Source organism: Aedes aegypti, chromosome 2 (genome assembly GCF_002204515.2).
Source record: "Aedes aegypti strain LVP_AGWG chromosome 2, AaegL5.0 Primary Assembly, whole genome shotgun sequence".
Lineage (NCBI taxonomy): Eukaryota > Metazoa > Arthropoda > Insecta > Diptera > Culicidae > Aedes > Aedes aegypti.
Window position 1 is genome coordinate 328038634 of NC_035108.1, and position 72089 is coordinate 328110722.

Below are 72089 nucleotides of genomic sequence, written 5' to 3' on the forward strand. Positions count from 1 at the left end.
TGCACGACTCGAAATCTCTCGGAGTCCAGAGGAAATTATGCGTTTCCGCTCTTTTTTCATCTCACCTTTGCGTTGGGGATTGTCCAGCAGTACCGATGTGAGGAATGCGTCCGCTCTGCCTCACTTAGACTTCTGATGAAAAAGGGTTTGTTTTCAACTATCCTCAGGGAAACGTTCGGATCACGCATCTCAACGATTCATCGAAATAAAGATATTTTATTCGCTAATTTCTTAAGGTAATTTTCAATTTACATAACTTAAAACTAAAGAATCACCAAGTGAAATTGTTTAAATCTGTCTGCTTGCCAATCTAAATAACTGCTGATCACGCTTGAAAATACGGTTCTTTTTTAATAAGGTAGTCAAAAATAATTCAACAAATCTTCCAACAATTCAATGAATTACATTTGTTCAACTTGTTGCTACGTTGAATGGCGATATATTTTTTCTGCTTTGAGCGTACAGAACGGTTTATTCAAGGAAACATATAGGTCACAGTTCACATCTAGATATTTGATAAGTTTGGATGTTTTGAGTTACCTCGAGAGTAAAGCGATACTCACAGCTGACACTAAATTGGTCAAACTCCATGATATTTAGATAACGATAAATACATTAAAACATTTATGTTCGTAGTAAAAATCGAAGGAAATTGCTCAGTCGCTTCTTGAAGAGCTGGTGGAAACACAGTTAAGAAAAAGTTCCAACATACCTGGTGATTGAGCTTCGGGTTGCACTTTCTTCCCGCCGCCAATGCATTCACTGTCCGTTCGCTAGGAGCTAGAGGTGTATCTATTTGTAGGAGCGCAGGATGCTTTCTTTTAGTAATCTAGGGCCCATTCGTTCTCTGCCAGGAAGGCATCGACCACCTCCTTCATGGAGTAGTTGGCTATCAGTTGGTCCTGCGTCAGCTTAACCCGAGTCACGGGATCGAAATGGCCAACTCGTTGCAGGTGCTCCTCGATGTCCTTGCGTTCGTACGTCATACCAGATGGGGTGATAACGGGATCTACCAGCAGTTCGAAGCTTATCTTGCCACACAAGTAGTCAGGTACTTCTCGTTTCTGAAACGGGTTTGAACATATTAGTAAAATTAGAGCTTTGGAGACTGGAATTGCTTACCCTCCGTCTATCATCGACTTTTGCGAAAATATTGTTCAGTTCTGTGGTGTGATTTTCGCATTCACGTTCAATCTCCATCGACTTGTCCCTCACGGCATCCTCATTCAGTGTGTCATCCAGCTTAAGCTTAGCTAGTCTGTTTTCCATGTCCTCGTTAATGAGTCTGCAACAGATATGAACACATATGAAGTAATGTTGTCTTCATAGTTTCACCGAGCTTACCGATTGAGATAGGATTGCAGTTCGATCTCCTGGCAGATCCGTTTCTCCTCCTGGATGTTCCAGCGTTTCTTGCGAGCCAGGCGCAGCTGCGACGCGATGTCGTCTCCGAAGTTGAGTTTCTGTTCCCGCGCCAAGTCGTGTGCCCGCATCAGGTGCTTGATGGCCTCATCGTACGAGTCCAACTCCATCAGGCTGAGACCGAGGAAGAAGTGTCCCTTGACCAGGTTCGGATCCATGTCCAGTGCCCGTCGGCAGTCCGTACAGGACGATTCCCATCGCTTCATCTTGATGTGACACAGAGCCCGGTTTGTGAAGTATGTGGCATTGGTTGGGTTTTTGATCTGTAGCAGGAAATGAAGATAAGAACATTGTTTGAGCCTTGATGATAATAAATCTTCGAGCTGTTTAGTAGAATACCTATAAATAGATGAAAAATCCGAATTTAGTACTATGCCATTTAATTCCACTAGAGTTGTTTGAGCTTTAAAGATTTATCTTTGCTTAAGGTGCGCGTGATTTCCTAATAGTAGGGTAACGATGATAAAGATAGGTTACCTAAGGAAAAGATCCTCGTACCTTTCCAAATACATGTTTGACCTTTTTTTCATTCTCCTTCACACGCTAATGAGCTATAATAAAAGAAAAGGCATAAAGTTTGATACCAGCCTTTTGACAAGCAGTGTGCAGAACGCATTCTTGAACTATATTTTTGAAATTCAGGGCAAAATAGATCATCCTTTTTTAAATACATTTTTTTCTGCAATAGTTTAAAATACGAAGACTTATTTATAATGATGCTCACATATATTTTTGAAAAAAAAAAACTATGTTCAATTAAAAATCAAACCCTACGACATTCATAATATTTTTTAGCTACCGAATTGTTTGTTACAGAATAGCCTTTAAGCTAAAAACGTCCCATTTCAAAAATATTACTCTAAAGCCTTCAAAAACAAGCTGACCTAACTTGTCCCTTTTCCAGTTATATGTCAGTTGTATGTAATGTGTCATCTTGGGAACTAGCGTTTTGACATTGTTTTTTAACAGGTATGACACGTGAAAAATAATATAACTAATAGTTAGTCCTCAAGTAACTACTTGTCTGTCGTCTGATAAAATTATTCATGACATCAAAAACATAAAATGCTAAATAACACTGGCCTATCTTGCCCCATCTTACCCTATCTAATAAAAATGTAATTGTGATAAGTATATGTGAAAGTTGTGTTGATATGATATTTACTGATGTCCCGCACGACAACCGTGGATCAGTTCATATCTCATCGTTAATCGCGAATAGCATTAGCAACTCTTTCCACTATGGAAATGACTGGCTGTGAATCACGTGCTTGTATTTAAACAGTGTTTTTACAATAGTGGTTCAAAACTTTTTGCTGCGGTTGAATATAGAAAACAACAACTTGATTGTACTAAGGTTTCTTTTTTAGTTTTATGTGAATGTAACATATGGTCAACGTTGAATGTAGCATTCTTTCACATTCAATGCTGGGAAGTGATTCAAGCCTAATACCCCGAAAACCTCTACCCGTTTTTCAGTTCCTCGAACGACTCATAATCCCGAGTCATTCCCTGGAATTTCATTATCATGGGGCTACCGTTGAGATAATTATACATTATGGATTATGAATTTCGGGGTACTGAAACATTCAGAGCAATGGAGTGAAATCCGCGCTCGAACTATGATTTTGCAGATTGCAAAAAAAAAAGCTGTGGGCAAAACAGGGTCAAACAAAATCTGGACAAACTACATTTTTTACAACAATTTTTTTCCAGAATTTCTTCAGCAAGTCTTTTAAACATTTCATGCAGTGGATCATCTGAACTCGGAAAAATCTATGATCTGGTGCCTGAAAAATGTGTCTTTAAGAGATAACATGTCTGAAAAAAGACACAAAAGAGATAAATAATATATAAAATAAAAAATAAAAATACATAAAATGAAAAAGAGACCAACCAGGACCCAAGGAATACTCTAAAAGTTTTTAAAAACGTTATAAAGATTCCACAGAGAATCTGAGCAGACTTTTTACAGACGACACTTCCACAAATTTCTTTGAGGATTTCTCGTGACATTGCTCCGGGTATTAATCTAGAATTTCTTGAATGATCTCTTGCGTAACTTCTCAAAAAGACCTGTCTAAAATTGACAGGCTCTTTTTTTACTTTCTCTTTAATCAATAACTTAGTCAAATTAACCTCTTCTGTTGAAGTTTTGTATGGAAAGCTTTCCAAGGACATTGTATTTCGATTTATGGTGAACATCTTCTCAAAAGCTTTAGTATTGCACTGATATAATCGAAACCGAACGAGAGAGGAGAGAATCTCCCTTTGTTACATAGGTCTTTTAGTACAGTTCAGCGAGATTTCTTCAGGAAATTCATCAGAAATTAAATCAGCAATTCGTACGAAATTTCCTTCAGGCATTACCCTTAAGATTTGTTAGGAATTCATCCATTCATGATGGGTTACCCTAGGAAATTTTCCATGATTTTCATTCAGAGTAGACTCACAGTCATTTTCTTAAATTACTTCAGAGATACCTCCAAATAAATTACTAGAATTTTTCAAGAAAGACTTAAGTTCTGCAGAAATGTATTTAATATTTCTCTCATAGGATTCATGATATGATTATCAATTTTATAGGATTTTTTTTAAGATTTCCTCCAAAATTGTCGTTGATTCCGTAACTAGGGTTGTCATGTCTATTACGGCTTAAATCAGCCGATGGTGTTAAAAAAACACCTGAGGTTCGTAGACACAAAAGTCAATTTGAACAAGTTTAGATGTAGAATTGTGAAAAATAGTTGAATCTTTTTGGTGAGCTTCGATCCCACGAATCCCAATACGCTAGACTGGGCGCGTTAACCAACTACACAACAGAACGGGTAACGATTCTGCAGCGCCGTCGGCCAACCAAAGTCCGTCACAACCCCTCGTTCTCCTACACAACTCGGCATCTCCTTCGGCTCTCTTAGATGCCCAATTCGGCTCTCCTAAGCGTGCTCACGAACAACTGTGAGGATTTTATTTCTAGCGTCGCACTGTTTCGCTGTATCCACCATACTAGTCATGAGCTAACGTTGGCTCAATGAGATGGTTAGCATGGGTCAGGCTTTCGACCAAGTCGTATCCCTTCGAAACGACCCCTTCCATGTCGTTTAACATTTCTTGGAGATTTAATCCAGAATTTTGCTTAATGATACCCCAGGAGACATTTCTCATGGTATTCCTCTATATATCGTTTCAGTGATTTTTCGAACAATAGCCAAGAAATTTTTCCAGGACTTCCTTCAGGACATTGTCTTGAAATAATCCAGAAGGTACTTCTAAAGAGTACCACCGCTAGCGCATGGCGGCTCACCGTAACCATAGTAGCATGTCCGAAAGAACTTGAAACTGTTCAGAACCAGAGCTACAGGTTCATAGCCCAGATAAAGGTGGATGGTTGTGATGGCTATGACCGTGATCATCATGTGAAGAACAAACGGACAATGCTGTATCGTGTCAGCACCGTGGAGGCAGCCCCTCTAGCACGATGTAGGTAGCGCAACCCTGGTTAGGTGGCCTATCGAAGACTCTTCACCAACCAAGAAAGGCAAAAGCAGAGCAAACGGATTAATTTTACGGCAACAGACTTGGCAACGAATAAAGGATAAGGATTGGAAAGTTGGATCTCTGAACGTGAGAACTTTGAATGTGTGGTAGCCGCGTGCACTACGCTTGAGCGTTCCTAACAGACTAACTCTTGCGCTGCTAAGCTGCAGTGTGTATGATAGCTCTCGCGTCACCACGTGGGTGCGTGTATGGATGGGAGTGTACTGCATGAAGATGATTCAATGTATTCGCATGGACGACTATGACTCTAGTCACTACATCCCCCTTTCTTTATTCTAATTTTGTCTTTGAATACAAATAGTTAATCATTTATTTGAACAAGTATTTGACGCAATATTTCCATGCAGTTTTCTAATAATATACCAATTCCAATAGTCATAATTACTTTGTGTTAAGGGTATAACATTATACGCCTCCCCTTATCTGTGGTGCTTTTCCTTATTAAGCCTATATATCTAGAACGTAGAATTTCTTGCATCTGTCTATTCTTTACTTCAAGAATACGTGTGTTTCATTGTTTGTCCTCCTCTTCTCAATTATTCAAGCTCTTGTCATCTGTAGGGACATCGGTCAATCGCAGGCTACTTAGTCAGTTACAAACCATTCTTATTCTTCCTCGTAACGGCTAGCAACGAAAGATTCAAGAGTTTTCATTTCTGATGTTCATTTGGACAGCTGTTCCTTGATAAACAATATTTCGTTTATAAATGCGATAAAAGTGATACAGTAAATAGCATTGCAGCTTCCAGGATATATGCAGTATTCAAATGACTTTGTTATTTCGCAAGAACACCCATATCAACTCTATGTTTTTTCTTATTATCATTTATTTTTGTTAATAAAAGAAACAGAAACTTTTCACCACAATCGACAAATATCCTGAAAGTTTATCACTGGGTTCAACTCCGATTCAATAATTAAAGTTTTTTTTGCAGCTTCAAGTGAAAATTCTGTCAGTGATGAATGTTTCGTGAAGGATAGCCAATCACTAGAACAATGAAAGTATAATTATCAATAGAGTCAATAATAAGTGTGACATTAAGGGGATATCCCCTTAGCATATGCTATTAAATCTTTCGCCGATTTACTTCTTCAGATTCTAACAGAATCGCTCTCTAGTCAACAATTTCAGTGAATTTAACCATAACTCTGTGAAGTTTATTACAAAGCTCTTTATACGATCTCACTGAATCGTATTACACTACTTTCAGTGAATTTAATCATAACTACTCTGAGCATTATCCTTCTTCGTTAGTTCTCTCGGTTCATGGCCGCTTTTTTCCAGGTCCTCGTGTACCTGACCTATCTACCAAGCTCGTTGCGCCTCACATCTTCTTGTTCTGACCGAATTTTAAACGAACTCCGTTCTTATACGGTTGTTTTTAAATATTTGTCAACACATGCCGTTCCTAGTGTATTATTTCGACTTTAGTCACTTTCTGGGTACTGGTTTGTCGTAAAATTGAATGAGCCCGCGGTTCAGCCTTTGCCACCACACACTGTTTTGCTACACATCGCAAAAAGTGGTTCTAAGCACTCGCTACTCGAAGACTCCATATGCTTGAAAGTTCTCCTCGAACACGGTGCAGGTACCATCACCATAGAGGTTCTTCGGTCTTATTTGAGTTTTGTACATAGTACATTTGGTGAATCTTTCTCAATTGCAGTGTTTTCAAACTACTAAAAATCCTGAAAAAAAACTTTTGCAGAGTTTTACTTAAGGTTTAATGTTTATTTATTTATTTCGGTGCATAAAAAATATATGTAGACACAAAAATGGAGTAATTCTATTGCTCTTATCACTGACGAATAGATTTTCTTGCAAATTTTCAATATGAGGAAATTGATGCTCACATGTCACTGAATACGGCAGTTTAACAAATGCAAGGACCTTGCGTTCAATGTACAAATGAAGAGAGCGTTCAATATTGTTGATTTTTTTTTTTTTTTGCTACGACACCACTCAAGCAATGGCAAACATGGTGTGACAAATTTTTTCAGCCGGGAGTCTGATAGTGCAAAATGCGCAATATCACAATATTTTTTTTTAATTGAGAGATTTCAATGGATAACTTCAATGTTTCTCATTATCACTTCCATGCCCCCAATTTTTTTTTTTTAATTTGACTGTGTCAATATATTGCATTTAAATTAATTTCCGTCAATGCCTTGCGTAACTGTTCAAATATTTCCATGGAGGAATTTTGTAAACTGTTGTCATCTAACGCAATAATTTGGCTGTTTCAGCCCTCGTCCAAACTATACATTTTTTTCATTTGTCAGTGAATTTAATCACATTTTTTTTATGCTGTTTGCGTTGTGTGTGCTTTCACTTTCCTTTACACTTTGTTTAAGTGAATCTAAAGGAAGAGTAGTCCATAGCTCAAGTCAATCTTATCATAATTATTTTCGTTTTCTCTCAGTGAATTTAATCACAAATCTTCTTACTGTTTTCAAGTCAATTCAATGACAGTGGATTTCGTATTATCTCAGTAAATTTAATCACAACTGTTCTTATGCTTTTGCAGTCAATTCAATCAGAATTACTTTTGTGTTCTCTCAGTGAATTTAATCACAACTCTTGTTACAGTTTTCATGTCAATTTAATGACAATTGATTTCGTATTCTTTCAGTGAATTTAATCACGAATCGTTATGTTTATACATTGGTGAATTTAATAACAGTTCTTCCCATAATTTCCTGAGGATCCAATCACAGTACTTTAGAACCATTTTAACAAAACAGTTTCCTCACCCAGTGAATTTAATCACAGCACAAACATAACAAGTATTTTATATTAACTGAGACCGTTAACCTAAAAGTGCTTGCATGCTTGTAGCACATATTTCTAAGTGGTAAGGGCGGTGTCTGAGAGTGCACCTGGTTTTGAGTTAATTATGCGAATGATAGAGCATCACTGAATTGTAAATTCCACAAATTCGAAAGGTATGAAATACTTAGAACCTGGTTTCAACCAACTGTTCATCAAAATAAAGCATCAATCGCATAAAACCATACGCATTACAGATGAGACCTTGGACCTCAGAAAATTGATACATTTTAGCAAATATCGATGGTGTGCAACTCAGCTTTAAAATTTCAAGCGGCATATCCCAAACTAAAAATAATAGGGCTTGAATTGGAATCAGAGGCAGACAAAATACTTTATAGATGGTGGATATATTTCTGATCCAGTGAAGCTAACTAACTGATGTTTATAATCACTTTTCAAGCGTCAATATCAAGAAACTCCAGAAACTATCAGAAACATTTGTATGTTGCAACTATTTTCTTATACAAAAATACCTCAAGGGATAGATATGCCGAAACTAATAAAAGTGATCGATCATTTTACCTAAGATCTATTTGTAATCTACGAGAAAGGTAGAAAGATTTGACAAATAACCTAAGAATGACAAAGCCACAAAAATGTTTCTTGTTTTATTTATTTGATTATTTAAATATTGATTTGTTTTAGCAATAGCAATGCAGTGATATATGCTTTTGTATATATCAAGCTTCGAATGGCAGTATAGAACTGTATTTTTTCATCATATGGACAATCATTTTTTTTTTCAATTATTTGAAAGTTAAATGCACAAGTTCCATATTGAAATTTTATATTCATTAGAACTTAAGTATCGGTTCTGGACGAAGCCGTTTTTCAGTTCTAGGTAGTATGTCCATATCTCAAAAACAATATATTCATGACCAACTTCGTGTAAACCTTTCTCTAGGCAATAACATTTGCAGGCGTCTTTAAAAAAAAAATATACTACAACATAATTGGTATTGAGAATAGTTTCAATCACTTGTTCAACTTGTTTTTAGTGATCCAAATCACCCCCGTTTTTCGATCCACATTCATCTAGATCCCAGTCCATACCTCAGTGAATCAAATCACACATCTCTTCATGATCCTCAGTAAATTTAATCACAATGTTTATGGTGCACCACAGCTCTATTTGCTTTCAGTATATTAATCACGGGGTTTCCTATCGTTAGTGAATTGAATCAACCATTTGATTTTACTAGAATCAACAATTATCATAAGCATCCGAGAACGCAATTATAAAGATACTTTTCTTTTTTTTTACCTCTTTCCCATAAGTGATTTTTTTCGTGGATTCAAATACGCTGTAACCGAATCGCTTTTCTTAATCAATCATTTCATCAATCATAAAGTTGATAATATTTGTTTGCGCAGTAGTCATCAATCCACGAATATAATGTTGGAATTTTCCAGTAACATTACTAGAATTCATATACAAACCTTCATTTGAAATACATACTAAACGGTGCTGAACAAAAACTTATAATCATCCAATGTATTTTTTTGTGTATTATGCACATTAAATATCACAAGTTTGTCCGGGCTTACTGTTGCTTGCTTTTAGAAACATTTTCATCAATGTCGTTTTCACCTCATTTAAATGTCGCAAATGCTCGTCGATTTTTCATTATCATGTTCAGCACAGTATCCACAGTGAGTATGTGCAATACGAAAAGAGAAATTCAAACGATTCAAAAAACTACAATCGGTTTTGCCACGCATTCGACCAAATCGTATCGAACACAACAGTTAAAAAAAACCTTGCAAAACATCAACATGTACCCACTAAAACAGAACGAAATGGACTGACACGGATCCGTTCATACATCAATACAATTGGTTGGTCACGTTAAGTAAAACAAAATCATTGGCTGCAATGAAAGCACTCGTAAGGTGGACGTCCGTTAATCAGCAGTAAAGTACAGACAACACACTCATAGCTATCGAATGCAGCTGTCTGCTAGGTATTCTCAATTTTTTTTCCATGCGCTCAATAAGCAAGCAAACAGAATGCTGCCTGTTGAAAACAATTCGAAACAAATCACCAATTTGGTCGAAGAATAGCATACCAATAACTAGAAAGAAACCATCATCCATGCTGTAAGATTATTTCCCTCACCAACAAGACAGTACTTTATATTGACTGAACTATGACGCGCTACATGGTGGATTATTTTCTAGTTGCAAAAACTTCAACCATCACATACCTTTAGTTCGAAGATTCCACGTTGTAAATTGTCATCCAATAATAACATTACCTTAACAAACACCAACTGCAACGCCTACACATTCACGCCACTCTCCCTTGGTTATATATATTTCTTCAATTTTACTACACTTATCCACACGCGCTAGTCATAATCAGGATACCTACAGCATTATTTTTCACTGCTTCACTTTCACGCGCAAAACACAAAAAAACAAATTTTGCTGCGTCAAGCTCGTGTCGCATCAAGGTCATTTGCTCGAACAATTGATTCTTCCGCACATTGATCAGCTCTAAACCCTTTTTTTATTCATCATAAGCACATCAAATTGGTTTAATTTATCCGGTTGTGTTCTTTTAATAATTCCACTTCAAATATACTTTGCACTATTTCACCACCTTTGCAAAATGCGAAAACCGAATGCTAAACGTTCTGCGCTTCTTGATTTTTTTTTTCTCCTCGTCGCCATTTGTGGTAGCCGCGTGCACTACGCTTGAGCGTTCCTAACAGACTAACTCTTGCGCTGCTAAGCTGCAGTGTGTATGATAGCTCTCGCGTCACCACGTGGGTGCGTGTATGGATGGGAGTGTACTGCATGAAGATGATTCAATGTATTCGCATGGACGACTATGACTTTAGTCACCACAGAATGAACCCGCGCGTGTTGGGCTCCTGGCTCGTGAACTGCGGAATGTTGGCGTGAACGTGGCAGCTATCCAGGAAATACGCTGGCCGATAACCGGACAACGTGAATTCCGAGCGATGGATCCCATCGCCAACACTTTTTTCAAGTACCACATCTACTACAGCGGTGGCGACATCGCAGAACGTGGAGTTGGCTTCGTAGTGATTGGGAAGCAGATGAAGCGAATTATTCGGTGGAAACCGTTAAGCGACCGAATCTGTGTGTTGAGAATGCAGGTGTTGGCGAAACCACTGGGCTGTTTTCTAACCCGTTGAAGTGAGTTCCTGAGTACGCCACTCGTTTTAATTGTCCGTCTTGCGTTGACAGCTTTGGGGAAATGTCACTGGGAAGATATGTTCATGATCGTTCAAAAGCAAACATTCGGATCATTATCTCGTTGTAGCCTAAAATTCGGGCGCGGTTATTCAGCGTCACGAGTTTCAGAACAGACAGAACGCTGCGCTTCAATATACAACGCTTGTCGACTGCTGGGGTAGCTGTACAGTACCGCCAGCAGCTAGACGAGCAGTTGGAAAGAATCAACGTTGCTGGAGACGTCGACAGCCTGTGGGACCCTATCCACGAAGCTGTGACAAAAACGGCGCGGGAAGTGATTGGCACTGGTCAACGACGAAGACGAAACGACTGGTTCGCTGAAGAGTGCCAGAGAGTGACACACATGAAGAATGTCGCCAGAAGTCGTATGCTTGTGACCGGTACTCGCTGAAGCACAAGAAAGCTTGAACCGGAGTGATATGCGGAGATTCTATGCAACGGTCAATGGTGAGCTGCACAATACCGAACCAGTGTCCGCCATGTGCAATGATCGCGAAGGGAATTTGCTGACCGATAAAACGGCGGTGGCTTCAGCGAGCTGAAGAACTGTAAGGCTGCTGGGAAGGACGATATCCCGGACCAGCTTCTCAAGCACGGAAGTGAGCACAGGGTGTCCATCGAAAACCAATTTTCCAATTCCCGGATTTTTCCCGGTTGCCCAAAATATTAACAAACTTATGACAATATGATCTTTGGACCTAATATTTTAGTTTTTTTCTCATACACATTTAGGAGGTCTTTAACTAACTTATTTATGAACTATTTTTATTTATATTTATAAAATGCTATAAGCTTCAAACGGTTCACATTTCGAAAACGTTTTGGACAGAAAGATATAAATTATTTGTTGAAATATCTAAAGACCGTCCGAGAACTCATAGAAAGTTCAAAGAGAATTTGGAATTATATGAACAAATTTCTGCTCTGTGTATCTGAATTTGGACTGTATTTCCAAAAAGGGCGAAGCTCAATAGTCAATCTATTACCTTCTGAGAATGCCTTCGAAACTATGCGTAAGATATGGCCCTTATGTCGCAAAAAAAAACTTTAAACTAATCTGTGCACATATTCCTGAAAGAATGGAAATCTTTGGTAGATTCCCTGGAATAAGCAGAAGAATGTTAGGAGCAAATCACGACTATTGTTGGATTGCTGAAAGAGGAGAAAATCCTTTAAGCTGCACTGGAGGAATTTGTGGAGGGATCTTTGGAAAAGTCTCTGAATGTATTCCTAAACTGCCCATAACTGCATATTTGTAACATTCGACAAAAGTAGGCATTGAGTAAATGGGATACCAAGTTTGCATTTTACTGCAGTATGGGAGCAAACTAAAATTTCAAAAAAATCATTAAGACTTCAAAAGAGCTTATTTGAGGCTGAAATTTTGTACAACTCATATCGCTTATTGGGTGAATAGTCAGAAAATAATTCTGGTAGAAATTTCGTTGCTACTACCTTATCAGGCTCATGTATAATCTCAATGTGACTGTCATGCGGTTACAATTGCCAATGTGACAAAACAACTTGGCATTTTTTTCGAATTTTCTAGAACAATCTCACAGATTTTAGTAAGTTGATCGAAAGTATATATCATTTGATGACTCTCCATGGTATTAACTCCAATTTGTCAAAAATGTCGAATGTGACTGTTATGCAGTTATGGGCAGTAAAGGGACATCGTAATGCTTTACGATTTTATGATCATCATAGGAGATGTTCACCCTATGGTTGGCCAGAAGAAGTAGCTTAAACCGAAGATGGAACAATTAATGGATGAAGTACATACTTCATCTACGCGGTATCCTTGTAGGAGTTATCCGACTCATATCATATATCCAAGAACAAAAAATAAGATTGAGCTCGTAGGAAAGCAACACCTGAACGATAAAGGAGAACCTGAGGAGCTTGACGCCTTACCTAGTAAACGTCTCGAAATTACGCAACGGACGAAATCTGGACACGAATCATGCAGGGCTTCCTCCTACGCTGCTACAGAACTCTCAGCTTCTGATGCCGATGGGTTCAGCGGCAATGACGTTGGAATTTTTGCTTTGCGGAATGTTATTTTTATGTCGGTTTGCCTGCTTGTTGTTCGTACCGACCTTTGATAGAAAATTGCCATAATTGAATTATAACGAAGAAAGTGCTAAACAATTATGCGGTTCAGAAGAAACGCATCGTCTTCAGGTCTCTGTGGTGTAGTATTGTTAGCGGTAAGCTGAGATTGATGATTCAACACAAGATTTCAGATTTTCTGCGTCGATTAGGAAAAGTTCCGATAATTTCTCCGGAATGTTCACCAACAATCCTTAAGCAAAGGATTTTTTAATGTATTTCTTCATGCATGTCTTTAGGATTAAAACCTGAAGTTGGTCCGAGAATTGGTGAGTGAATTTTTAAGATATTACTTCTCCAGATGGGTACGTCAATTCGACTAGGAAAATCGAATTATGAATTTCTGCGTGGATTCTTCTGGAACTGAATTGAGGAATACTCTTGCAATTATCGCAGATATTTTTTCAGTGATTCAACCGCGATTGCAATAGCATTTTTCTTATGTTTTGCTCCAGACTTTATTCTAATAAGTGGTTAATAGATGAATTACATAAGACATTTTCTTCTAGATATTACTTACTAATCTATGCTCTTTTCCAGATTATTTTTTTTTATAGGCCTGAGTTAAAAAAAACCAAAACTCTCAGCGCTCAGCGAACACTTACGGATATCAAATATTTTTTGTCAGTATACTCGTACACATATCTAGTTTCTAAAAGTGGTCAAAGGAATGCACATGTGGCCTGAGTTATTGGTGTGAGTCACTGGTTCAGGTCGGATGACAAGGGTTCGATGCTTATTTTTTTCATAAAAGACATCCCTCAGACGAAATCGAAACAAAATTTAATATCTACGATTCGATTACTTCTCACTCTATACTCTGGTCTAACTATGCTTTATTATTCTGATTACGTCTGAAAAATTAGCGAGACGGAGCAAAATTTACGAAATGAACTTTCGGTAGTTCCCTGAGAGAATTCCTAGTTCACGGTGTATTTTTGCTTGCTTTTGCTTTTTATGTTTATATCAGATCTAAAAAAGGAAGCTTCTCTTGAGAAAGTCCAACAGCCAAAAATTAACAAAATATTCCAGAAGAATGACGGTATAACATTACTTCTAAAATACAATATCTGAGATAAAATAATAACCCGCACAATTCATCCATATGTCGTATGTTTCCGGGCCTTTCATAGCCGTGTAGTTAGAGTCCGCGGATACAGAGCAAAGCCATGCTGAAGGTGTCTGGGTTCGATTCCCGGTCGGTCCAGGATCTTTTCGTAATGGAAATTTCCATGACTTCACTGGGCATACAGTCTAATCGTACCTGTCACACGATATACAAATGCGAAAATGGCAACTTTGACAAAGAAAGCTCTGACTGTGGACCCGGTAAACACAAACTCGTATACAATAGCGCATAAGAGTACACAAGTGGAGGTGATTTGGCTGCATGCAAAATGTACGGATATTACCTCTACATTTGTACTGTTATATCCTACTTTATATGACCGTGTGTTCACTGGGGAAGTACTCATTGAATACTAAACCGAATTGTAGTCAACAGAAAAGACGATAGTAGCATTTTTACGAGCAAACCCATAGAAAGGTGGAAGCAGCAATTCGATGCACACCAAAATTTGAAAGAAGAGGGTTTTGGAACTTTTTTGTTCTTTGAATGCGGGCTTTTTCCCTAGGTCCACGTGGCTTGGTTATCCTTCCGGTTTGTGTGATTTATTTAACTGTTTGGTTGAACACTATTTGACCGGCACGTGTCGCTACTGTCGATGCCAACATTGTAGTCAGTCATAAAACCGAACCATGGAAAGTGGAGTGACGTTTGTTCATCAACAAAGAATGGAAATATGAATGAATGCTATATTTGGGTGGACGACAGTCCCGTACGTTCCAATATCACTACGAGCAATGTGCATTTCACGGCAAGGTGGAATGTGCGTTGTCTATATCCAGCTGGACTTTAGAAATACCATACTCAGGGGAAACAGGAATGAAAGAGAATGCTTATTGTCCATTGTGCATAGCGAAGCATTTGCTGAATGTGTACCGACCGATACTGGGATCTAAAAATACCATATTGGTATACAAACTTGAAGCCGGCACGTTTTGCAATTAGCTCTCGATATTTTAGTTAGTCGCAATCGTAGCCATAGTTATGTGGTGTTGAGCCGCGTCAAATTACCAAGCATAATATCGTAGCACGAGTAGCTGAACTTTGATTTTAATTTGAAACCGTTTTACAGGAATAGCCAGCGCAATCGCATATACCTATGGCGATAGGCGCCTTTCTCGATCAAAATCTTGACTTCGTAAGCACGGAATTGACGCCAAATCCCAACAGTCTATCAACGACTTAATATACATGTAAGCTCCTTTAGGAAAGCCGTATTTGTTTGTAATCTTCGATAAGCAGTGTACGTTTGCCAGCAAAGGGATGGAAACTAGCAATATGTTTTCTTCTTCGCGGTTTACGCTGCAATTAGACGTTGCTAATCATATTTGTTTAACATTTTCCTTTTTTTTCAAGTTTTTTTTAAATTTATCTCATTAGTATCATTTTGGACAACACTATCATCCTAAGGTGGTAAAACTAAATTAAGCTTTTATTAACATTTTGTTAAGAACATAGTTTCGTGTTATTTACGTCACCTTCGAAACGAGTGAATTTGGCACCGCTCAAACGTCAAATTTGTGAAATGTCACAAAATAAGCAACATATTAAATATTACCGGTATTTGCTCGCCTTACCTAGTATTTTTTAGTATATTCTTTTTCTTTCGCAAAGTGAAGTGAAGTGTTAAACTTCAATTAGTTTTTTGTGTATATACAGGGTGATTACTAATTCCTGTCAGTAAAGTAAATGTTCGTAGATAAAAGATGTATGTATAAATTTTAATTTCCGGTGTACATCCTGTTTTGCACATCTAAAAAGTTTTTTTTGACAAAGTAAAGATTAATTTTTTTTTTCATTTACCTTAGTTTTTAGTCATATGTGTTGTTTTAAAGGCATTGCACATGGCACGCACGTTTTCCACAGATATGTATATTTGACTAAACTTCGCTGAAAAAATTGCCTGATTGAAACAGCATGTTACCACAATCTTTTAGACTTACTAGGGAATAGAATGGGACTGATTATGGAAAATTTTACCAAAAAAAAATATGTATTTTTTTGGTTAAAATATATGCTTTTGTATAACGTGCGTGTTAACTGTAATGCTTCTGAAACAATGCTTGTGACTGGAAATTGAGATGAGAAAATTAATTTGTTATCTATGTATAGCAAAGACAAATGTTATAGATGTCCTAAACTGGATATTAGGGTGCGGTTTATTTTTCAAATGTTCTCAAAACCAAAAATTCGTGTGCTCTACTGAATTCAAATCACATTGGAAGAGAAACCTCAAAATCTGAGCCGAAAATATTAACATTTAGAGGTGGCGCAAGCGTGTTGAAGGTGAATTTTCAAGTTATAAAAAATGGCCTGCAGTTTAGTAAACATAACTTTGTTATTTTTCAACCGATTTCAAAACTTTTAGCACCATTTTCTTTCAAATTAAATTTATAAAATTTTTGTAGAACATCGAATCTAAAATTAAAACTTGTCTTAGTTGAAAATACTTTTATCCAAATTTTTCCTCATTTTGCTAAAAAATGCATTTCTGTTTGACCATAACTTCATTAAAACTCAATCGATTCCAAATCTTTTTACATACTTTTGAAGCAAATTTAGTTGTTTTCAAACTGTACATACATTTTTTTCTAAAAAATATTTTTGACTTAGGTATTCAACAAAAACTACCCAAAAACATGATTTTTCAATGAAAAAATCAAATTTCTTTGGATTATTTAAGTTTTTTTTTGCCGAAAATAGCATATTTTCTATAAAACTTAAATATGTAAAGCATCTTGCGTTAATTACGAGTTGAATAGTGCATGTATTTTTTAACATATGCACACATAATTTTGTTTCAAAATTATTTAAAAATTGTTGCAAAGTCCTTCCCAAAGGTTTAACAAATGAGAAAAATCAGTTTCAGCTTAAGAAACAATATTTAACTGCCAAAGATTTGACAAAACTGGCATTTTTCGTTAAAAAATAATGTTTTTGTGCAGTTTTTGCTGAATAACTTGGTCAAGATATTTTTTTAGTGAAATGTGATGTATGAAAGGTTTGAAAACAATTAAATTAGCTTCAAAAGCATGTAAAAAGATTTGAAATCGGTTGAGTCATCATGAAGTTATGGTCAAACAAAGTTGAAATTTTTAGTAAAATGAGGAAAAATTTGGAATGAATTACTTTCAACTAAAACTTATTTTAGACAAATTTGGTGTTCAACAAAGTTGTTACAAATTTAATTTTGAAGGTATTGATGCTAAAAGTTTTAAAATCGGTTGAAAAATAACAAAGTTATGTGTACTTCACTGAAGGTCATTTTTTTAACCTGAAAATTCAACTTCAAGACGCTTGCGCCACCTCTAAATGTTAATATTTTTGGCTCAGATTTTGAGGTTTCTCTTTTAATGTGATTTGAATTCAGTAGAGTACACGAATTTTTGGTTTTGAGAACATTTGAAAAATAAGCCGCACCCTACTGGATATGCACCGGTAATTAAAATTCATTTAACCATTTTTTTCTATGATTACTTATTTTACTGACAGGATATAGTAATCACCCTGTACATACTTTAATAGTTACTCCAAAGTAAAAGAGTCACGAACTCTTAAGGAAACCAAATGAACAAATTTGGGGGATGTACACAGATTTGTTTGGTCACCCTACTGTAGATAGATATTTTTTTTATTAAAAACGAAATGTTAATAACTAAATAATGATACTGTTAAAACACATGAGTTCTAGACAGATCTTTGCCTTAATTTCTTTATAGCGTGACAAACGATATTTGGTTGTAAATAGCTTAGTATTAAAACAGTCATGTATACCTTTAGGAATTAGTTACAACCATAGAACGATATTCCTCTAACACAGAGTTTGAGCTCTTATCGATTAATTAGAAAGGCAAACAAAATATCGTCAGCCAACGTTGCAAACCAAACGAAATGATGTTTCCATTCTTCATTGAAAGTGAAACGAACGCGTCTCTCTCTGCTGTTACTGTAGGTGCAAACAGGAAATGACGCAAAGGAACAATAAAACCGAACTTTGGTCAACAGAACAAGATGGCATTAACAAGTTTATTCGCCTTGCGTTTCATACAGCGACCCTGTTAGATATTATCATCTTTCAACCTGGTTCGTTTCCCCTGCATGAAAAATGGTGAATCGAAACGAAACCGAACCAATTTTTTTATCGATAAAACAGCGACCTTGAACCCTGGCTGGAAAACTTGCGTTGTCCCGGTCCCGGGTGGTCCTGCCCTGCCTACCTCAATCCGACCTGGATTGGATTGGTTCGGTATCGTTGCTCGCTTGCATGTGCGATGGCATTTTAGTTTTAATTTTCAGTGATTTCTAACATGTAGGATGGCATTTCTGGGGTTTTCCTTAGCCGAGTGGTTAGATTCCGCGGTTGCAAAGTAAAGCCGAAAACCCGAGTTTAGTATTATACCTTTTAGCTCCGCTAAAGCTTGTATCCTTTGACAGATACGCGTACTTCGACCTCAAGGCCGTCTTCAGTGTCGTGTACTAGACTCCTTCAAGTCGAAATGCTAGAAGACGCTGAAGACGGCCTTGAGGTCGAAATACGTGTATCTGTCAAAGGATACAAGCTCTAGCATAATTAAATGATATAGTATTAAATTCGGGTTTTCGTATATTTATTGATATTCCACTAAACATTACCTTCCAGTTGGTCTAAGTTTTCCTAAAAAATAGTTCATGCTTTGTATGGGATTGTTATGCGTAGGTAGATCAGATAATTTCCTTCGTGTTCATTAAGTGAAGCGATACTGAATCATTTGATGCAATAAAAAAAAAATGATTCCAAAACAGTAAAAATGATGCAGATCATGATGCAATATTTTACATCAAACGATCATAGAAGCAACGAAATGCGAGGACTCAAATTCATCATTAAAAAATAAAAACTTCCAAAGCATGCTTTTTAAATCTCTATTGTGCAATGATGATTTCGGAAGACTATGGTTTTGGATGCATTCTGTCTCGCTTTCTAATTTTAGGAATAAAGATCAGGGAAGACAATCGTCAGATTCGTCACCGTGCGATGACGAAATAAAACAAAAGACATCGTCATCCAGTATTATAACTCTGACAGGTCGTCGTCTCGTCATCGGCGAAAGAATGCACGACTAACTTCAATCCAAAATCGTCAACGAGCAAATTTTTCTTCATTCCGCTTGCTACTCTTACACACAAGAAGAAGGCGTTTACTCTATATTCGCTTGCTTCGCACCAACCAACGAATGCCATCACATGATTGCTTGTATTGGCAAAAGAACCCGCTCTTCTCATGATTCTACAATAGCTCTGTTGGTAAGCGCGTGGAGTTGACGATTCAGAGATCTTTTATTCGATTCCAGACGTGTTTTGGTTTTGTTTTATTTTTTTCAAAAATATGCTCAATATGTCGAAGACACGATTCTTATTTTTAGTCGGATCAGCGCTCCCGAACGAAGATTCGTCAGTAACGAAGGAATCGTATTTGTTCGTCATGCCGCCGAGCCTATGTGATCGGATCTCTGTGGCAAATCGTCATCCGACGCTGGTTGAGTGACAATAGAGCTTAGTGACATTTGAACACACGTAGACTAGCATACGCTCGTCATACACAGTTTGTTTTTGTTTTCCTCAAAGAAACTTGCACACGCTTTCCAGACTCATCAAAATGCATATGGAAATATTACCCAATTTGAAAAATTTACACCCGGATTCTGGGTGTTTTTCGAGACAGAGTGCATATTGTTTTCCTGTAAGGTTCAAAACTACATCTACACTAGGGCACCCATACCATTGGGCGTGATAACCACTATTACGATGCTTCTTCTAGTTTCGTCACCGACTTTTTCCATTTGACGGTGACGATTGTCTAGCCTGATAAAGAAAACTTTCACTGCTCTCCAAACAGACGAACTTAAGCTCGCCTTAAACATATCTATAAGAGACGGAATTAACACTGCTTCTCCATTTTGAATTAGTGCTGGGAATATTTCACCAACTTCAGCAGATTTGTAAGGCTGAAAAGACCTTATAGCGTGTTGCACTCTTGCATTTGTAAAGATTACGTCTGCAAAATTTGGTTCGGAGATTACTTCGTTCTGCCAGATGAGAAAGTTTCGATTAAAGATCTATCATCCTCAATTATTTCAGAGCTGCTTAAATCAGCACAAGAAATCGAAACCCAGGAAATAGTACTTTACGGAACAAGTTGCAGAATGATGATTTTTACACAACGAGGCTTGCCGAGTAGGATAATTAGGGTGATGTGCTAGTATGCATCGTATTAAGCATTGATCAGTGGGAACTGCAATGTTCCCAGTATTGCAGTGAATGATGAAAATTCAGCATATCGACACAATTCCGTTTGACCGTACAATTATGGCATTTGCTCATAATGCAGCGAAAACAACACAATCAAAGGAACCGTATTTTTACGTCGAGCATCGCGCACACATTGATGCGCACAAGCTTTTTTTCTCAGTGCGACGGATTGAACTTTGTTTACATTCTCAATTTCACGCGGCTGCTGAGGAAATTTCATAAAAATTGTGAATTATACAACTTTTACGGCGTGTGAGTGGAATGAAATCCTTTAGTGAAGAAGTACGAAGGTTTTTCATAGTGAAAATAAGTGCCTGGCGATGTAAGACACACAGGGGGGTGAGAGGGGGGGAGAGGCGTTAAGAAACTTGTATCATAAAGTTGGGTGACTGGTGGCGATCGTTATGCATTTCTCTCAAATCGTGTTCGTCCGTGCGATTTCGGTAAAAAAGTGAAAAGTGGATAATTGAACTAAGTTATTTATCGAAATACAGTAGTTTTATTGCATTTTTGGTGTACAAGTATACAAACCACGACAGCTATCACAAAAATACACTTGGAAAATGTATCTATGGTGCAGGTGAGTGATACTCAAACTTACCTGCAACATAGATACATTTTCCAGTCGTAGGGGAACATTTTAAGTTTGATACGACGAATAATAGCGCTTACGACGAAGTAGAACGAACTGGTCTACGACGAGTGCTGAAAATATCAAATTCTGCAGTGAGTTACGTACAACATTTTTTGCAATTTCGTAGAAGACCACTTGAGGGTATCAGAAATTATATCGGAATGCAGTCACCATTATTTTACAATTTCAGAAAAATTGTTGTGTTATGCTTCATTACGCAACTCTAAACAGTTGCGTAATGAGAAAGCGTTGCGTAATGAATCATTACAGCACTGGTTTCAGTTGCGTAATGACTATTCCCGCAATGCATACTTCAGTGCAGGAAAGTAGGCCGTTTCATGATCATTTTAAATTGTCTTATTTCTCTGTTATATTCAGTCAAAGCTCTCTTGTATTGAGCCCATTCTGAAGATGGTTTCGTTTTTATTATAAAGCTTACGTGTGAGTTTTCTACTCGAAGAAGACTGCATGATAGGACAACTAGTGTGGAACGAATGGATAACTGTCTGCTATGCTGACGTAGCTTCGCTGTCCTGACCTTCTATACCTGTGTCCTCTGAGCCATTCAGGTGTTCATCGTAGTGCTGCTTCCACATATTGATCACCTTGCTCAAAACGACATTCAGAGGATTAGATTTTTCTAGCTTTTTAAGACGATACCTACTTGAGCAGCGACCGGTCATCAGGCCAGTTATTACCCTATGATTTCCTGTTTTAAGATTCATTATAGCCCGGGCTTTTGCGAGACTGCGTTTTATGAATCTTTTCGCTTGCTTGGATGTATCCCTGGCGTTCCAATTGGATTCTACCATGGACATTTCCCAATTTTTCAGTTTCATCCTGATAGTGCACTCAGGAACACCACAGAACGGTTCAGAATGCATTACCACACTAACTTTGATCTAGAATGCCTTTATAGCATTCAAAGCTAGTTGACTGTCCGAGAAAATACAGATCTTTGCAAACCTGTAGTTTCTTTTAAGGCAAACATTTGTACAGTCAATGATGGCTTGTATTTCAGCTTCGAACAGTGGGACTGCGCCCCACAGCGATTACTTACCTTGCTGATCTGATACCAGAGTCAAAAACTCCAGCTCCGTTATTGTCGCCCATCTTTGACCCGTCGGGTCTACCACAAAAGGCCGAATCACATAAGGCCGAATCACAAAAGGCTGAAACATACAAAAGGTCGAATCACAGAAGGCCGAGTCACAGAAGGCCGAATCACAGGAGGCCGAATCACAGAAGGCCAAATCACAGAAGGTCGAATCACGGAAGGCCGAATCACGGAAGGCCGAAATATTGAAATAAATTTTAGTGAAAGCCACCAACAATCAGCACATTTTTCTACAATATTATGGACAATTTTACAGTAGGGTAAGGCGGGACTAGATGCTCAAGTAACATTACTACCTGAATAAGAGTTTATCCAGCTGAAATATAGTTAGCATTTTTTGGGTGTGCCAGCTGGTCTATTCTTAGCATACCCAGCTAAGGTCTATTCTTAGCACACCTAAAAAAAATCTATAATTCGAGCTTAAGAGTCGCGCTGTTGTATTTTGAACAACATAAGTGTAAAATTCTCGCGAAAAGTGTAAGGATATACAGTGCTGGTTCGATTTTAGCAACATGCCAAAAAAATCATGTTGCCTAAATTGAACCTTTTAAAATTTTAAAATTTAACGGTTGTTTTTATTAAAACTTTTATCACCGTAATAATGACCACGAATTAAATTTACCTATTTTGAATATGGTAAGACTTAAGAAGGCCCACAGAAACATTGAGATTGACAAAATTAGTGACCGACCATGATCCATTTTTTCGTGTACATGATGTGAAATTTAAACATTTGTAAAACTTACGTATCTCATCATAAGTATACTGTAAATTTGTCAAATTTAAAGGATATAGTAGTCAACAAAATACCCCAAAAAGAATGTATTCTACATATATATCCATGAAAAGTCGTGAAGAAAGTCGATCATACGTACCAATTGTTTTGTATCAACAATTTATTTATCCTGGCAACAATGTACGATCATCGAAAAAGTTTTGGCCCAATTTCTACTTTATTCCCTCATTCTTAATGTTCGAGGTTGTTAAAATAAATTTACGAAACTTGTGGTAATACATTTTTGGATGTTCTGGAAACAGCACAATCTATATGCAATATATGAATGAACCCATAGCCTTTTTATTTTGAACATAAAACAGCTGTGTATTTTATTTGTTTGGATTTGTCGATTTTAACGGCAAAAACTGCTTTTTCACTTTTGAAATTTGCTCCATTTTTACTTAGGCATTAAGTAGGGTGATTAACGTTTGTGGTATTTAGTGTTTTTATCATTGGAATTCCTTAAAAATCACATACATTTATTTATAAAATGATTTGTACTATAAATACTGATAAGAACGATCCCCTAAGAAAAAGTCATCATTTTTTGATTTTGAAATTAATTTCAAACATCGTCAAGAGTTCTCTAATAATTTATTCTAACAAAATACATTGAATGTTAGCTTTGGCAAAAACCATTCAGATCTCAATGACAATCTCAAGTTTTGTTTTTAAAAACAACCAGATGAAATTCTTAGGTGTCAAATAAATTATTCCTCAGATGTTTAAGCTTTCATTAAAAGAGTGTCTCTAACAAACGTTGAGTTTATTTTTCAAATGCTCCCATACCATCACTATCGCCCCCATTCTTGCTTTTTCGCCCCCCAATTTCAGTTTTACAAATTTTCGCCCACTTTGGAAATTACTGATCTAGACCATTTGAATGTTATTTTGAAAGGACTTTGTGCAGCTTTGCAGCTACAGGAGCGTTGTTGATGCTTTCACATACCTGTCTCCAGTTTTTACGTTTAGCGTGCCTTAGTTCTTCGTTGTAATCTGTTAGGGTTTTTTTTTTGTATTCAACTCAATCTAAAGTGATCTTTGCACAATTGAACAACCGCCTGGATTTCTTCCTCAATCCTGCCAGCTTTTCATTCCGCCAAGGCACATCTCTGTTAGATGACCTTTGTTGAATAAGACAACTAGCATGATAAGATGAGGCCATTTGGCCATTAGAAGCATTTTCGAGTTGTGTAACAGTCGTGAACTGTTCACCGTTATACGAATTCTTATTCGTTAAATGAAAACGATAGAGATCCCAATTGGTTTTCTTTGGGTTTCTATAGGTTTCTGTTATTTCTGATCCAGCTTTTAAATCGAACCGGATTTGTTTATGATCTGACAATGATTCTCCATCATAAAACATGCCAGTTCACAATCTTCTCCGACAGCAGGTCGCTACAAATCGTGAGATCAAGAACTTCTTGTCGGATAGCGTTTACAAAAGAAGGAGAATCCCCTCTACGACGACAGTAGTTTAAGAGATCTTCTCCTCTTTTATTAATATCGGCGCCAAATTATATGATGGGCGTTTGCATAGCACCCTATTATAAATTAGGCATTAATTTTCTTACAGTAGTTGACAAAATGGACGACCGAAGATGGAAGCACATCTTCAACATCTTCAGGAAAGTAAGCAGAAGCAATACATACCTCCGTTTTGCCTCGGATAGTTGGCATCTCTACTTTGATCGCAACAATGTCTCTACGGATAAATTCTGCAATTCAGACAAATCTTGTGTCCCTATTTACAAGAATAGCTGTCCGTGGTTTGGACTGACTTTCGCAATTGATGATTAACTTTCATTGAGACCAAAAAAACAATGCACGAACTTATGATAGAACTTCTGCGTTTTTTGAGAACTCCATCTCTTGGGAAATAGAAGATCACCAGCACTTATACACTGAGGGTGTCTGTCTCTTCTAGGCGACGCTTTTTGTTCCGGCTTTGAGCAATCCTCAAGTGGGGCTCCATCGAGCTTGCCCTCATCCGGCAACGCTGCCTCAAGATGCTGCGGGTACGCATTGGCGACGACTAGTTGTTTCAGTCGCGCTAGATTGTATCGAGGCGGGCGTCGGTACCGTATATCATTGATGACGGATAGTTTGGGGAATGTTTGCGTCAGTTCTGACGTCGGAGAAGTGCCGTACATCGATCAAAACGTGGTCGATTTGCACATTCTTACATTAATATAGGCCACCACTCAATCACGCGCCTTTGCATATCGCCCATCACTATAAGAGCTGTCCCCAGCTCACGTGTGTTGCCGCAGCTCTGGTAGACGGTATGTGGCACACATTTTATAACTTGGAACATTTCAATATTTTGCCCGGTATGGAAGACCTTCCAAGATTGATAGCACGAAAAAACATCAACAAAATGCAATGCTAAAATTTGAATCGATATTTACAAACTTTTTTTTGGATTATATAAAAGTAAAATTTAATAAAAATGGAAAAAAGATTATATAATTTCAATAATTTTGGTGTACTAATTTTACGGCTTAGGTGTACTGTATGAGTTATTGGGGATTTCTCGCTAATCCCTGGATGAAATGCTGCAGAAATTCCTGAGGAAATTAGTGGAGGTCGAACTTAAGAATTTTTGGAAGATGGAAATTTCTTCTAGATTTTCTGAAATAATCATTGCAGGAATTTTGAACAACTCCAGGGGAAATAATTGCAATTATCCACATGAGAACTCCACGAGAAATTATTGTGAGATTTCCTGAACGAACTGTATAATGATCATTTTTTGGACGAACTATTGTAGGAATCTTTGGATGAATAGGGAGCCGGATCCTATTTTTGGCACTTTTGGTTCACTTCGGCAGTGGGGTGTTTTAAAAGCTACTGAGCTCATAGTTGGCCACAATATGCGTCGTATTAAAGTGCTTACACGCAGAGAAAACAGACCTTTTTGTATCAAAAATAAATATTATTGAAATGCTTTTTAAAAACTACAATTATTTTTGTTAAATACAAATATTAAATTTTGTTGTTCTAAAAATTTAATTGTTGTTTTCACACCAAACTGATGGGAACATAAGTTGCGTAGATTCAATAAAATATTTTTTTGATTGTTGACATAATCTGTTTCGTTTTCAAAAAAAATTTTGGTTTCTAAAAACCATAATATTTACACACATACATATTTATGTGAGAGTGTGTATGTTTTGTCAGACGCCATTTCCATGATTTCAATCAAAACTCAAAATGGATTCAACAGATTTGGTTATGGATGTTGAGGAAGTTAGTGACGCGCTGGTGAATTTTTTGCTGAATTTTGGACGCTTAAGAAATTGTCAATCGTCTTCTGGGTAAGAAATTTTCTTGTTTCCATGTAATTATCTGATATACGAATTTTTACGCATTGTTCGTTTTTGTCTTCTAGAAAATCAATACTGTCTTGAAATTTTGAAAATCCTGGAACGGAAGGAAATTGAAGAATTGATACCGCCGCCATTTCTGACTGAACGGACGAAATGCGTGCATGGATTGAATGTTTGGAGAATCGTACCAGCTATAAATTAACGGATGAAGTGTTCTAACAAAAAAAAGTATTTTTCTAAGTATCATAGAGATTTCCACCGTTATCAGCAGATTGTCAATCGACCGCATCACCGGTGGTAAGAGAAAGTACACTGTAAATTACTTGATGACTGCGTGTACAAAATGCAGAAATGACAACAGTTATATTTTTAACCACAGTGTATAAGAAGGCAATAATTCATCTGGTGATTATTTGTAAATCAGATATAAATAAAATCCAAATGGAGAGAAAATATTCTTTTTATTTATGATAATTTCAAATGAAATAGACAATAATAAATAAATGGGACTACCTAAATAAAAAAATGGATCAAAAATGTATTTTTTTTGTTTTTAAAAATACTTTTTTTGGTTCAAAAAATATAAATTTTAAAAGCAACACATTTATTTTTTTTTGTTTCAACATAAGGTTTTGTATTAACAAACATATTTATTATGAATTCAAAAAAACTTTTTTTTGTTTGTGTTCACGACTGATTCTAGAAACAAAAAAATATTTTTTTTAAAACAACAAGGTTTTGTTGTTTAATTCGAAAAAATATATTATTAGCCGAGAAATGATAATTTTTTGTGTTGATTTCAATACAGAATGTTATTGATTTTAAAAATCATTTCTCTGCGTGTAGAGGCAGACATTTCAGCCGAAAAAACTCCCCATGGCAAAGTGAATCATCGATTAGTCCAAATAGCGCTGACCCCCCCTGCAGTGGTGAAATTTCTGAAGAAAATCCTAGAATAGTCATTAAGAATATTTTCATAGTAATTTCTGTGAAAAACACTGGGATTTACGTTGGATTTTGTGGCTTAATTCCTGAGACAATTAGAAAGGGAATCTCTCTAGGATTTTATTAAGGGATACTTATTGGAGTGAAATTATAGATGAAATCATCTCTGGAGCAAATAAGAGAAGAATTTTTGAACTATTTTCTCGAGAAATCTGAGAATAAATTGCTGAAGAACCTGTGGCATAATAAGTCTCTGAAGATGCCACTAGTATTTTGATTTACTGGACAGAGAAAAAAAAGTGTTCAAAAAAGACTTTGGAGATCTTCCATTGAAAGTTGAGACTTTTTAGAGACTTGACTTAAAATAGTGATCAAATCTCTTATAAAAGAACTACTACCAATCCTGATTAAATGAATGCAACATCCGTAACCAACAAAAAGACGTAAGCTTTTGTCTGCTTACTAAACAAAATAGTAAACTAAAATCGTCACCAGAGCGTAGAAGATAAAAAGATCGTCTCGGTCGTAATTGATTGTCCAATCATTATGTTGCTGGTGGCGATAAAGACATTTGAGGGGGCTTTGCAGCGGAGTATTGGAGCAAAGCAAAATTATTATACATACATCGAAGAGCCCCCCGCTCAAACAGAAGGGGATTTTTGTGAACAAAAGAGATAGTCGAAAGAAGTCACTTACTATTGCCTTGGTGTAGAGATTGATGGCATCGTCGTATTTTCTCGCGGAAAACATCCGATTGCCCTGGTCTTTCAGCTCCACATCGGTCAGATTGGCCGTCGAGTACATATGCTTGCTCATGGTCTATCCGCTCCTCCGTAACACCGTTCCGAATTGTTCTTCCGCTAAATGAAGATGTGAAAATATCCGAGGCGTAGAAGGGCGTAAATCAATCTCCTTCACTTATCAGCTGTATCGTTTCGCGAATCACTTCCAAACACCCACACTTGAAAAGCTTCCTCTTTCTTAAATCTTAGGTAATCCTCCTTTATCGCACCAGACCCGAAATTCCAAAGTCTTCCAGGCAACCGACTAAAATCACAGAGATTTTCCCTTTAACTTGTTGGGCGTCCGCGAAAAAATTGCTCCTCCTGCGAGCCTTTCTCCCCGATCGACTGTCAAAGCGAAACTGAGCCCCAAAACGATGGAAGCGAAAAAAAAAACTGCACAGGGAAAAATCTATTTTCCTCCGATCCGTGTTTTGTTATGTGAAGCAGCACGACGACATTCACTCACTCGACTCGATAAATATCGCACAATGAGAATCAGCTGTAGGTAAGTATGGGTATCCAGTAGCTGGTTTTTTGTGTTACGCCACACACGACTCGCTAGGCTGTTTTGTACACAATAACCAAGTGGAGACGCGAAAAATTGAATTTTCACTAGCTTGAAGACGTCTTGAAGAAACGATCCGCGGAAAAACTGTTTTTGACGGGACTGCGACGATGGCTGCGGCGGAAAATGAAAACATCCCGATTTGACAGCTCTGTGTAGCATTGGGCGATATGGAAACTGGAATCGCAGTCACGCAAGTTGAAAAGGCTTCTTCGCTTTTTTATCACGTTGAAAAAATGAATCCAGGCTTTTAAAAGCGCTAATGGCTGCTGAAAACAGGCTCAATTTCTGGTAGGGATAAGTCGATTTGACGTTTAGCTTGGGTCATTTTCTGTTGAACGGACCCAAGTCAAATGTCAAATCGTTTGATCCCTACCAGAAAGCGAACCTATTTGCGGCAGCCATTAGCGCTCGTAAAAAGCTGGATTAACCCAGAGTGGATCTAGATAAGAGTGGCGTCAATGTCAAAATTGGAACAGCGGTGAACTGTCATTTCCATACAAATCCGTGTTCCAATCGAGCAGGAGACCTGTCAAAACTGGAACATGACGTCACTCTTGTTTACAGGCACTCTAGATTAACCAACGTGCGCCACCCTAACTTTGAAGTACTCATTAATGGGTTACCCCATGCACGGAGAAATATTTTTACCTAATTTTTGAGTTTACTTTACCCAAAATTAAGTATATCGATTATAGTTTCAACCCAAAATCTCTCGGTTTTCTTTTTCTCCCACACGAATGTTGTCAAAAATAGAGAGAGCTGCATCTACCCAATGGGGGTACTTTGGCCCAATAAGCCAAATTTGGGTAAATGCAACTTTTCTTATGTTTGGGTCGAAAGAACTCAATTTTGCGTTAAATCAACCCAAAATTGAGTATATTTTTCTAATGGAATTAAAGCCAAACTACCTAGTGGGGACCTGGGAAATTTAGCCAAAATTGAGTTATTGGGCTCAACTACGGAATTGCGTTGAAACAACCCAAAATTGAGTTGAATTCCGTCTCCGTGTGGGTTTCTTGTACCCATTTTATTGCTAGTACTGAGTTGTCAGAAAAAGGGTATTATTTTTTGACACTAAAAAGGGTATTGCGAATCTTTACTTTAATCCGCAGACTGTCCAACAAGTTGCGCGCCGGTGGCCCATGCGCCGAGTTGTGCGCCAGTCAAAAAGTAAATAAAGAAATGTCAAAATATCTCGCCGAGGAAGTGAATCACTTTTAGGGTTCATTCAAATATTTCATAACGCTGAAAATGGCAATTTTTGACACCCACCCACCCCCTCGTAACGCTTTTTGTATGAATATTCTACAAAATTTGTATGAGCCGTAACACCAGCAGAACACCCACCCACCCCCTTCGGCGTTATGAAATTTGTGAACAAGCCCTTAGGGCTTCAGTCCTAAACTGCACAACGAGCATAATTGTTTAATCGTAAAAAAAACATATGGAACCATCTTGTTTTCAAGTTGCAAGCGTTTTAAATGGTTTAGATTGATCACAACTCGGCGCATGATCGATCGGCGCGCAACTTTTTCGAGGGTCTGAGGTTTTCAGAAAAGATTCGCAAAGTGCCCAACTAGTACCAGACCCTGGCGCGCAACACAAAAAGTAAAGAGAAAGTGATCGAAATGCTAAAAAATCTCGAGAAGCATAATACATTTTACTCTTCTTGAAGAATGAGTTCCGTCAACAATAATGCGTAAAAAAGCCACTTGTTATTTGGAGCAGCAACGTTGAGATTTTTTGCCGCGGTAAATATTTATTGAACAAACTGTTTACATTGAGGACTAATTTGACTTTTCTCTACAGCAGAACCTTCGAAGAAGCATGAGAAGCGGCAATAAAGGTGTTATTTTTCATACGGAATCTGGAAGATACGCAGCAAGACCCTGGAATACAGATGGATTAACGAGCAAGTCACCGTAAAAATATTCAAATTGACCCTTTATAAATGATCAAATAAAATGATTTTCAATAGAGTGTATTGTAATTTCGCTTGAAATATTTTAAAACTCCATTTGGAACCGTTTTTTTTTCCCGTAAGTGCCAGCAAGAGGGGGGTATTTTTTACCCATTTTTGTAAAATCGATGAGGGGCAAATAATACCCATGTTTCGATGTTCGAGGCAAATACTCTTTAATGAGTAAAGGCCAATACCCATTAAATGAGTTAAGCCACTTTTCTTCGAAATGGGTACAAAAGTACTCATTAATGGGTACTTCAAAGTTAGCGTGCGGAGTTTGATTTTTGGCCAACTTCACCGCGCGTCGCAACTCGATTCTTAACAGTACACTGAGATAAAAAAGGGACAGAATTACTAAAGTTTACTAAAGTAATTTTCTATCTGCCTCTCTTTCATTCCGCTGTGAATTTTTACACTAACTGTCATTTCGACTGGGTTGAATCTTAGCGATGCTTCAACCCAGGTGAATTGACAAATAGGAATAAAATTCCCTAGGGTCCATTCACAAATTTGACGTTTGGCTGGGTTCCGTTCAATATAAAACGACCCAACCCAAACATCCAATCGACTGATCCCTACCAGAAAGAGTGCCTATTTGGGACAGCCATTACCACTTTTAAATATCTGGATTATTTTCATCTCACAGCAGAATGGGGGTCATCCATTAATTACATAATGTTTATGGGGATTGGGGGGTTTGAGATTTATTTCACGCCATACACTTTTTTTATTTCCATACAAAAAATCTTACTATGGGGGGAGAGAGTCCAAAAACTGCCAAAATTGTCTTACGTAATTAATGGACAGTATCATAGCGCCCAGTGGGTTAAATGCACCCAAGTAACCAATAATCTGTAAAAATCGGCACCAAATCAGTTCTATAGTCGATTTAAAGGCATTGCCAACAGGGCTTATTGGAACTATATCGTGATTAAGGGTCGCTCAAAAGCCACTATTCGACTGATAAACGCCTACTCGTTCCGAGTCTCTGAAGTGAAAGATGTCAAACATTTTATAGCATGTGGGTGGAGGAAAAAGGAAAAAAAGTTTGTTTATCTCATGTACTTTTCTTTCTATTTCTGTTTCATCCAAGTTGTATTTTTTTGTTGAATGACTGCGGCCCGAACTAATGTTTTCCCATCTCCTACTATCTGATGATTCCGGCCACATTCCCATCTACTCCATCGTTGCTCTTCTGATTTACCCTGCTCAGAATCGTACATAAAGCAAAACATCATGGATGCTGGATGACGGCATACATTGCATGTAGTTGAACCTGCATAATCTATTCTACATTTTGGCGAAAACCAAAACAAAAATCGCAAAAACAAATTTAAAGGAATTATACATTCCTTGGAAAACCCCCTGAGAGCATTCAAAATCAACGTATTCCGTATTTTTCCGGTATCGCAATCCTTATCGCAATCCGGACGGTCTCCGGGTCGGTTGGAATCCGAGAGTTTCACACTTTTTCGTTCGTTGCGGTGGATTCAGATCCGGACTAACCACCCGTTAATCCGGAGACCATCTGGATTGCGAGAATTGCGATCAGCATCACGGCACCACAAATTTTCTTTTAATCATTCGTAATAACAATTTTTTTTGCTATTCAATACTGCTTCGAATTTTGTCATTCTTGACAAATTGCATCATCGTTCGTGATTTGTTTTGAGCGAAGCCTAATTTGATTCGGGTGGCATAAACGTCATATACACCAGCCTCTTAACAGCATTGACAGCCTTTGTATGCTGCTTGCAGGCACAAGGCTTACAAGCACTGTGGAATAGCGTTATTATGGTGATGAACTAGCCTTATGCGCTAAAAATCCAAGGCCCTGTTTCCAAGTTTGTCCAGAAAGATCGGAGGTTCACAATAAAAGAAAACTAGCGATTTTTCCCAAGCCTGCCTTGATTGTCGTTAGTGAGCGGGAGTTATCTTGCATTTTGGAAACAGTGTTGTGTCATATTTCGTGTGTAGTATCTGTGCCTCCCTCCCAGGGCGGGGCTAAAAATGTCAACGCGAAAATGTATGCAGTTTGACAGTTATGTATCCGACATGTTTCTGAGCGAGAACAATGGGGCGACATTCGTGCTCTATAGTTTTCTATCTATACTGAACTTAAGATGTTTTTAAGCAAAAAGCTGAATGTTGAGTATTTTTTATTACTTACAATTCATATCCAGTATAAAAGAGTACCGAACATGCAAATCGTGATTGACTGTGTAGTGATAACCTCAACCATGACAACCATGTTTGGACTCCTACATGTTTCACCTTAAAATTTCTCGTAAAAAGCCTTTGCCAAAAAACATTTCGGCATCGGTTGCAGATCGCTCAATTCTATTTGTCATAGCTGCTGCTAGCCGTACGATGAAGCTTGTGCTCACTGCCGCAGTTTTGTAAACAGTTGCACGGTTAAAACCTATCACATTAGAAAAATGCTTGCTGATCTGAGAGAGACTCGCGAAGAGGAAAAATATCAACGTCATATGCAGCCCAGATTCCCCTCTCACGAAACGTCAAATGCAGCCCACCGTTTTTATGGCTGAAAAAGTGAAAAGTATTGTGTTCAAAGTAAATTGTTATTGAAAACCTCAGTCAGCGGAGCAGTTTTTTCCAAAGTGGCTGATAAATCTAAGCAGTAGATTAATTATTTCTAATGTCTGCTACGTTTGCTGGCATGAAATTTCACTCAATCGACTATTTATGATTCGATGTGATGCAAACTCAATCATTTTTTGCTGAGAGGTTCATGTGAGGATTTGAACGGCTTGCGCATAATTGGGGGGGGGGGGGGGGGGGGGGGGCGCTTGCAGCAAACAAAAGTGTGCCCAACGGCCCCCTTTGATTTTGCTGGGTAACGGTTTGAAACGGAAAACACGTTACGAAACGTTTCCCAGCAAAATCAAAGGGAGCCGTTGGGCACACTAAACAAAGGCTGCAAGTGCCCTATAAACACAAAGTGTAATAAGAAAAAAACTCAACAATCCAGAAAAAGAAGACCGTCTTCGCGAGTCTCGTCTCAGTTGCTGATAACTGCGTCAAGGTTAGTGGTTTGCGTTTGATTAGGCAACTTTTTTCCTGTGGCATTAATAATTAATCAATAATAATCAATTATTGATTTTTAATTACTATGATCTCTGTGGCCTTTTACATTAATTACTTTTGTGTAGTCATACTTTTTTCCCCAACATTCAGGAATTTTAAGGACTTTCCATTAGTTAAGCGTAACTGTGGTATGATCATTTTTAGCGTGCGTGTTCAGTTGCGATGCGAAGTTTCGCAAAGCGGTTGAAGATGCGTTGTTTTTGTTAAGTTTCGTGATTTCAAAACGTAATTCGCCCGGTACAGGAATTACAATCCGATTTTTAGTATACTTAAAAATGCCACCGAAGAAAACCGGTAATCAACAGTCAGTGAAAGTACTCATCGAACGAATCAACGTTTTGACTGAGAATTTCCGCTCCCGACCGACAAATACTGGCGCAATCAAACGACCGGCCACTTCTCCGGATCCGCCTAGTCCTCCCAAAGCGGTAAGGTTTGTCGAACCAACAATCCCGGATGCTCCAAGGGTGAGTCTCCTTTTCGGTAATTAGCATGTTGTGCGAATCTAATTTCGTTTCCACAGATCGCTTCCGACGACCTGGCGGATAATCCGTACGCGCAGGAGATTTTCATGTACAAAACCAACGTTCACGACGTGGTGACACGGATTGTCCTGGCGCGGGATGGTGAAGAGGGCATGGAGAGGAGGGTACGTAAATTCAAGAGGAAGCTCTACCGGATGTTTGCCAATGAACCGAAGAATCGCATCCGGTATCCGTTGGATTTGGTACGATTCGAGAGCTCCTACTACGAGTATCGGTTCTTTTTGGCGCTGCACAAACCGTTGCACAGTGATGAGCAGTATCAGGATTATAAGGAGCAGCTGGTCGCTGCTGGGATTGCCGAGAGCTGGGTCACCATGAGGAAAAATAATCGGCTGCTGGTGTATGAGGACAGAATAGTGCAGAAGGTGAGTTGGAAAGCATTTTGATTGCGGATTAGGGTGTCCCAAAATTTCACTTTGTCAGAATACTTGTGGGCTCGACCTATTGCTAAGGATGTTACGAACAAACTTTTGTTTAAAGGGAATTCTGATAAATGACGTTGCAAGATTGTCTTGTGGAGATTTTTGGAAAAAGTCTGATATTTTTACTATACCTAATAATTTAAATATTTTAAATTGGAATGCTCGTACCTTGATTACCACGAGGACGAGCTGTTTAATTCTCTTACAGCTAATAACGTGCCTCAATCTTCTTGTATTCGAAGGAACTTGTCAATAAAGGAAGAATAAACTAAATATCAATAGATTTGGCCACTCCAGAGCATCTGACACAGGTTCCGCCCAGGCCTCTTTGGGGACATTTCCGTTTTATGTTCAAAACATACCGTGCTACATCTCAATCTTCATGAATTTTAAAAAACTTGTAAATAAATGAAAAAATAACACGGTAATGAAAGACTAGGCCAGTCCAGAGCTTATGGCACAGGTTCCACGAGGGCATTTCTGCTCTTTGTCCGAAATATACCGTGCGACGTCTCAATCTTCTTGAATTCGAAAGAACATATCAGAAGAATAAACTAAATATAGACATAAAACGCAAATGTCCCCAAACTAGCCCTGGCGGAACCGGCTACGATGTTCCGGAACGGTCCACTTATTCAAATTATATTGCAAAGATGACAATTGGTCATTATCTTACGTTTTACATAAAAACTTTAGTGTTGTAACTGCAGTAAATTAAAAAAAAAAATCACATTTCTCAAATTTGGTACCCTCGTGACCCCAGTACAACCCGGAATATCTCCGGCATGGTTCCGAATTGAACATTGTCCATTTATGACAAATAACTGAAACCTTTTCAAAGTAAACTGAGGGTGGTTTCAAAAAAAAATCGAATAAATAGAAATTCACGAAATGACAGCTATTTAAAAATGCCTTGTCAGAGGTCGGTAACGTAAAGGTTAAACAAGTTTGTGAGGTTTTCTTGAAAAGATATACAAATATTTCATATTATATCATACTTGTCCGAATTTCGATCCGAAAGTGTCCGGATTTAAAAACATCATTTACATTGGGTGTCCGGATTTAAAGACAAGGTAGACTCCAATATTTTATTGATTTACTTGTAAACATCATGGATAATTCCAAAAATTCCATACATTCGATGAAGACCTGAAGTGTAAGAATGTGTTACAAAACAAAACATTAAGAAAAGTCTAACTAAACATACTTAAATCGTAGTTTGAACATTCATGTCGTCTTAAGCGTCCGGGTATTGATGCAGCACGGAATCACTAGAATCCCAATGAACTTGCTAAGAATCCAAAGCATTTATTTTGATTTTAGCATAAAATTGCAGTGAAAAACATTTCTTTCATAAATAATTCCACGAGTAGCTCCTAGTTTAGCTAAATAATCAGCTTGTTCATTATCAAATATATGGCTATGGGCTGGAACCCAAACTAATTTAATTATAAACCCCCCGAGAATGAAAATCATATAACAATTTTCGTATCAACAAAATTAAATAATGGGTTCATTTCATTTATTTAGTTAACATCTACACAGATAACACTGAATCAACAATTTTACGCCACAATACTCGGTTCGTGGCCGCATCTCTCCATCCTCGGTTCTGCCCCACGCTCTCCAAATCGATACGCACTTGATCCGCCCACCTAGCTCACTGTGCTCCACGCCTTCTTGTACCAACCGGATCCGAAGCGAATACCATCTTTGCAGGGTTGCTGTCCGGCATTCTTGCAACATGCCCTGCCCATCGTGTCCTTCCAGCTTTGGCCACCTTCTGGATACTGGGTTCGCCGTAGAGTTGGGCGAGCTCGTGGTTCATCCTTCGCCGCCACACACCGTTCTCCTGCACATCGCCCAAGATCGTCCTAAGCACCCGACGATCGAAGACTCCAAGTGCTTGCAGGTCCTCCTCGAGCATCGTCCACGTTTCATGCCCGTAGAGGACTACCGGCCTTATGAGCGTTTTGTACATGGTACATTTGGTGCGGGCGTGAATCTTTTTTGACCGCAGCTTCTTCTGGAGGCCATAGTAGGCCCGACTTCCACTGATGATGCGCCTCCGTATTTCACGGCTAACGTTATTGTCAGCCGTCAGCAAGGATCCAAGGTAGACGAACTCATCGACCACCTCGAACGTATCCCCGTCTATCGTAACACTGCTACCTAGGCGAGCCCTGTCGCGCTCGGCTCCATCAGCTAGCATGTACTTTGTCTTGGCCGCATTCACCACCAGTCCAACTTTTGCTGCCTCGCGTTTCAGGCGGGTATACAGGTCTGCCACCTTTTCAAATGTTCGGCCGACGATGTCCATGTCATCCGCGAAGCAAAAAAAAATAACTGGATCTCGTAAAAATCGTACCCCGGCTGTTAAGCCCGGCTCTCCGCATAATACCTTCTAGCGCAATATTGAACAACAGGCACGAAAGTCCATCACCTTGTCGTAGTCCCCGGTGGGATCCAAACGAACTGGAGTGTTCGCCTGAGACCTTCACACAATTTTGCACACCTTCCATCGTCGCTCTTATCAGTCTCGTGAGCTTCCCGGGAAAGCTGTTCTCGTCCATGATTTTCCATAGCTCTACGCGGTCGATACTGTCGTATGCCGCCTTGAAATCGATGAAAAGGTGATGCGCTGGGACCTGGTATTCACGACATTTTTGGAGGATTTGCCGTACAGTAAAGATCTGGTCCTTTGTCGATCGGCCGTCAACGAAGCCGGCTTGATAACTTCCCACGAACTCGTTTACTACAGGTGACAGACGACGGAAGATGATCTGGGATAATACTTTGTAGGCCGCATTTAGAATGGTGATCGCTCGAAAGTTCTCACAATCTAACTTGTCGCCTTTCTTGTAGATGGGGCAGATTACCCCTTCCTTCCACTCCTCCGGTAGCTGTTCTGTTTCCCAGATTGTGGCTATCAGCCGGTGCAGACAAATGGCCAGCCTTTCCGGACCCATCTTTATGAGTTCAGCTCCGATACCATCCTTACCAGCAGCTTTATTGTTCTTGAGCTGGTGAATGGCATCCTTAACCTACCTCAAAGTGGGGGCTGGTTGGTTTCCATCTTCCGCAGTACTGACGAAGGGATTTCCTCCGTTGTCCCGTCCTTCATTGCCTGTGCTCTCAGCACCATTCAGGTGCTCGTCGAAGTGCTGCTTCCACCTTTCGATCACCTCACGCTCGTCCGTCAGAATGCTCCGTCAAATAATGGGTTGTAAAATTAAATTTGGAAGATTAAATAGAATTAATACAACTCAAACTATCAGTACAAATAACGAACATATTTGGAGGATGACCCTTTATTATATTACATGTGAAGTACAATGCTATCAATTCAGCCTCAAAAATAGATCAAGGTGATTTCAATTTGTAAAAATGGACTACATCAATATTATAAACTCTAATACCTGCAGTTTTTTTTTTAATTAATGATCCATCTGTGCAATAAACAAATTTTTGTTCAAGGCCACAAAATTTTCGTTCAAAAAATAATTTGGCATAACACATTTGACTTGATGTTTGATTTAATTCCCAATGTAAAGATTTGGAATTATATTTTTCAGGGAGTGATGATTTTAGATATTTGATCGCTGTAATTTGTAGTGTTGGTTAGAGGTTGCATGAACTTCAAAACAATGGCAAAGTTTTTATTACAATTAATTTTTTTGTATTCTGATTTAGTGAGCCTATTCAAACTACATACTTCATAATACGGTTATCATTCATTGAAATCACCCAGTCAACATTTTGGTTGGTATAACTTTTGCTATACATCATTCTATACGAATCAATTTAATCGTATAGAATGCACGAAAAGGCTATCTACCTACCAAAGTGGAGGCTATATGCGTACTTGGCACGACATTTTCGGACTTTCTGCGATCAGATATACGATGCCACAAAATTTGGATGAAAATAAAAAAAAAAGTTTCCAGCGAGTCTCGAACACGGAACCTCTGGATCAGCAATCGTGCACCTTACCACTGTACCACCAAGAGTTACTTGTTCGAAGAGTGATTATTTGCCAATCTTAATACATGTTTCATGTACAGCGACACATACTTTGTTGTTCTTTGAGGCCCATCGTCAGCAGATAGACAAAGTTTGGGAGGCAATTTTTGCTAAGTTTTTGCGATTTCATACGATGCTTACTGGATTGATATATGATCTGTCAGTTTATATAACATAACGTGATTCTATGTTGCACTATTTACGACATGTTTTGTTGTCAACACAGATTGTTGTTTATGAATCGTATTGGGGATTTATATACAACTTGTATTGACATTGATAACGCTTAATATGGCATCTTGTGCAATTCTGATTTTGGACGCATGAATATGTGATTTTGGATGCACATTCTTATACTAGACTGGCCCATCTCAGTATGGGAGAAAAATAAAATTGTATGATTCCACGGGGCACCCTCCAGGATTATTTCTTGGGGTTAGACGAAGCCTTTCTGAAAAAATCAGCTCATTTGGTCGTTCCATGAGCTGGCGCAATTGAATTGAAGTTAACATGGGATTTTCAGCTCAAACATATGAGCAACAGCACATCATGTACTGTTTGGTTCAGGAAAATTGATGATTGCGTTCAATTGGACCCAGAATGTCAAAAACACTACTTGATGTAATAGCGAAGAATATTGTAGAAGATTGTACCATGATCAAAATTAATAAAGTTGGTGTTTCAACTATCTGAAGTACATCATGCAACACTGCTTGTATTTCTTCAACATAGCTTGGAGGTAGCCACTAAGCGCATCATAGCCACCTATGACCGTGGGCGAGCTGAGGCACATGTCGCATGCATATAAGTGACTGTATGGGAGTGCTGATCTAAGCCTAACTTTCAACAACTGAAAGAGTAATGAAAATGAGATTAAATCCAGATACATCCTTCTGCAATTATGTTCATTAGGGTATCAACTATTGTATTTGTCATTCTGGGCTTATTTGAATGCGAAGAATTAGTATACGGAACGAAACAGTGACACAGGATCAATTTTCAATATATTTGAGACGAATATCCCATACAAACTTCAAATCGATTGCGCCAGCTGGTGAAGCAACCAATTGAGTTGAAATTTTGAGAGAGTGTTTTTCTTACCCTAAGGCTCATATCTAGGGGGTGCCCCGTTGAGTTTTACAACTTTTTTGTTTAAGGGCCAGTCTATTCTTATACGATACATGGTTCACTGGGCATTTATACTCCAGGAACATATAATTTCAAGCTGGTGAGAAGATTACAAACTGAGGGTGGGATAGGAGCACAATCAGACCCTTGATTGTGCAATGTGGGTTAGTATATGGGAAATGCCATTGACGGTTTGTAATCTTCTACGAGGTTTTCGAGACCCAACAGGGCGCGTGCACCGGGTTGCGGATAAGAGCAAAGGGCGATCAGTAGCATCCACTTAAATAATAAGACAAAATGCCGTTCTTTGACTAGGTGATGTAATGTGATCTCCTATGGTGTTGTAGTACAATAAAGTATTTCACTCTTTGGAAATTCTGGCCTTGATATTAATTTTTCACTCAATAAATAAAATGGAATAATCATGCTTAACCCGTATAGGCCTGAGTGATACCAAAACTACTGGATCCCTCACCGCTCAGCGAATTCTTAACGGATTTAAATGATTGTTGGTCAGTTCACTGGTCCACATCTAGTTTCTAGAAGTGGCCAGAGGAACTCGGAAATATTCACGCGGCCGGAGTTATTCCGGTGGGTCACTGGGTCAGGTCGGGTACAAAAGGGCTATATTTTGGGACATACCAAGTCCCTTTATTTATTTGCAATAACAATCATTTTAATTTGCATAAATCATTAAGATCTGATATTCAACATTATAAATGAAGAGTTTTGCAGCGTTTAAAATATACTGGGTGTGGCCATTCGGACGTAATACCCGGAAGAACCGGCTGTAGATTTGTTGGATACTAAACCGTTTCAATTCTCGAAAAGTAGAAATAAAACATAATTGTGCACTAAAATGACTTCCCATAGGCTTTACACATATGTTCAGATACAAATTGACCACTTTATCGTAAGTTTGAGGCGTCCCGGGACCCGAAAATGGTCATTTATAGGATTAAACAAATGCAAAACTCATAGTTATCCAATTCAATCGTTTCTCAAAAGGTTTACAATGATGCAATTTTCTTAAAATTCCGCCATGTAGTGGCCACATTATACACACAGTACCCTTCTCACTCGACCTGACCCAGTGATCCACCAGAATAACTCCGGCCACATGAATATTTCCGCGTTCCTCTGTCCACTTCTAGAAACTAGATATGTGTGCCAGTATACTGACAAAAAATCATTTGAATCTATTGAGAATTCGCTGAGCGGTGAGGGTTTTAGAATGTTTGCTTTCACTCAGGCCTATACGGGTTAATAAACACAAAACACTTTCACTGCAGTAAGAAATCTGATCCATCAATTATCTAAATTTGACAAGTTTTGAAGAAAATCAATGAGTGAAAGAACTACTTATTAAATAAGCCACATCAGCTAAGTCCATACATATACAAATGTTAGGCATAGGGTCATGGCGAGCGTTTGGTATGTATGGTAATAGTTGATTCTTATCTAATTGGGGTATTACAAAACCACGCGGACAATGTCGAAACAAATTTTTTATATACATCGGTCTTATTAACCGAAAAGTTCAGCTATGCTGTAAAAAAATTCCTTAGAAAATACTCATTAGTACCGTCACATAACAAACGTAATGCAAGAGTGGGTGTGGTTGGGCTCTGCGTTACATTAATTGTTCGCGTTTGACAATAGGGACATTAAGGTCAAGATGAATCGAGGCTGGGCTTCAGTTCTGTGTAGCACAGATCTGGAGAGTCGAACAGCCACTCAGACTGTAGGCTTGGTCGGTTGGTCACTCGCTGGTGAGCAGTCCATCAGGTTTTCGACGTGAGTAATTGTCTGGTTCTTTAGGTTTGTGCTTTTGTAGGATTGAGATTTGACCTCGGTTCATCTTCACCTTAAATTGACTTCAAAGACCTTGGGAGACACAAATCATTTCTAGGGTTCAACAATAGTCATACAGGTAGTTTACTTGACTTTTTAGGCATTTGAAAGACATTGAGGATTCTAATTTCTGTAATGACAAATAACAATTAAGATATACACAATCTGACAAATAAATTTTTAATTTGTGATTTTCGTACAAATGACATGACAGAGTACAACAACGACATTCAACAAAACTTCAATACACTTTGTTTCGAATAATAGTTACACAATGATTGATTGATTGCTTTACTACATGTTTCGCTACATAAGTTGATGTTTTTAATTTAACATCTCTCATGTTGCTGTTCTAAGTTTATTTTTCAAACTTATTAGATTTGATCAGTAGTTTTCATATATTTTTTCAAATTTTGTTTTTTCCTTACATATATATTTTTATGTGTTAAAATACTATTTCAATATTGAATCACTTTGCTCGTAGGCTCTAAAATAATCAATAGAATTGCTTGACTTACGAGTTCATTACATTTTGCAGCATTATTAGCATTATTGTGTCAAGTCCATCCTATTTACCTAACACCCAAGCCAATCCTATTTCCTTCTTCCATGGCGTTTGTGTGGTCTTCTTCTTCTTCTTCTTTCTGGCATTACGTCCCCACTGGGACGAACCTGCTTCTCAGCTTAGTGTTCTTATGAGCACTTCCACAGTTATTAACTGAGAGCTTACTGTGCCAATGACCATTTTTTGCATGCGTATATCGTGTGGCAGGTACGAAGATACTCTATGCCCTGGGAAGTCGAGAAAATTTCCAACCCGAAAAGATCCTCGACCGATGGGATTCGAACCCACGACCCTCAGCTTGGTCTTGCTGAATAGCAGCGCGTTTACCGCTTCGGCTATCTGAGCCCCTTGTGTGGTCAGCATAGACTATTCAGCCATTACACCTCCTATCATCGGCTTTGGATTGACTTGCGCTCTTATTGCCCCACCAAACGCTGCAAAATGAAAATGAAAAATGTAAAGATTTATCAACAAAGGTCTGAAAAAAATGTACATTAATATCACAATTATTAAATGTATTTGGAAATCCAGGTAATATGTTTTTGGTAGAACAATGATTAAATGAATTTAACATTTTACTAGTAGGATTTATTCCATGTAAATCACTTAAACTTTGAATAAGAGGATGTTGATTTGTAAAACATTGAACAATAAATTTACAATTTAATTCATGAAAACGAATTTTGAGTGGAATAAATACTGCCAAAATTTCAACAGATTTAGTATGAGTAGAATTCATTAATTCCAAAACTCCGAATTTTTTTTTTTCAAGTTTAAAAAAATGAATTTGAGTGATTTTTTCTTCATACTTGCAAAAATGGAAGATTTCTACTAATGTTTCCAAAACTCAACTAATAATACAGTGGGATTCCGTTTTTGGCATGCTCCGTTTTTGGCATGCTCCATTTTTGGCACCCTCCGATTTTGGCAACAAAAGGGATCCGTTTTTGGCAACATTTTTGAATACCATTGAAATTTGTGAATATTTGTGAATATTATTGTATCTGCTGATTTAGTCATTTGAATAACAAGTCAACTACACACCGACTACATTCCAGAGCTCTATTTTCGCCGATATTCCCTCAAATCCCACCAACTACTAAGCCATCTCGTACGCGCCTATTTACCTCGATATGGTCATTGGTCATGCATTCGCAATGTTCCATGAGGCCATTAATCTCCATTAGTATCTCAACTAGAGAAAAACCATTTTTCTAAGGCATTCGTACTAAATGACCAGCCCACAATAGTCTGCCAGTAGGTAATACTCAAAATAAAACCACTTTTCTTCAGATTTGGAACACTTGAACAAAGCACAAGCACTGACACAAAAGCAACATGAAGCCTATGACTCACACAAAGTTTTTATCATAAATTTTATCTCACTTTTTTGTATTTCATTTTTTTCTTTATTATTTCGAAGTTCCGTTCAATACCGCCACCATGAAAAATGTGCACACATTCCAAACATCACTTTATTGTCAAAAACATCAGTGAAATATGCGATAAATAGATTGAGAGTGTCTAAATGTTTTGTCTGTAGTATCAGTGTGTAGGATGATCAAAGTTATTTTATTTATTTATTTTATCTTTATTAAGGAGACTTTCAGCCAGTGGCTGGTTCGTCTCCGTTTGGATGATCAAAGTAAAGACCGTTACGTGTATAAAATTTGGACATTTACAGCAAAATCAAGTGGAAGTGGCCAAATTATATACGCGTAACGCTCTGTTCAAATTACATTAAACACCCTATATTGATCTTTCTGCAGCAACTATTTAGAGCTACGATCCATATTTGTTAGAGATGTCGTAATACGTTAGATTTGTTAAGAGACGATGCTGCTTTCTATACAATATTTTTAATCCAGAATATGGGGCTCATAAAATAATCATTAGGATCCTTACGAATTAGGTCTATGAGTTTCCTAACTTACCCTGGAAAAACCTTAGGGGTTTCTTGGTTTAAGGGAACTTCTCAGAAATTTCAACGTATTCTTGAAGATGTCTGCATGTTCCAAACGGACACTGAGGATTTTTGCAGAGTCCTGAGAATGTATAATTGGTCATTGAAGATTATGTCCAATATCTGATGCCCAATAAACTCTTAAGATTTCTAGGGCGTACTGTGTAATCCTAGCGAGATAATGGATTTCTAGTGGTATTTTGTGTAGTTCTGCCGAAATGTAGACTTTGAAAAGGTTGTTTTTTGAGGAATTCGGCCAGTGATAATGGTAGCCTAAGAATAATTAATTTTTGAAAATTATCATCGGAGACCTGAGAATTTTCAGCAATATCGAGGCGAAACCCTAAGCGAGATCCTGAGAGATCTAAGCGGGATCCTGCGGATTCTTACCAAGATGCTTCAGAGTTTTAGCGTAGAATCCTCACAAGCACCCAAAGATTCTTATCAGGCTCTTGAGATTTCATAGCATTATCCTGTTATGTACTTGTTTATGTTTGCGCTTTTGACTACTGCAAATCATTCCTTATGAGATGATATGCTTTATCTATATATATAAAAATGGAGTGGTGTTTGTATGTCACGAAATGGCTTCCGAACGGGTCAACTGATTTGAATGATTATTCTTCCGTTTTGTTCGTCAAGGGTTCCGACGTGTTTGTATATATAAAAATCCCAGGATATTCACCGGGAATGTTGAAAAAATGAGCGTGAACGGAACTGTTATTTTGTATGGGACGATCCATAACGTTTTTCAACAGTCTACCTGATGGCAAGACGAAGTTTGCCGGGTCCACTAGTCAGAAATAAATTTATTCTAAACTCACCAAAGTTTGTCAAACGCCAGAGTCTAAAGGTTGAACTGATTTTCATTAAATTCTAAAAAAAACTCATGCAGTTTTGTAATACCCATTGTTTTATAAGTACGTCTTTGAAAGAATACGGCTTAATACATTTCTTTTTTGTTTTGTATTCTCACAAAGTTTCAAGGAGTTCCAATTCTTGAACAAAGGTCACTTATGCGATTATTCATTTACATTACCCATATATACAAATAGCGTAAATAAAGCTTTTAAGAAATCATTGAAGCGATAAAAACTATGTAGAACGTTGGCACAATCAACATTACGGGATTATAGATTCATAGCATAGTCCACCCCTCCGGAAATTTGCTTTGAATAGAACCGTTCCGAAGTTCCGATGCCTTATGATTCCATAAGGATGATGAAATAACATTCTAATGATGTTTTCAAAAAATAATAGTTGAAAAATAATATTTAAAAAATGGGTTCCGATTTTGGCATGGTTCCGTTTTTGGCAACTGAAAATTTCGACTTTGTTGCCAAAAACGGAATCCCACTGTATTCCCACATAAACCAAAAGTTCTTTATTTGAAACCTTCAAGTAGACATGTTAGGGGCCCAGATAGCCGTAGCGGTAAACGCGCAGCTATTCAGCATGACCATGCTGAGGGTCGTGGGTTCGAATCCCGCTGGTCGAGGATCTTTTCGTAAAGGAAATTTTGTCGATTCCCAGGGCATAGAGTATCTTCGTACCTGCCACACGATATACACATGCAAAAATGGTCAATCGGCAAAGAAAGCTCTCAGTTAATAACTGTGGAAGTGCTCATAAGAACACTAATCTGAAAAGCAGGCTTTGTCCCAGTTGGGACGTAACGCCAGAAAGAAGAAGAAGAAGTAGACATGTTGTCACGATGAGAGGGGTTCCAATAAATTGGTCAGATGAAGTTAAGTATCTAGGGTCCATGCTAGATAAGAATTTAGCTTTCAAAAATCACATTGAGAGCATTCAAGCCAAATGTAATAGATATGTAAAATATCTTTACCTCCTAATTAATAGAAAATGAAAACTTTGTCTTAAGAACAGGCTTTTGATATTCAAACAAATTTTCAGGCCAGCCACCCAAGTAACAATTTCAATGCTCTTTGATCTTAGATGTTATTTATTGAGGTTTTATTAGAGATGCATTAAATCCCAATAGATTTAATAATGGATTTAAAAGTGCTAAACGATCTTTCCAGTAAAAACCACTTTAAATTGCTTTGTAGACACCTTTAAGTGTTTCTGTTAAAACTTGTATGCTAGCTAAATTTGTTAATAATAAATTGTATGTTGAAGGAGCTGTATAGTGTCTATTAAAACCTATACTTAAAACCTCAGCTTGTTTGTCATACAAAGACATCGATAAAACTCCTTAGACTGCACTAAGTCATGTTCAAGTCTTCTTAAAACTCAAATGTCTGACGCAAGTTATGGTCTGCGTGTGGTTACCAATATCATTATGTGGATAATGATAATCATGTAATGAATTTTGAAACACGAATGTACAGAATCATAAAACGCAATAAACTGGCAAACATTCCACTCGTAGAATTATCTGACTACCGTGTGTAGCATGTTTTTCCTATGCTTGCCTGAACTTCCCTTTCTCGTGCGACAACTATGCTGCATACAACAGCTGACCTACTCGAAAAAAGTTTTCATTTTCAGCCACTTATAACTTACCGTTTTCTGTATCAGCGCAATCGATCAACCACGGATTTTATCACAATAATTCATTTCAATAACAGTATGATTAGATGCGCAACAACATGAATTAGTTCATTAAATTATACCCCAAAACCTAATCTTCCAATTTGTTTACCATTTTGACAGCACTAGCTTTCTTGGGCGCAATAAGTTTAAGCCAAGGCTGCCAAAAAACCTATTTGTCTTACTGTAGAAAAAATAATCCGATTTAAGAATATACCGGCCAGAGAAGGATTTTGTGCAAGGATTCTTAAGATCAAAACCTCTCATGAGTGATTATATTGTACGGAATAATCACTAATTGATCTTAAACCATCCCAGACAAGACCAGCAAGATTTAACTGGATGGAATCCATTTTTATTGACGCCGTTTCGGGTTCGTAATTACAATATGTGTGGGAAATTTTAATTAAAGATTGAGATTGAGGCGCGTTGTTGTTAATCGATTTTTTTTGTCATTCCACCAGTAAATTTTCTTTGGCATGAATTTTACGCGATTGCAAGAAAATTTACTGTCACGCAAAAATGATTATTTTAATTTATTATTATGAGTCGGCAGGCATCATGATGGTTTCAATATTAAATCAAAAATGTTTTGATTAATAAATAACTTGTTGGCCAATGTTTGTTCAATCGTCAGCTCTTAACATCGGTTTTATTCCATGTTTTAGGATATCGCAAAAGATTTAATACCGCTAGTTGAGCTCAACAAGGCTATAAAATAGCTCTTATGTATGTTTTAACGTACACTACAAGGGTAGATGTATTCATACTATACAAAACTAAGAAGTTTAAAAACTGTTTTAAGGTATAGTTTTAACAACCTCCTGTAGTGTGGGCCTCTTGGGGTTTAACGGAGTTTTATCAAAGGTTTATTAAGGTCGTTAAAACTAATAAGTTCTAAAATGAGTTTTAACGATATGGTGGTAACAACAGCTTGTAGTATGTGAAAAAACTAAAAATGTTACTTGGGCATGTTGTATACTGTGCCAATACCAGAAAAAAAGCTCTGCAGAGGGTTCAAAATAAAATTTTGAAATAGATTCTGAAGCTCCCTCCCAGATTTAGTACTAAATGAGTTACATAGAATATCCAATGTTGAAACATCGGAACAAATGACGAATAAAATAATTAACAATTTTAGACAAAAATCGATGCGGTACTAGCGCGGAAGCCGCTAACCTGACAAGGTAAACTTTTGGGACACCTTGCTATAAATAGACTTCAAAGACTATTTTTTTTTTTCTAGTTGAAAGGCAAATTCAAAGAATGGAGTTTGAAGTTGGACAAATTGGATTACTACCTAATGGACATGCACAGTAAACAACCGGTCCCGAAAGTGCCAAAGATCGTTGAAGCGACAACTGAAACCGTGGTGAGCACACCCAGCGAAAGTGAAGATAATTTATTGGAACAGATTTTGAAGCACTCCAACGCAAATGAGAGATTCACGAGCCATCAGATACGAGCACTGTTTCCGCATATTTTGAGGAGTTTGGAACACTCAGATGATATGCAATGGCTGATATTCGAGAACGATGAACTGAACAAGCGTTTCAAACTGGGGGATTATGCGCCAATCGTCCCGCAAGAAGCTGAAGAGGTTGTTAACGTTCCTGAGGTGGAATCTCAGGCGGAAAGTGTTGCGTCCAATAGTCGGTCCAGCAGTGTGGCATCTCCAGATTCGGAAATCGCTCAAATGCGCTCCGAAATGGCCATGACGCAGCCACGGGAGCTGATACAGTTGGAAAGCTCCCGTTTTGTAGATACACAGGCTCTGGTGAATGTCTTGGAGCAGTCTGAGAACGTAGCTGTTGGTGAGAGTCAGCAACAGGTTGAAGAGTTGGTCGAGCCGATAGTTGCTGAAGAAGTACAGCACGAGCTCTCTCCAATGATAACTCCGGCTCAGGTCGAAGTGATTGAGATATCCGATTCTCCAATGCATGAAGATGATGAAATCCAAATCAAAGAAGAATTTCTCTACACTCTGGACTACTTCAGAAAATTCACCAACATTGAACAGTATATTATGCATGAAATCAAGCAGAAACATCCCAAAACATATGAGAAAAAGTTGTCAAAGTTAGATCAATACGTAGAGCGATACTACAAGAGTGCGATGCCTTTATTGCTGAAAAACCAGTTGCCTCCAAATTTGCGACTTTTGTCGCGAAAGGAACGCAAACAACGACAAGCCTCAATGGTTGAAACTGGACAGCGGTTGAACACCTCAGGATCTTCTTCGGTTATCTCAGAACTTCCTCCACCAACAACTCAAAGCGAGGAGGTAAGCCCTATAACAGAGACTCCTTTCGTTCCGAGAGTTCCACGGAAAGCAAGACTAATTGTCTACGAAGAAGATGAAGATGACATATCAACTCAACCGAATTTGCCGGCTGACACTCTACCGATGCCTAATACGGAAGATTTCCTACCTCCAGTATGCTCCACCCAGTTACCTTGTGAATCTCTAGCTTCACCGCCCCGTAGAAGGGATACACCCTTCAACTCTCCGTCTGTCTCAATAGTTCCTAACCAATCACCTTCACGATTAGCTCCCGCCATCAACGACAGCCCTATAGCTCTACCGCCAATCGTTGTGCCTACAGAGACCCTTCCAGTACCAACATTACATAACATTCACCCTCCAAGATACTCCACACATCATCCGAACGAATCGGAAGCAATACCGCTCAACCGACAGGACACACCGTTAAACTCAGCTCTGCGACTTTCGACTTCGTCCTCCCACGTTCCGACGCCAGCCTTCGATTCGAGCTCAAGCATGGATGGAACTGTTATCGTTAACACAAAATCTCCTCGGAAGGACACCTCGATCAAACGTGAGCTCAACACCACTTCTTACGAGGACGAGGTGGAATTTGTGGAAGTCCCCAATAGATCCATCCTGATTGAGGACTCCATCGAGCTCTTACCAGGGGCCCTACTCGAAAGACAACCCAGCAATAGTTGCTTGGCAGCTTTCCCCGACAATTTACGGGGCATGGTGAGCACACTGTTCCGGGAGACTCGGGACACCACTCTGTCGCAGGGAAGCGGCGCTAGCAGTTCGGGAAGTGGAGAGGCCCCAGCTGAGACGCAGCCGATGGGGTTTCACCAGTCGTCAGGTAATTTCAAACATTTAGTTTTGTCTTTTTGTCTGTGCCTTGGGGTCATATTGACCCCAAATTCAAATAGCAAGACTGGTAGCAGCTCTTTTTAGATCTCTATTTTAATGCAAAGTCTCTAAAACGCCTCTATTTTTAAACAAAACGATCTCTAGAGTAAGTATTTTCCTTCTCAGTAAATTCTGATACCTAACCAAGAATTTCCACAGGGATTACTTTAAAAACATTTCAAAATGCTATTCTTGGATTTCCTTTAGAGATTTTTCCACCAATTTTGTTTTCCACAGGTTTTCAATTAGATACTTTAGCAGCTCTTCCAAAGATTTCTATGTACAGAAGTTCTTTTTTTTTTTTTTTTTTTTTTTGTGTGGTATTCAGTTGGAGCTGCCTGACAGCTTAACTTGTCAAGGCTGAACCCTCGGTCTGGCTTTTGCCAAGTTTCCCCTCTACCAGGACCAATACTCAGACGGACTAGGCAATGGCGCCCACATGAACACTGTTTTTTATTAGTATTGTGACGTGGTAGTTTTTGAAAAGTGCCCATATTCCCTTGCTTTTGAGAAAAGGAAGCATTGTGAAAATCAGCAGCTCCATCAGAATTTGTTTGAAATAGTTGTGTAGTAGTGTCATTACTAATACTGTCTAGTCGAAATGGTTTTAAATAATTTGTCATTCAAGTGCTATTCTGATTACTCCTGTCTCTTACGTAAGATTAGAGTCTTAAATGTCAATTGTCGTCAAGTTTTAACAAAATTAGGCTGTTTAGCAGTAGTTCTAGTTAATTTTATTTTTTGTTGTTAAAAGTGTTTATTGGTCATTACGTTCATATATCCTTAAAGAAAAAAGTCGCTTTCCTTGTCTGTTCAACAATTTTTCGAAACTAGCAAGTGTACCCTAATGATCGATCTCAGCGTCTTACTTTCCATAGTCATTTTTATAGAGAATATTGAAGAGTAAAGTTACCTTAGGCTTCTATTACAGTCTCCTACAAGATTCACTTTTCGGTGGCAAATGCAATGCTTCACAACGCCTACTTTCTACTTGTAAATCTTGCGAAAATGAAGCTGGAATTAGATTATTTATACCGCTGTTACAAAAGAGGTATTTCTTATTATGGCAATGTAAAAACCATATTAAAATAAGATTGTCGCCACTTATTTCTACTCAGTGAATCTACTAGTCATTTTCCTAAGATTCCCTACGTTCCTATGTATTCCCTACGTCGTATATGATAACGATGTATCTAACTAGCTAATAGTAAGAGTGGCTACGGATCATTCTGGTTAGCAAAAGGCAAACTGAACGTCACCAATAGTATTAATGTCCACTTCGAATAGATTAATTATTTGAAATGGGCATCAATTCTATCTATGACGCAGAATGTCCGTTGGATCACATCCGAGATATTATTGCGTCTATGCCATATGAATTATGACGCGGCTTTAAGCAAAAAGTGCCAAAATGTGATACCACCACTACAGGTTACGCCTTTGGTTTCCATCATATGGGCTAATGGATTATGCCCTCCCATCGCGGCAAGGTCGCATAACCAAGGGGAGGGATTTCTATGTACAGAAGTTCTTCCGACAAAATCCCCGGTCCGGGATTTTTTTATAAGAAATTCGTTAAATATCTTTCCTGGAGCCCTTACAAAAATTCCTCAAAGAGTTGTTATGCCGATTTTTTCAGTTATTACTCTAACAATTTTCATTCGTGAGCTCATCTACGACCGTGGGCACAAAAGTGCGGCCACACTTTTTTTTTGCCGCAATTGCGTTCGGAAGTCATTCTACCCCAATAGCTATAAAGAACATCAAACTAAATTATTACGAGAACTATTCACTATAAGAAATAAAAATGGTTGATAAAACACGGCTGGTTTATCTCAAAAATTGCTCCAAAAGTCTTCCAGTGAATATTTCAGGAAATTTATTTAGAACTTTTCTTTATTAAGGAACCCAATAAATTCTATAATTAAGTTCCTTAAGGAATTTATGACGAATTTTTTAGTTTTTCCAAAAAACATTCAAGTATTTTTCAAGAAAAATCCCCATGGATTCTTCAATATTTCATTTGCGGTTTTACACCATCAAATAATACAGCTATTATTCTGACCATTTTTCCAAAAAAAATTTCGTTGACTTAGTTATTTTTTTTTACAAGGAATGCATCCAGAAAATTCAGCAGGATTTTATCCAGTGATTCCATGTTTAATTTTTTTTCAATCAATATCTTACAGTCGACTTTCCACATCTCGATATCGAAGGGACCATCGAGATAGGAAGAGATCGAACAAATTTTTGATGAAAACTAGATTGAAAATCACTCCGTTACCAAGTAAATTGAAAACAAACATAGGTCATTTCGTCTTCGCAAATTGAGAGAAAATCGTGAAAGAAAATCACATCGAGATAGGGAGATATCGAGATACGGAGAGTGAAAATGTATGCAGAATGAAGAGGCCGAAAAAATCATCGACACAGGGAGAGTCGAGATGTGGAGAGTCGACTGTATTAACAAATTCATCTCGAAAAACTTCCAAGATTCCCTCAGAAGTTAGCGAGTTTTTCATAGAAATCATCGCAAGAGTTCATCCGAGATTTTTTTCAGAAGTTTTATCAAATGTTACTATATGATTTGTTATAGCTATGCCCTCAGGATCCCTGACAATTATCTGAAAAAAAAATCCTGGATAATTTCTTAGAGAATTTCCTTGAAAAAAATATTAAACAATTTCTGCTGGGCTTTCTGGAGAAATAATAGGAGGAATCTCTGGATTAACTAAAGGTATGCTTACACACATTTTTGGTTGAAATATTGTGGAGTAAATAATTGCTTGAGCTCTTGGGAATGTCCAACAAGGAAATCTTGGACGAACTCCTAGCGAAATCCATTACCCAATCATGAACTTCACGACTTTCTTCAAAATCTTCATTGGAATTCCTGAAGAAATTCATACTGGAGTCTAGAGAGTAATTTGTGCGGTTATCCTCTATACAATCCAGGTTGGATTCTTAAAGGTATTTTAATCCTCTAATACCCACATTTTTATTTTGGATCTGAGTACCTATCATTTTTCGCTATTTAAAATCGATCTAAGCACATTTGAGCAATGATTTATTTTTATTTGCAAACTTGTGAATTTTGTTTATTTTTTTTAATTTTTATTTTTGAACATCATTATTTTTTTCTGGAAACCTTGTCCGGTTACCTATTTTTGGCAATAATAAAAATTTGAGGTTTTACAGTGCTTTTAAAAATTAAGTTTTTTTTTCTGAGACTTATTTTATTTTTCGTATAACTAACAGAACAGTTTTAGAGCAAAATTAATACCACCAGGCTTTACTTATGTGATAGGTTGATTGTGGAAAAAATATAAAATGTACGCATTTTTAGATTACACTTCAAACCAGAATGAAGCATTTGTATGTTATAAACAATTGTTCAAACACAAAAATGTTTCAAAATTCATGAAAAACTTTCCTGGTATATTCGCATATATAGGCCAAAGTTTAAGTAAAAAAAAGAAACTTTGCGTTTCGAACTACGAAGAAATATACCTAATAGTGAAGCGGCGTTAGGTATTAGAAGGTTAAAATTATTTCATGGAGGTAAGATGGCCTGTAAGGAATCAATAAATGATTTTTTACAGCTAATGCTGATGAAAAAAATAATACAAAAAGTAATACGAGCAGTAACATTTTTAATTTTGGTCTCTTATTTTCCTGTTCGTTTCTTTTATCTCGTTTTTCAAAAATAAGGTCTCTAAAGTTCTAAAGATTTCTTTCTTTCCCACAGCTTCTCCCAGGTATCGTGCAAACGTTTATTACCTCTAGAAACTACTTCATAGGGATTACTATAATTTCCTTCGGCGGGTTTTCCTTCAATTCTTCTAATGACATGATTACTCCAGTAGTTTTTCTTGCAGATTTCCCAAAAAATCTATGATTCAGACGGGGTTGGTGGTCTAATGGCTACCGCTTCTGCTTCATAAGCAGAAGGCCATGGGTTCAATCCCAGGCGCGCCCCTTTCCTTGTACTTTGTAGTTGTATCTTTCACTTGCTACTATCTACCACTCTTAATATATCTTAAGTTGATGTATCTATCTTAGTTCATAGCATTTGCTAGAACCCGAGACGGACAGAACTAAACAGTTTCCCTACGCTTCCATTCGTTCATCATTATAGCATGCCTTCCTTTATGCCTGATACATAGGCAGTCTGCAAACCAAACCAGCAAGACTCTCTGGCATAAAAATTACCCCACCCTTTCACCCTTCCCGCATGAACTGGCGTTGACGCAGTGGTATATACGGTCGACCGTGGGAGCCAGTTGAATGCATCATCAATTCCTTCCTCTTCCCCTCATTGGTCTGCATTCTGACGTGGAAGGCACCATTGTTGCCTAAAAATAGAAGATCACCAGCACTTATACACTGAGGGTGCCTGTTAATCCCAAGCAGTCATCTGGTTGGTTCCTCGTGTAAGTGCAGCTGATCTGGCGATACTGGAGTAGCTACCACGGGCGGCCAATCAAGCTCAAGCTCAAGCTCTCAGATTTTCCAAAAATTCCATGATTCATTTTGGCAATGAGGTTTTTTTGAAAACTGCATAGCTAATATTTGGCTACAATATGCGGCCATAGTGATCCTTTATATGAGAGATAAGCGGAAGTAAAATGGAATGATTTGGCAACAGCGTCGAGAATAATATTGTAACACAGACATGACTTCCTCATTGCTAAAAAGAGTATTTTCTTTCGTTATAGACCTTTGAGCTACGTTTCGAAACTAATAAATTGCTGAAAAAATCAACAACTAAATATCGCATTGATAAAAATTCAAAAAAAAGAGGAAACATTTCACATTTTTTATCTATGCAAAACAACTTTCACCAAAATAATTTCAATCGGATTACATTACTTCTCAAGAAAAGTTCAAAACAAACATTACGCATGTTCGTTTGGCTCACGCTTTGACAGCTCTCGCTGCTCGATTGGCAAGTGAATCATGGAAATGCCTATTTGGATGAAGGAGATTTATCTACGGTCTGTCTCAGGAGTTGCTTCAAAATTCCACCAAGCATTATTCTAGTAAATCGATTAGAAACTCTTTCAGGGAATCCTAAATAAATTCTATATGGTCTATATATTCTTATTACATTCATCAAGAAAACTTTCAAGAAATTTCTCTAACATTTCATCTACTTCTGCTGTTCTTGCAAACAATTCTAAGAAGAAATTCCTGAAGAATTTTATGATGGAGTCTTTGGAGTGTTTTCTGGGTAATCCTTAAATAGTAGTAATTCCTTAAGAAGGTCAATAAACGAATTCTTGAAGAAGTCTTCGGAGTAATGCATTAACCTTTCTGTGGTCTCGCGAATTTTCGTAACGCGAGTAGTCGCACGTTGTACTTTGTACAACACCCTTGGTTTTTCATGTTCAATACAAAAAACCCTAACGATCTAGATTAATTATAGAAACCCCATCTTCGACAATGTTGCAAGAAGATCAAGGGCTGACATCCAGTGGTGATTCAGATACGGAATTCCACAACCAGGAGACGATAGTGTGAATGAAAGTTTTGTTTTGAAAATATCTCTAGATCTTGACCATTTAGAAAGATGGCGTCATCAGCAAAATTGTTCAATAAGTCAAGGGCTATCATTTTTTTTTCAGGCTCCGAGATATCTGTTAGACAAAAGATTCATGCTCACTAGCGCCACCTGATGGCAAAACTTTGCAGAGGACGCAATATTTATTTATAGACAGGCTTCTGAGATATGTTATGTTATGATATGTGGTGAGATAACGCTTCATCTTCAGAACAACTTTACTGAAGACCCAAAGTTTCGAAATTATCTGGATTTCGAGATATTCCGATTTCAAATTGTGGTCTACTCGAACCGTCTATAGTGCGTTCATTATTACGTGACTGTTTTTTTTTTAAATTTACATAATTCAGTTATAGGGGGAGATCCCCCAGTACCGAACACTTAAGCCATTAAATTCATAATTCGAACAATATTGGTTTTATGTGTTCCTGTTACTCATTTATGATAAATATTACAAAAATAAATTTGAAAATATAAGTATGAATTTTGACATTGCATTTTGATAATGTATTTTAGTACCAAATTGATCGATCTTGAAAGGTGGCACCCAATACCGGACACAATCTGGAAATGCTTCGAATTCTATAAATTTGAACACCATTGAATGTTTTTACTATAGAAATAGTAAATAATTGCCAATTCAATGCACTTGCAACATTTACAAGAACAAATTGAGTTTTTCTTATTTTGCAAGATGTCCATCAAAAACCTCCTTCATATATGATGAAAAATAGCACATTTTACGATACTTGTTTTTAATTATGAATCGTGGTTTACGGCCAACCAGCCGAGTGGAAGTTTAACAACTACCGAAAAGCTAAACATTACATATAATTTGCAATTGGATTAGATGGACAAATTGATGTGAAGATTTGCGAAAAAGTTACACGTCTTCTCAGTGAGAATCGAACTCACGACTCCCCGATCTCTAGTTGGGGCGCGTTAACCACTACGCCATGAGAGGACTCATGAACGCAGAAGTTAACCTGAATTCGATTTCAGCTCAATAATCACGTGGTCCATTGGAAGCCCACACAATAGAAACCTCAGCCAGCGCAGTTGCTGGCTAGTGTAGTGTGCTATTCCTATACATAAAAAACAATGCGCTCTCGGGCTAGACATTGGATATATATAGAAAGCGTTGTGTTTGGATGGGCATCTAACTCTTCCGAAAGAGGTGCACTTTGCGAAAGAGGACCACGTGATTATTGAGCTGAAATCGAATTCAGGTTAACTTCTGCGTTCATGAGTCCTATCATGGCGTAGTGGTTAACGCGCCCCAACTAGAGATCGGGGAGTCGTGAGTTCGATTCTCACTGAGAAGACGTGTAACTTTTTCGCAAATCTTCACATCAATTTGTCCATCTAATCCAATTGCAAATTATATGTAATGTTTAGCTTTTCGACATTTTACGATGTTGTTCTGAATGTTCATTTTTCTTAATTTTATTGCATGTTTGATACTATGATCGACGGAATCCATGAAAAATGAATGTATTTTGAGACACTGGTGCAATAAATACAAAGATATCATATAATAAATCAAGTTGTCCGAATCTGGGGGACAGGAGGTGCTTAACCAAAAACATAATTTGTCCACATTTAGTTCAATTATGGTTCAAAATACATTCATACTATCAAATTAGGATTAGGTTCGATCATGCTTGCGTGATGCAAAGTATTTTGTCATTTTCAAAATAGTTACTAAATAGGCTCAACATTATGGCGATACGTCAATTTTTTTAAGATTTTCAAACATTTCTACTTTTTTAAAAAGGCATACACATTTCAAAGATGTGCTATTCTACGCAAACATTAGTCTCCATAATAGCTTTCTTTTCTACTGATACACCATCTTGATTGGACCATGATTTCTCAATTTTTCGACTATGTCCGGTATTGGGTGCTGTCCGGTACCGGGGGATCTCCCCCTACTAAAGAATATAAGAAAATTAAAAAATGGATGGTTTATCGTGGTAAAGGATTATTGTCAAAAAAGGTCCAAGAAAAGTAGAATTTAGAAATTTAAGACGTTTATATCTCGGAAACAGTTAACCATAATATTAAAGGTAAAGGTTGTATGCTTAGCTTAGCTGGATATTTCACTGCATGATGACACTAGCTTAGAAAACATATTTTTTTGATTCTCCTAAATGACTATAGCATTCTTTAACATTCTAGCTATAGGCGCTAGTGAGGTACAAATATGTGAAACACATATATCTTAAGATGCACATCAGCTAGAAAACCAGTGTTTTTTGGAAAACTTGTTCGTTTGATTTAGTACTGTGTGCTGCATGTTTGGTTAGTTCGATATTCTACCACTAGGAGGTGCTAGTGCGCATTGTAAATTTTAAATTTTTCAATATCAAAAATTTATCGGTCGATGCAGATCAGATTAAAGGTTGGTGTTTTCGGTAAACTTACCCGATAGGCCATGTCTAATCTTTTCATCATTCTGCCTCTAGGAGAGGCTAGTGATCATTAAAATGGGATGGTGAGGAATATATGTACGGAAAATCATTTATAGCACCATTTAGAATACTTTGCTACTAATACTTATTCATTATGCCCATTTTCATAACAGTTACTTACAGTCGGCGTTAAGTTAGAGTGGACCAAGTACAAAACATGGGAAAATTGGATTATTCTTTCATTAGACGCAGAATCAGCCTACCTCCTTTTTTTCATTTTGATCAGATTTGATGAATATTGTAAACTGCGAGAGGTATATTACAAATTTACTTTGGATGATCAATAACAATCCATAAAAGTATGCAGTCAGAGTGGACCAAGTACTTTTTACCATAACAACGAAAATGATCATCGCGCTGAGGAATGCGAGGACATGAAAGACTTTTCAAGTGATTTGTCAGATTTTTTCACATCCATTCATCTTCTTATTTTCACATCCATTCATTTTCTTATCCATCGATAGAAATTCATAAATACAGTCGACTCTCCACATCTCGATGTTCTACATCTCGATATCTCTACCTATGTCGATGTTTTTTTTCGGTCCCTTCATTCTGCATACATTTTCACTCTCCATATCTCGATATCCTCCTTATCTCGATATCTCCCTATCTCGATGTGATTTTCTTTCCCAATTTTCTCTCCGTATGTCGATGTGCCCATTATCAATGGTTACTAGACTAGATTTTAGAGATTTAAAACAATTTGCGAAGACGAAATGACATCTGTTTGTTTTTGATTTTCCTGGCAACGGAGTGATTTTCAATCTAGTATTCGTTAAAAATTTGTTCTATGTCTCGATCTCTCCCTATCTCGATGGCCCCTTCGATATCGAGATGTGGAGAGGCGACTGTATTACTAAATTCGATGCATTTGGTTTTAAGTTATTGACCATTTACCATAAATGGATGGGTGGTCAGAAATTGCAACAATTTCTGTGCAGACAGAGTGAACCACTTGGTTCACTGATTATTGAATTTTTTGAGTCAATTTCAGAGTCCGATAGAAGTTTTTGGTAGTTCTATGGTGTCTGTATTTCAAGTTGATTTTAGAATGGAAGATATGGATTATTGAAAAATTTACGATACTGTTTCCGAAGGATGTTGATAATCTGTTTATCTTAGAGAAATGCACCCAGTTCGACCATGCGAGCATTGAATGATAGTTATTTTCCTAGAAATTGTTCAGTCAGAGTGAATCAAATCACTGAACGGCGGCCTATAGTGAAGTTAGAGTAGACCTAGTGCACATAGTGCTCCAAAAAAATGTTATTCTAGAGGTTTGGATTTTGTTTTTTATAATTATAACTTCACATTATATTGTTTGAAAGTAACACAAAGATGTGTAAAAACATTGAATCAAAATTTTAACGAGTTAAAAAATTACAAAGTGAATTCCTTAAGTCTTTTTTTTTCTCAAAATATGTGCATCCTAGCAGCAAAATATCGAACGAACTAAACAAGCAATGTCTAACTTGTGAAAAAATGAACAATTTTGCCGAAAACAATAGGCATAACAAAAACATGAGATAGGTATATGAATTTAAAATAGTTGAAGCTCATCAAAGTAGTAGTGGATATTCGTTGAACTAAGCAGTAATGCAGCTGCTATCTAATACTGTTGCATGTTTTACTGAAGAATGTATGATTTTATATGGTTCTGTTGCTGAAATATAAGCGTCCAAAGTCTCAAATACTTGTTATTTTTGGATTTGTTTCTTAAAAATTCCGTCCTACGTAACACAATTTCTCATTACACCATATTTTAGTTTGATTTTGACTTTGATTCAAAGTATTTTTTTCCAAAACAGTTGAATAATCAAAAATTCGTACTACATATTTTCGCAAAGTCATCGCAATTTGAATTTTGGATCAATATTAATCAATATAAATACCTAGGCACAAAAAAAACGTACTATTTTCAAGAAAATTATACTAAATATACTATAGTCAAACCTCCATGAGTCGATGTTCCATGACTCGATATCACTCATGGAACCATACTAAAAACTGAAAATCATGGTTACTATGATGGTCCCCTCAAACAGCTTTCCAAAGGATATCTGTTCCATGACTCGATATTTCCATGAGTCGATGGTCCCTTCAATATCGATTCATGGAGGTTTGACTGTATAATGATGATTGCTAACCCAATTCCACTTGCAGCTTCCCCGCAGGACAAATGAAACTCCCATTAAGCTTCAAATCCACCAAAGTAGAGTCTCATCTCACTGAACTCTGCCATCGACTATCGACGTTGCAGCCATTCCGATTGATGTCCAATTCATTCCAACTGCCGTCACTTCCATCCTCTGCGACCACCATCCGCTTCCTCACCCGATCGGAGATAGCTTCTGTGAAGTTCTGCCGCAATCCCTCCGTTCACCGACAACGCCACCATCTAGCAGTTACACTGAACCACCGAGAGGATGGCATCTTCCGGTTGACCGTGGCCGATCACGAGGTGCGCAAGCTTCTGAACCTAACCGGAGGGGACCGAGGATGGCAGGCTCTAGTTTCGACGCTTAATCGCACGAATCGATTCGAGTACGACCGCTTCCGTCCTGCAAGCGCATTCCAGTTTCACCAGATGAGTATTAGCGAGAAAATTTTGTACCAGTTTTTTGCCACATCTCCGGAATGTGGCCAGGGACCGGGATGGGTGTTGCGTTTTGACGATGTGAGGAACTATTGCGAGGGGGATGGTGTTCGATTGGAAGAGTTTAACTGTTTTAGGCATACGTATGGTGGTGGTTTTAGTAAAGCTAATGCCAGCGATATTGATTTGAGCGAAGGACTGGATCCCGCAATTGTACAAAGAATGAAAGAGATTAAGCGGAATGCGAGCCATATGCACCAAATTTAATATATTATTTTTGAGCATAGAATGGTTTGCATGCATTTCTGAGTGTTATATCACTTCCTGTCGAACTATCTATTCCTATAGGTTACCAACGCCCCTGGGATGTGGGCTTCGTGGTCTTGCGGCTAGCGGCGCCAGTTGTCTAGGCGTATTGTGCCACGAGGTGTGGGTTCGATTCCCGCTCCAGTCGGTGAAAACTTTTCGTCAAACGAAAAATTCATCGCTGGGCTACTGGGTGCTTCGTGTTGTCTGTTGTCTAATGTTAGTGATCGTTCAGTCTGTGCAGCTTATGTGCTGAAGACGGTGAAAATTGTCTTTTTAACTAGTAACACAAATGGAGTGTAGAACGCGACTTTGTTTAATTTTTCGAATGGCTAAAAGGTCCTGAGTAGTTTGTGGTCTTTTGATTCTGTTGCATGTTTCTGTGGAGCGAACGACGGAATCAAGATCAATCGTGCGCGCGAGCAAAAAGATTTTCATGTAGAAATTGGTGAGCTCGTTTCATGCTTATTATAACACACACAGGATGTTTGGTTCCGGAGTGCAGATATTTTTAGTTAGATAGGTCTTCTCAAGATATGAAAAAGTGTCCAAGTAACATAGGGTCGGAAATCACTGCTAAGTGAGTTATTCACAATTTTAAATTTTTCGATTACTAATCTCTGACGCCTTATATCTAATAAACTCTAAGTGGTAAATTTAACCTCTGCGAACGAATCGAAAACTTATGACCCCTTCTTTCTCATCTTGCAAAAAGTGTCGAAAAAATCAGTTTTTCAGGTATTTTTATAAAAAAATCATATGATTATGAAAGTTTCTTTAAAAAAGTTCTTCTTCAAAATATGCGTTATCTTGTTAGCTACTAAAGTGTCTTTGAGAGCAACATTGTATGTATTGTAGATTTGACACTACATCACTTTGAAATTTGTGCTCCAAACAGCAATATCAAAACAAATAATCGCTGGTTACCCTATTCATTCGTCCGTTCGTTGGTTGATTCGGCGTGCGAATGAACTGATCAGTGACGACATAATATGTCGGTCGTGTGGAAGCGGAAGGAAAATGAATTCACTTTGCAACATGTTACCTTCGCTGTGGCGTTTAGTTTGCAAACAGTCGTGTAAACAGATTTAGCGCACGCGCCGCACGATTGTCGTAGCAGCGAAAGTGTGTTTCGCACTCGTAGCTTAGGGTGCTGCCATAGTGAACGCGTCACGCCCGCGAAGCAGAACATCAACAATAGGAAATTCTTTGAGTGCAACGCATTCGCGCACGCACACGCGTTACTATGTCATCGGTGTAAGCTACGGTGCAGAACAGGTGGGACCTTATGTGCGCGTGCAGCGAGAACTCAATTTGTCAATTTCTCGCCTATGATGTAGCGTTTTGGATGCATGTTGGGGGTATTAGATCATCTATAAATTACATAAAGATGGACAAGACATAGTAGCATTTATACAGCACAGGCGAGGGGAATTCTCAGGCTCGGCGTGAGTTGTTGGAAAAAGAGGGCTGAAATATCTTACCAAATCAATGATCGCTTATCCCACTACAGAGCTTGTTCGTCCGTATAAGGTTAGTTAGCCAAAGACCATGGTCCATTAAAATAATAAAAAAAAAACATGTACCATAAATCCATAAGCCATAAGCCCTTTCATGCCGTTATATTACTCTTTTTCTCATAATGCCAACTCAATGCTTCACATACCAATTAAAAGCTGTATCCAGGAGAAAACATCAAAGAGATTTAACCCTCTAATACCCAAATTTTTATTTTCGACCTAAATATCATTTTTAGTTATCTAAAATCGTTCTAAACACGTTTTGGGCAATGATTTATTTTTATTCGCAAATCTATGAAATTTGGTTTTTGATTTTTATAATTTTTATTTTTGAACATCCCTATCTTTTTTCATTTTTTCTTGAAGCCTCTTCTAGTTACTGATTTTTGGCGATAATAAAAATTCAAGTTTTTACAATACTTTTATAAATAAATAATAATAAATTTTTAAAATTTTTCTGGACATATTTTTATTTTCCGTGTAATTAACTGAAAAACAGGTTTGAAATTATTTTAATATCACCAAGCTCTTCTTCTGTTATAGGTTGATAGTAGAAAAATATAAAAGGTACGATTTTTATATTATACGTTAAATAAACCCCAGGCATTTGTAGTTTATATAAGAACACATTTTTTCAAACAATTTTCAAAAATACAAAAAAGTTTCAAAAGTCATGAAAAACGTTTCTAATATGCGTGTTATGAGTCAAGGTTTGAGCCAAAAATAAAATCATTTTGATTTCCAAGCTACGAAAAAATACACAAAATTCCAAAGTGTACCCGTCTAAAGGCGGGGTTGGGTACCGTCAAACGGGGCTACTTTTGATTCCGGGGGCTACTTTGGACATTCGTGTTTTTGATTTATTTGCAGCATAAATATTAATCTGAGCTATTTTGTGTCTTCAGCACTTTTATTGACCAAAACATGCTCTACAACCAGACATGAACATTTTTCAGAACAACATCAACAATAACAGGATAAACAGGAAAATATATTTAAAAATTCCTAACAAATATTCACAAGGCACAAAACATTTGCTATGTAAACATTGTTCGAATTTTTCACATATCATGGAAAGTTATTGGGAGCGTCACAAAACTATCGAATCGTCATGTTTCATAAAAAATTGTGATAATTTTATGTTAAAAATTGTTGTGTTACAAATATAATTGATCAAAGGTCTTAATTTTATGACTTTTATTTTATATCAAAGCGTTAGTTTCTATATTTTACAACAACAACAAAATTAACCAAGGATTCAGGAAAGTTAATGGTCATCAAAACTATACATTTTATTACGTATTGGTAGTAAATTCAAACCACATTCCTTGAAAAATTAATTATCGGTCATTTTTACATGAATCCGTAGTACAAAGCAATTTCATTCTTCATCTGATATAAATAGACTACCATTAAGCCACATCAAAACTATTGAGGACCAAAATAATTACAAATTTAAAATTTGAATTGCCTACGATCTTGCGAAAAATTATTCTTGTACTTCATGCATTACATTTTAAATAAAAATTACTTTTAGTTACAGGAATTGAAGAGATCCTTCTACATATCATTAATATAACATTAAGAATTTTAACAGATGTTAATCATTATTAATCAGACCTTATTAATTGTCACAGTACTTGGTAATTGCATCATTCGATTGTGTCAACTTAAACAATCAAGCAGTCGTAGCTGACAGTTTTATTTAAAAGAAAGTAAAACTGAAATTTCATACTAGAAATTAAACACTACAAAACCATATTTTGCTGATAAGTGTTATATAGGTATGTGTATTTTTTCGCGCTTTACAATTTTCTTAATTATGTTTGTCAACGAAAAACGTTCAACAACGTCAAAATAGACCTTAATCTATAGAATCAGTTCAAAATTTATGCGAAAATAATCATTTTATTATCAAATCTTTTTGTTTTCTAAATATGTCCAAAGTAGCCCCATTTTTGTCTTGAAGGACACATATTTTTCGCTATTCAAGCATTTTTTTATTTCTTGATGGATTTGATTCATATTGTGCACATTTGTTACGTACATATACAACTAAGATATATGCAAGAATTATCGAAATCCATCCATAATTCTTAGAGCTACAAATCCTCAAAGTTGAAGAATGTGGAAATAATGTCAAAAGAAGCCCCGTTTGACGGTATTAGAGGGTTAAATTATCTTTGCTATTGTTTTTTTTTATTAACTTTTATTAACTTTTAAAAATAAAATCGCAAAGATCACAATTTTATAGATTTTTAAGGAATCCACTACTGTCAATGATGTTTCGCTTAATTGCTACTTGTTAAAGGATTCTTACATGTAGAATTTGCAAGAAGAATCTTTGTATGATTGCTCCATGATCCTTAACAAAAATCTTTGTGGTGTTTTGCTTAGTATATTTTGCAACAATCTTCGTTTGTGTCTTAAAAGAATCTGAAAGAGCTGCTGAATAATTTTCTGTGAGAAGTGCTGGAGTAATCTTCTAATGAATTCCTTGTAATATTGCTGAAGAGTAAGTTTGAAATAATTTAAGATAATTTTGTTCTGGAACAGCTTGCTTAAGTTTTAGAGAAATCTCTGGTGAAATTTTGTAGAATTCCCTGGAGAATTCCAGTTAGAAGTTCAAAAGGTCATTTTAATGAAAAATTCTTGAACGAAATCTTGATGAAATACCTGAAAAATTTAAAATGATTTATTCGTCAGAGATTTCGCCAGGAATATTATTGAAAAAGAAAATCAAAGATGGAAATTTAGGAGAAATTTTTGGAAGAAGAACATATGAAAGAAGTTCTGAAGCAATTCATGGAAGATATTTCAGAAGAATCTCTTTTGGAATGTTCCGTGACCCTTTAAAGAAATATTTGTGGCAATCTGCTCAAGAATTTTTGTAGCTATCTTTAGTTGACTTGCTATAAGAACATCTGAAGAGTGTTTGATTGATTTTCTGAAGAAATTCTTAGGAAAATCTTCAAAGGTGTTTCTGGTGATACACTTGACTTGCCTAAAGTATGGGGATCTTCAACGAAAAAAAAACTCCATAAGTACCTCCAGAAATGCCTCTACAAATACCCACAATCAGGGAGGTCCGTAGCCTTGAGGTTACGCTTTCGCTTCATAAGCGGAAGGTCATGGATTCAATTCCCAGCCCCTCCAAAAAAAAATAACCCGTCCAGCCAACAGAAGACGCCGCACGGAGGACCGTGCTTAGGGGAACACATCCATCCTCCGTCAGTATCAGATGGTGACTGCGACAAACTGACCCACTTCGCAGGCAGCTAGCCTCAAACGACTCTGGAACACGGCAAAACGAACCACCGCAAGAGCAATGAACTATGGCTTATGGAAATCGATTGGACCAACAGCAGAGCACTCTCCTACCTGCTCGGTGTGAGAGCAAAAGAGCAGAAGAGAGTGAAAGCAGATGTAAATATAGATTAGTTAAAAATAGAACTGTATCGGTAAAGAAGATGCAGATAAACTGATTCCAGCACAGTAGTGGCCACGAGCACGGAGCGCCTTAAAAAAAAAAAAAAATACCCACAAGGATTTTTTCAATAATTTCTCAAGAAGTCCATACGGAATATTTCCGAGAATTCGTCCTGAAATACCTCCAAGGGTTATTGCAGGAATTTATTCTAAGATGCCTCCAAGAATACATTCAGGGAGTTCCTGATGGGATGTTTTAAGGGTTCTCTTAGAAATTTATTCAGAGATTGCTTTAGTAACTTCTCCAGAGATCCCTTCAGGAATTGTTGCAAAACTTTTTCCAGAAATTTATTCAGAAATACTTTCAAGAATTTCTCTAGGAATTCCATCTAAGATTCCTTCAAGGATACTCATGGTAATGTCACCAGGCATTTGCTCAAGAATTATTCCAGGCATTCTTACATAAATTTATCCTAAGATTCTTTCAGGAATATCTCCAAGGATTTTTAAAGAAATACCTACATGAACATCCTCCGAAATATCTCAAGATATTCCTCTACGAATATTTCTAGAGATAATCCCAGGAATTCTTCCAGTAATACCTCTAGAGAATCCTTTAGGGATTCCTCCATAATTACTATCAAAAATACTTTAAGGGATTTTTCTAGGAATAACTGCATGGTTTCCTCCAGTGAATAACTCTAGAAATTATTTTAGGAATTCCATCAGGGATTGTATAGAAACAACTTTACGTTCTGCAATACCTACAGGGATTTATTTTTCTGAATTACGTTCAAAAATACCTTCGTTGTATATTTACAATGATTCCTCCAGAAAAAAAAACAACAAGTTTTTCTTCTAGGATTCATACTGGAGTTCGTTTTTGATTTTTGTTCAGGAATTTTTCTCAAGATATTTCCAGTAATTCCCCCGGACATTCCTCTAAGGAGTTTTCCAGGAACTCTTCTTGAACTTCAATCAACAATTTCCCAAAAAACCTCTCCAAGATTTCCTCCATGACAATTCTTCCAAGATTTCTTTCAGGAATTATGGTGATTTCTTTAATAACTCTTCCAAGAGTTCATCCAATAAGTCTTCCAGACGTTCCTCTAAGAATATCTTTAAAGATTCATCTAGGTATACCTGCGAAACTCAATCAGAAATGCCTTCAATAATATTTCAAGATATTCCTTCAATTATCCACCATGGGTTTCTCCGGAAACTCCTCAAGCAAATTTGCCTCTCCATCTCTCATTTTTTTTCCTAGGGTTTTCAGGATTTCTCTAATAGTTTTGCAGTAATACGTCTAGAAATTAATCAAGGGATTCCTCTATGGGAATTATTCCAGGAGTTTCTCTACGAATTCCTCCAAAAGTACCATCCGAGATTCTTCCAGGAATACTAGGGATACCTGCAGGGATTCCTTCAGTGACTTCTGCAATGATTCCCTGAAGAGACGCTCCAGAGTTTCTAGCAGGAGCTCCTCATGAGTGTTTTTTCACGATTTTTTTTTTCCAGATTTTCTTAAATTAAGTTTTCCAAGAATACCTCCAGGAATTTTGTCAGAGAATTTTGTCGAAGAAATCCTCCGTGTATACTTTATGAAATTTCTTCAGGATTGCCTACAAAATGCTTTATGATTTTTTTTAAGAAATCTAGAAAGAAAAAAACTTTATTTTTTTTTAAATCCTGCGAAAAATTGCTGATGAAATATTTTTAGGAGTTCGAGGAAGAATATCTTGAAAAATCAATTGTTTGGAAGAACCCATAAAGGATTCAAGGCAAACCTTCAAAGAAATCCCTGAAGCTATTCGTTGAAGAATTCTTGTAGCAATCCATAGAATCAATAGGACTCGTTCCTGGTGGAATTTCCGAAAGAGTTTCTAAGGAGAATTTCAAAATAATTCCAAATACACTTGAGGAAATTTCTTGAAGAAATATTTTTAAAATTGCATCAAAAAAATTCTTAAAAACCGGGAGGAATTCTTGAAATTGAAAACCTAAGAAAAAATCCTTGTAAGTATCGTACTTATAATTTAGAAATTTCTCTATTGCTGAAGGATTCTCTTTTGGTGTTTTTAACATCAGGGCTGTTCAAAATTCAAAATTGATTCAAAATCAACCTCCCATACCTTTATTGCCATTCTTACGATACGATAGTGTACTGTGAAATTTTCAGCTTTCTAGTTGGTGATTTTAATGTAGCCCAAAGACGACAGAATTCAATATTGAGAAAATTTTGAAATATTCTCAAAAAACGTTGGAAGTATAATGTAGGTTTAAAATGATCATCGCATAGTGAAAACTCATTCTTGGAAACTTAAAAATGAAGTTGCTGAAGAGAGCAGTTCAATGCGACGAATGAGAGTATCTCTTCTCTTCATGAGTTTGTTTGTCATTATTTAGCTCCATATGGTAATTTATAGGGATAACCACAGCAAAAAAAAATCAAACAAAATAAGCTCAAAAATAATTTGTTCTTCAGCAATTTCCTTAATTGAGGTTGGAAGAATGAGTTTTCACTATTAGACAATAAGTTTGTATTTACATTACAGTAATATCGTGTTTGAAACCTTTTCCAAAAATTTTCCATAGAAATTTCCATATAAACATACATTGTATTTGAGCTACCTTTAAATCTCCACAGAAAAAGCTGAAAATTTCACAGAACACTATTTTCATTGTAAGCTAAGTATGCTGTTTCGCTCAAGAAAAGTAAAGAAATTCCTTGACTGAATGGGTCAAGAAATTACCTATAGAGAGCCCCCTTTGAAGTGACATTTCTTCTCAACTGCGTACTGCGATCAGAAAAATGTGACTTTCTTGACCATTTCTTGGAAGAAATTTTCCACGCATCGAGATAGGCGATTCCTTTTCTTGTCAGTAGCAAACCAGCCTTAAGGATCAGAGTTGCTCGCTGTCACTATCAACGCTTAAAATTTGCTGATTTCTACAGGCCGACTGCGATACTATTGGGATCAATCTACTCATATCAATATCATACTGTCTACTCCATCACAAGTGCATTTATGGCGATAGACTAAGGATATCAGTGATGGGTTAAATTTAGCCTTAAATTAAGCAGTTTAAGTGGCAATTTATCAGTACGATATTTTTGACAGTGTTGCAGATAGGTTGAAACTATTTGTTGGTCATCGAAAAACAGTAATAGCATGGATAATTACTACGTGATCACTCATTCCGCAGTGATTATGATCTTGAGTGCGATGTCGCATCACTGCTGTTGGTTGTCAAATCAAAGTGATATTGATAGCTCGCAAGTGATAGTGATAGTTTTAGACCATCAGCCATCAGCTGATATGATTGATATTAAGCAACTCTGCTTTCTTACTATCCTTAGTAAGGATAGTAAGAAAGATATGGGAAGTGGGATTTTCAAACTTTTTTGAATTTTGAACTGCCCTATTTTTACATGTTTGATATTTAAATGATAAGGAATCTCTCATTTCTTTGGTGTTTCTCATTCTATGATATTGTTGTTTGTTTATGAACATATAGCTTTGTTTGTAATTACCACATTTTTGAATTTGGTTCGTGAGGAATTCTCTTCAGGTAATCCAGGATGAACAATTTCAGGAAAATTTGAAATGATGGCACCAGGATTTCCTGGAGGAATCTCCACATGGTCTCTTTATAACTGTCTCTAGCATTTTTATCAGAAAATTCTCTATATGAATAATTCTATACATTCGTGAATACATCTATGAATAATCCGATAAACTCCCTGCTGGAATTCTTGTTAAAATTGTTGAAAGAATTTAATAGAAACGAATAAAGGAATCTCCGCGGAGTTATCAGCAAGAATTTTGACGGTAATTACTAAATAATTCCTGAACAATTATTCTTTCGTGAGCATCCTGATTTTTTTTCTATAATGTTTAGAATATGTCTAGACAAATTTAATGAAGAGTTTTAATTCTCATCGCTGTTATTGGTAGCTTTATAAGGATACCTGATATAATTTTTGAAGAATTCTTGCGGTATGACTGAAGGACTTCCTAGAGTAATCCCTGCCAAAATTCTTGGAGGAAATTTCTGAAAGAATCATTAGAGATTTTTTCCTGTAAACCGTGAAAACATATCTTAAAATCTTATAAGGAATATTGCTTAGAATTCCTCATGGAATAATCCAGTAAGAATTTTTTGTGTAATTCCACAAATAAATTACTAGAAAAATTTAAAAACTGGAGAAAAATACAAAGAAAAACTGACAATTCAGACGGAACTGTAAAAATTTTGGATGTGGCTTTTGTAGAAATCTTGCAGTACTAATTAGGAAAACTCCGTAAGGTGCTTAAGAATGAACTCTTTGAAGGATTCCATAGAATTAATTTTTACGATATCACGGCGCTGCACACCTCTATTTTTAGGGGCCCCAAAAATTCCCTCCAAACTGGCCCCCGAAACTCTATCTACGCCACTGTCAAGTGACTACCAAGTGCATAACATAAGGTTAAACATTCATCTCTAAAGTAATCTTAAGGATCTCCCCACGGGATAAACAACACTTGAATTCTCTCACAATTCTTCAAATCAAACCGGCAAGAAATTCAAAACATGTTTTTCTTTGGAATTCTTCAACACTTAAAAGCAATGTCAGCGGAACGACAGCGGGAAAGAAACCGGTTCGCCAAGTTTGAAAGAAATTTAATTAACAAGGAATATCATTGGAGCGAAGTAAGTGAGAGAAAGTGATTGTTCATACCACGTGACAAACAAAAACAATTTTTTTTCATTTTTTATTAATAATTTTATTCACTTCTTTATTCCTCTTTTTGTTGAGTTTTTTCTCTTCGGCTTGATGTTCAGTACAGTTTTTTTTGTATTGTTGTTGTTATCAGCATTTGTTTGTTTGTTTTGTCTGGCTGTGGTTTTTGCCATCTCCCATGTTAACCATTGCAATTTTCCATTTGCAATGCTGCCTTACACTTCATTATGGGTTTACAGATTTGGTTGTCCATTTAACACGTTTCATTTTCCACTTAGTACAAAACGGTTACGGTAAGCTACTAGTTTCCATCGATATTAGTTTGTTTTTTTGTTTCGGTTTGCGTTATACAACTCACATCCAGTTTGTTTTGCGTTTTTTGTTTTGTTCAATGTTGATTCAATTGTTATTATATGTTTTGTTTTATTGTTTTATGTATTTCTGTTGGAATTTCTTGCTTGCTGTATATATCGCTTACTGGTTGATTCCTTTCCTCTTTTTTTACTTGTAAACATATAGTTTATACGAAAAGCTTTCTCTTTTGCTGGCATCATTTTGACTGGTTATATAATTCTCTCTCTTTCTTATTTTTTGTAATTTCCTTAGTCTCCCTTTTGTTCTTATTTATCTTTCAATTGATAGGTGATTGACTGTTTCTTCCACAACTACTCATCCTTGCTGATATAGTGTTACCATTCACTCGTTCCTGTTTTGTATTGTTGTTACGTTAACAATTAATAGAAAAATCAAACAATCCAACAGAGTAAACGAAACTGCATTTCATCTCGATAAAATAACTTTTGATTTCTCTGGAAGCGATGCTCTATTACTCTGTCTCTCATATATGTACATGATTCTTGTGTGAAATGTTCCGTGTCGCATTGATTGCGTATCTATATATGTATCACTGAATTTTGTTTCTCTTTCATTTCCTATGTTCTTTTTGTGTATTCATCTTTTTGTAAATGATATATAATGTGGTTTGTGTTATATGTTGTCTTTTTGCTTGGCCTAGTAAATACAGTTTCTATATGTACGCCATATTATTATCTCGTTCCGCAGTGTTGCATTTTGCTTTGTCTTTGGGTATTTAGACTCCATCAAAATAGAGATAAACTTAACACGAAATCGCAATGTATTTTGTTTTAATCTGTGCCATTTGCTAGCAATTTACGTAATTTACTTAAAGTTCGCTATAATTATTTGCCTTGGTAACAAGTTCAGAGAATGCTATATTTGCTTTTGATTAGGTTTGATAAACTTACAGTAATCAGCATTTAACTTAGTCAACAACTCGTAAAGAATACCTTTGGTATACTGTTTTTGGAACAATATAAAAACGTACAGGCTAGTTGTGGTTTCAATTATGTAGAAAGCATGCTTTAATGGCTAATTTTGAAGCAGGAGCATGTTTAAAGTACTTTCGCTAATCTATGGATTA

The 72089-nt window shown here is 37.2% G+C and overlaps 2 protein-coding genes across 2 annotated transcripts; one reads left to right on the forward strand and one right to left on the reverse strand.

Annotated features, from left to right (window-relative positions):
• Window positions 1-200: 200 nt before the first annotated feature.
• On the reverse strand, window positions 201-28853 carry LOC5580255 (E3 ubiquitin-protein ligase CHIP). The gene is made up of 4 exons (XM_001656095.2): window positions 28073-28853; window positions 1345-1685; window positions 1123-1285; window positions 201-1064 (listed from the first exon to the last, which is right to left on the reverse strand). The coding sequence occupies exons 1-4, from the start codon at window positions 28190-28192 to the stop codon at window positions 822-824; spliced, it is 867 nt and encodes a 288-aa protein (XP_001656145.1). The 5' UTR covers window positions 28193-28853; the 3' UTR covers window positions 201-821.
• A 5028-nt stretch (window positions 28854-33881) lies between these two features.
• LOC5564190 lies at window positions 33882-60950 on the forward strand. The gene is made up of 4 exons (XM_021845929.1): window positions 33882-34267; window positions 34324-34710; window positions 48100-49978; window positions 60232-60950. The coding sequence occupies exons 1-4, from the start codon at window positions 34076-34078 to the stop codon at window positions 60249-60251; spliced, it is 2478 nt and encodes an 825-aa protein (XP_021701621.1). The 5' UTR covers window positions 33882-34075; the 3' UTR covers window positions 60252-60950.
• The last annotated feature ends 11139 nt before the right edge of the window (window positions 60951-72089 follow it).

What these genes read in the sequence shown, in the direction of transcription:
- LOC5580255 (XM_001656095.2), bottom strand. Translation starts at nt 28,192, where the DNA reads ATGAGCAAGCATATGTACTCGACGGCCAATCTGACCGATGTGGAGCTG. An exon ending in CTGCAATCCTATCTCAATCG is followed by an intron (nt 1,286 to 1,344) that starts GTAAGCTCGGTG and finishes TATCTGTTGCAG; the next exon opens with ACTCATTAACGAGGACATGG. An exon ending in AAGTCGATGATAGACGGAGG is followed by an intron (nt 1,065 to 1,122) that starts GTAAGCAATTCC and finishes AACCCGTTTCAG; the next exon opens with AAACGAGAAGTACCTGACTA.
- LOC5564190 (XM_021845929.1), top strand. Translation starts at nt 34,076, where the DNA reads ATGCCACCGAAGAAAACCGGTAATCAACAGTCAGTGAAAGTACTCATC. An exon ending in CAATCCCGGATGCTCCAAGG is followed by an intron (nt 34,268 to 34,323) that starts GTGAGTCTCCTT and finishes TCGTTTCCACAG; the next exon opens with ATCGCTTCCGACGACCTGGC. An exon ending in AGGACAGAATAGTGCAGAAG is followed by an intron (nt 34,711 to 48,099) that starts GTGAGTTGGAAA and finishes TTTTTTTTCTAG; the next exon opens with TTGAAAGGCAAATTCAAAGA.